This window comes from Triturus cristatus, chromosome 4_1, assembly GCF_964204655.1.
Source record: "Triturus cristatus chromosome 4_1, aTriCri1.1, whole genome shotgun sequence".
Taxonomy (NCBI): domain Eukaryota; kingdom Metazoa; phylum Chordata; class Amphibia; order Caudata; family Salamandridae; genus Triturus; species Triturus cristatus.
The window spans coordinates 1,250,068,699-1,250,140,787 of NC_140585.1; positions in this window are offsets into that span (position 1 = coordinate 1,250,068,699).

The following is a 72,089-nucleotide window of genomic DNA, read 5'->3' on the forward strand; positions in this document are numbered from 1 at the left end:
CAAACTTTCACCAGCGAACTCCTCGCTATCAATTATTCTAACACACAAGACATTTTCTCTAACTTAGTGCTTCCAGTCCTGCGTAACTTTCAGCACTTTCTCGATCCAGACCAATAACCTCACTGCAGTGTGGCTTCCATTCATCACCCGCTATTCAATATTCCCGGGAATTTCCAGACAACATAAAACAGCACATAATGGGTTTTGGTTAAAACATAAATCAATAATTCACAATTTCAAATATACTCCTCACCTAACTGACTATACTAACCATGCCTCTGCTACCAAGTAAAACTGATGCAGCGGAGTTTACCAGCTCTACACATTCATACACATAACACTCATTTGGGCCCATATACATTCATACAATACACACAATGAGCTGGCAAATATCCACTGGTCATCAATTTTATTTTACCCTAGGAAATCTTTATAACAGTATTCTTACCATTCCTGTCTCCTGAGTAAATGGACGTTCGATAAGATCTAGTAGTAGATTAGAATAGAAATAATGCACTTATTTTATTTTAAAGAACCACAGAATCAAGGGGAGTTTTTAAAAGTTTATCTGAATTAATAATTTTGTGAGTCAAATCAAAATACACATGAACATGAACAGACCAGAAATCTCCATCAGAAAAATAGTACAATTAGCTTAAATCAGTTTGCATTAATAACTCTTTGCAATGACAGCACCTGAGGAGAGAAAGGACAGAAAAGCAAGTACGGAGCATTTACCCTACAATTATATTTACCTAGAATGGTGTGAGGACCCCGACATCAGAGTGTCAGAGTTTCGGGACAGGAAAAGTGACCTCTTCTAGTGTAACGCCAGTGTTACACCCCTCTCTGGTGCTACTCTGTCCGGTTCAGGTACGTCCGGACCCTTCCCTGGATGTGCCTCCTCGGCTGTTCTGCGACTTTCTCTAGTGTAGGATTCTTCAGTCAGGTTGCAGCAAAATCGGGCAGCATCTCAGCACAGCATCAGCATCTCCACATCAAGTGTGTCTAACTATTTATACCTATCTCTTGTTATACCAAATTCAAGTGTATGATCCACCCCCAAATGTTTCAATTCCATGTTCACCCGTAATTTTATTGGGCCAAGCAGTGGGGAGAGGACATCACACCATACCAAGTGCAATATTTTTCTTAAGTCTATTGTCTTATTCTCCACCCTTTAATTTTATTACCCACAAGCTTTATTCCCACAAGCATTTCGTATTATGATCGATAAATTTAAGGTACAATGTTGCTGGGTCTTCCTTTCGTAGGGTCAGGAGTTTACTTTCTCATGTCCTTGCTGGGTTTGGGTTTTGGCAGTCCGTCAAATGACTTCATTGACTTGAGAGCAGAGATGTAGGGCGCATGTTCGGTTGCCACAAAGGATGAGGACATCAGTCACCCCCCAAGGCCCAAATGCGAACTATTAATAAAGTCAGAGAGAAACATGTTAGAATACATATTTAAATGAATTCACTGTATACCACTTACTGTATACCACCTACTTCTACTCTAACCCCATTTACTTCATAAATCTTTTGCATTAATAGCTTAGTAGTATGTGCATGGGTTAGTTTCAGCTCATCATGCGCATTAGTGTGTTGCTTTTGAAGCGGCCATATTAAAAGTTACTGCGCAGCTGCAAAGATTTCCCCCCAAGCGACAGAAGAACGTCACACCACGTGATGTGGTAGACACATGCGCAGAAGATTTCCCATGTTTTAGTGGCCATTTTTAGGACACTCTGGTTACTTATCAAGACAGCACATAGGCAAGCTTTCCCTGGATATGGTTATATGAAATGTGGTGCAAAATTAGAACTCACGGACAGATTGGTTATGGTATTACAGGTTATTCGAGAGGATTGCATACGAGCAAGTTTCTTTAGATGTGAAACCTTGCTCCATCAACTGGTGGAGGCTTATTCTTTAATACTGAATTGAATGCACATTGGGACATTGATTTAACTCAGAAATAACTTTCTTTTTGAATGCTTGCTGTATTTAAAAGATCAGTTTCTGTAGGATCTCCGGGTAGAAATATGCCGATTAATGACATTTAAATTGAATTACAGATATGCCGGTAAGTGACATTTGAATTGGACAGTACAGACGATGTCGAATAACACCATCTCTTTCTTCTGTAGAGAATCACACACTTTAATGAAAAATACAGTGTCTAGAAAGTGAAAAGGTTTGTCAAGCGCTTAAGCAGTGATTAATGACTCTGGCGCTATGGTATTGCAGACTTCATGATCCATTCACTAATTCTATCCAAGTAAAAAAAAAGTGACAGGGTTCATCCATCATTCATCATTCCTCTAATCATTGGTGCTTCTCGCACCATCTTTTGCTCGACCTTTGACAGCAGTCGTTTAGAAAGACCACCCCGCGACAGAAATGTTCCTTCTGCAGCCCCCTTACCTCTGGCATGCCTTGAATAATTCATCTGCTTGTTGGTTCCAGTGGTCCTTTGATTTTCTGAGGGGGTGACCAGACTAACGCATCTCTTCTGCTCATAATAGATAATTTTGAGCAGATGTTCTATGTGGCATCATTATGGAGCGGAAGAGTTCTTCCTAAACACTTTATTTTTTAAATAAACCCATTGGTCTGTTTCTGCTAAGTAACCACACACAGCTGATTAGAATATGTTTACATTCCTTATTAGAGGAGCAATTTAGGATTTTAGCAACATGTGCAATATATTGTTTTAATTTCTGGGGAAGTTCCTTAATGGTTAGAAAATAGTGTTAATTTATTTCCTCCACGATAACCCCGGAGCGGCTAGTGACGTTTGAAAGTGGTAGTTACACGAACCTGACAGGAGTACAGGGCTATTATTTTTATTCCCGTTAGCCGTCCGTGAGCGCTGAGTCCTACTGCTCTTGATTCGCCTCACCACTTTCAAATGTCACCAGCCGCTCCGGCTACTCACACACATCCCATGCATACAGAGAAACAAGTCCAGTGGCCAGGCCTTCTTGTACATCATTCCTAAAGCACGTAATGGCCTCCCACTACACATCAGGGCCTCCTCCTCCTTCCTTCTTGAGATCTGCAAGAAGCAGAAGATCTGACTTTTTGAATAACGCCTGCCATTGGCGAGGCTAGAAACACACACCGACTCAGTGACAGGATACTCTTGCCGGAGATAGCGAGCTTTACTTATAAATATACACATAAAAACAACATTACACATGTCCACTCCCTAAAAAAGGGGTGGAGGCAAATTTACAAGTGTAAATCAATACTGCCAAGAAGAAACAGTAGGAAGTCCAGCACAAAACATGGTCATCCACTGTTACTGCAACACAATACAATCCCACAGAAAATAATGGAGACAGACTTAAAATAAAAGCCATAGGAAATAATGTTAGTGTTGGAAAATGGCACTCTCTGAAGGATCACCCCAAATGTGTTGCCTTCCTCCTCCTCTTATTCTGACTTTTTTGTTGGATTTAGGACTCTGGGCACTTTACCACTGCTCAGTTCGGAGCCGGTAAAGTACAAAGATAAAATGCAATTGAACATTCCCTGCATGTCTATTCCACCTCCCCCAACCACTTCCCCCATACCCTAGATACTTTTTAGGACAGCCGCGTGCCTCTTACATGGTCTTCTTGTGTGTGGCAACCCCTCTCCACCATTGCCCAACGCACGGGGGATCAGGGCCTTTCCAAGATGCAGCTATGTCCATCTTAGCCACCACCATCGCCGTAGTAGGAAACAGCTTTTCATTCCTGAACCAATCCAGCTCATCTGTAATACCCAGTAGTGCGTGCCACCCCAATATTTCCGTGAGTTCTTCCTCAAGAACACCCCAGAACCATGCCAAGCGGGGACAAGTCCATACCATGTGGAAGAAATCAGCCGGTTCATGGGCGCACCTGGTGCAGGCGGGGGTGGGCAAAAACATGCCCGGTGCAGGCGTGACGGGGTCAGGTAGGCTGCATGCAAATAGTATAGCTGGACCATACGGAGCCTGGCTGATGCTGTAACCGTCTTGGGAGCCATAAGAGCATCGCGCCAGACTTTGTCCTCTAATGAGCCCACCCACTCCTCCCATTGGTATCGGAGTCGATCTAGCTTGGTTGGGGTGTTATTGACCAGTGTCCAGTAGATGCGGGAGATATCCCTCCTCCCCAGGTTCCCCAGCATAATCTGCACCTCTGGCAGGCTGTATTCAGGGATCCGCGTGTCTTCCGTGAGGTGCACGTGGTGGACATGGCGCAGCTGTAGATATTTATAAAATTGTGTCTGATGCAGGTGGTATCGGGTGCGGAGGTCCTTGAAGGAGCGCATGTGACTGCTAGCCCACATATCACCCAACTGTGAGATCCCTATAAGGTCCCAGGACCTAAAGCCCTGTAGCCCACTAACCTCTCTGAGCCAGGTGCCTTGCCAGAGGGGCGTGCACTGGGTCAGCTTTTGTGTCCACTGAGTGTGTCGCAGCGCTGCCTGCCCGGCCAACAGCGCCGAGCACGTCACCTCTGGTAGTCGGGACGGAATGGGCGCCCCATATAACATAGATTGGATTTTGGGCAGGCCTAACTTGCCCAACTCAAGCCTGTAGGCCGGGTCGGGCCAGCCCCCGTTAAGCCAGTCGTGGATGGATATAAATGGGTCATCCCCAGACCTCCATCAAATGAAGGAACCCTACATACGCTTAGGGCCAAGCGAACCCTCCCCTTCCCCCAGAGGAACTTAGAGGCCATGCTGTCCAACTCCTGAATCCAGGCCCTCAGAAAGCAGAAGGGGGTGTTTTGGAGAACATAGAGGAACCTGGGGAGAATCATCATTTTAAATAGGGCGACCCTCCCCATCGGGTTCAGAGGTAATGTGTGCCATTTCTGGAGATCTGCTTTAGCTCTCTTCACCAGAGGAGTAACGCTGAGGGCCCAGCCTAGCTCAGGAAGCAGAGTCACCCATATCCCCAAGTATTTAAACGATTGGCTTCAGAGCGGTATGTTGGATTGCCAATCGTAGCATTCTCTAGACAGGTGGAGAGGGACCCGGACCGACTTGTTGGGATTCAGCCGGAGGCCGGACGCACGCTCAAAGGAGTGTAGAATCATGAGGCATTGAGGGCCGGATCGGGCGGGATCTGCTAGATAAATAAGGACGTCGGCCGCATAAAGAGCGATCTTGTCAGCCTCAGCATTGGGCCATTCCCACCCCTGTACACGCCCTTCGGACTGTATCAGTCCCACCAGGGGTTCCATCACCAAGGCGAAGAGCAGGGGGGAAAGGGGACACCCCTGCCTTGTTGCCCTGTGGATAGAAAAGGGCTCCGACAAGACCCCATTGACTAGAACGCGCGGCCTCGGGCCGGCATGCAGGACCAGGACCAGACCCCGAAAGCGAGGGCCAAAGCCCATCACGGCGAGGACAGCATCTGAAAACCCCCAGTCCACTGAATCAAGGAGGACTGCCAAATAGGGGGTGAGCAAGTGGCGGTGAGCCAGGGCCAGATGCAACCTTCGGAGACAATGCTGGGTACCGCGTGAGGGCATAAACTCGCACTTGTCCGGGTGAACCAGCACAGACAGGTAGGGTTTTAGCCTCTGGGCATGAATCGTGGCGAAAAGTTTTAACTCTGTGTTGATAAGGGAGATGGGACGGTAATCCGCACACTGTGGGGAGGGTGGCTGAGATTTGGGAAGAACCACAATGCTGGCCATGTCTGTCACGGGAGGGAAGGAACCCTTTTCGGCTGCCTCCTCAAACAGGTTAGCAAGGTGTGGAACGAGGGTCTCGCGATACAGAGCGTAATATTCCTGAGGGATGCCATCCGGACCCGGGGTCTTGCCCGAGGAGGAAAGGGTTATTGCTTCACTAATCTCTTCGTTGGTGATAGGGTGGTCCAGGTCTACCTGGACAGTGGGGTCCAGGTGGGGAAGATGAGCACCCCTGGCCCCCAGCAAGACCGAGAGCGAAAGTGTCGGGGTTGTGGCTGTATAGAGTTGGTGATAGTAGGATGCGAAGTCGCAAGCCATGGAGAGTGGAGAGCGGCATACTGATCCGTCCAGGTCTATTATTTTGGGGATAATGCGGTTTGCCCTGGGATAGGTAGCCAGAGTATGGAGAATTGAGCCGTTCTTGTCGCACCAGCCATCTGGCCACCGATGATCGCCAGAGGAGTTTAGCCACCTCTAAGGAAAGCTGTTTAATCTCAGCACGGAGGTGAACAAGAAGTCTCTCTTTGGAAGCGTCAGCAACTGCAGAGGAGGACTGTTTGAGGTGCAGCGCTTGCGCCTCTCGCGAGGCAATCTGCTGCACCTGCGTTTGCCGCTGTCGCTTGAGCTGGCCCTTAGCGACACCTCGGATCGTGGCCTTGCTTGCTTTCCAGAGGGTGCCTGGAGAGGACACCGACCCATCATTGGCCTGAAAATACTGCTTGAGCTCTATCCCCACTACCTTCCGGAACTCCTTATCCTGGAGAAACCACGGGTTCAACTTCCACGTCGAATGCACTGAAGGAGGGGGCCACCCGTGCTAAGTAGCACCGGGGAGTGATCAGATATACCCCTAGGGAGGATACGGACATCCTGGATCGCGCTACAGTCTGTTGAGGGGACAAAGATTGCATCGATGTGTGCCTGCGTGTGGTGGGCTGCAGCGGTATGGGTGAATTGTTTAGTGTGTGAGTGCCAGGTACTCCATGCATCGCAGAGGCCCAATAACTCGGACCAGTTCGTTAATTGTTTCACCTGCGCAATTCTACTGTGGGATGGAGGTCCCATCGTGTCCAGAGCTGGGGAGCAAACCGTGTTCATCTTTTGCCAAAGTTTGTGCAATATTTGGGATATTCTCAGTCTTGAAATACTGGGACTTTTTGAATGGGGAGAGTTTGTTTAGTGTTGCAGGGTTTGGTGATTCATTCATAGTTATAATATAGACTCTTCTAATTCTGATATTGGTTTGGACCTGGGAGAACGTGTTGGTGATTCTTCAGGTCCAGACTGCAGTGTTATCTTTGGGTAGTCAATTGTCTGTGTAGACTGGTAAACTTAGTTGTTTGCAGTGGCCTTTTTGAACTCGTCACATTTTGTGCAGTAAATGGTGAGTGGAGTTTTTAAGACTTGCTAGATGGTGTTGCGTCTTTCCCAGCCCTTGAGCATGCAAATAGATTACACCACACACTGGAGCTGTGGTTGAGCATATCCTTATTCTCGAAAATTCGTTCACTCCCTGCCTATTACATCATACTTCCCAAAACCACAACCTAACACCTCCCCTGCATATTATGTAGTTCCTGTTCAGAGTCTACCCAGAACCACAAGGGTCATAGTGCATATCGCATCAATATTCTATAGATGGTTTCCCTGCTTTAGTGGATCTGTGAGTCTTTTTATTTTGTGTTTTTATTAGTCTTTTCTGCATTTTTGTCAGTTGCTGACAGAATTGTGTGGTAATTTCAAGGTTTGTTTTTTGTTTCAATAAAATATTGTTTGAGTGTTGTCATTTGGGGCCTGGTGTTTGGAATGGGCTGTCATCTGCTTCCTGGAGTATCTTTGCCACAATTATGATGGTTGAGCAAGTGATATTGTCTTTTAATTCAATCTAGTTTTGTTCACAAGTTAGCTTTTGAAAGCATGGTAATGACCATGTGTTGCTGTTGTCTGCTTTCTTGTGTGCCTGTTCCTCAGATGTGGTCTCTGCATTATAGGTACGGTGGATTTATCAAATCTTCTGCACAGTGCAGTACCATATGTGGCCAAAAGAGGTCCCCTGGGACCCCTTTTGGCCACATATTGTACTGCACCCTGTAACATGTCTAGATTAACAAGCAAGGACACTAGGCTCCTGAGGCTTGAGCCGGGAGTGCGCACAAGTGTTTTCTGGTATTTCGCTCTTTTAAACAAATAACTTTCTCAAATCTATAGCGCGTCGTGTTTTTTAAACTTACCTGCTCTCTGCATCTTTGGGGAATTGCGGGAGGCATTGAGCTTCAGCGGGTGGTGGGCAAGGCACTAGGCTGTAGCTCTCCCGGGGCGGCTGGAGTGTTTCCGCCATCTTGGAGGGAGTGTAAGGTTAGCGGGACAGTTGTTGTGGCCTTGATTGCCCAGGATTGCTTAAATGCAGGCACAGCTGTGACCGCGCTGACACTAGGCTCCTGAGGCTTGAGCAGGGAGTGCGCACAAGTGTTTTCTGGTATTTCCCTCTTTTAAACAAATAACTTTCTCAAATCTATAGCGCGTCGTTTTTTTAAACTTACCTGCTCTCTGCATCTTTGTGCAATTGCGGGAGGCATTGAGTTTCAGCGGGTGGTGGGCAAGGCACTAGGCTGTAGCTCTCCCGGGGCGGCTGGAGTGTTTTCGCCATCTTGGAGGGAGTGTAAGGTTAGCGGGACAGTTATTGTGGCCTTGATTGCCCAGGATTGCTTAAATGTAGGCACAGCTGCGACCATGCTGACACTAGGCTCCTGAAGCTTGAGCCGGGAGTGCGCACAAGTGTTTTCTGGTATTTCGCTCTTTTAAACAAATAGCTTTCTCAAATCTATAGCGCGTCGTTTTTTTCAACTTACCTGCTCTCTGCATCTGTGGGGAATTGCGGGAGGCATTGAGCTTCAGCGGGTGGTGGGCAAGGCACTAGGCTGCGGCTCTCCCGGGGCGGCTGGAGTGTTTCCGCCATCTTGGAGGAAGTGTAAGGTTAGCGGGACAGTTGTTGTGGCCTTGATTGCCCAGGATTACTTAAATGCAGGCACAGCTGCGACAGCGCTGACACTAGGCTCCTGAGGCTTGGACCGGGAGTGCGCACAAGTGTTTTCTGGTATTTCGCTCTTTTAAACAAATAACTTTCTCAAATCTATAGCGCGTCGTTTTTTTAAACTTACCTGCTCTCTGCATCTTTGGGTAATTGCGGGAGGCATTGAGCTACACCGGGTGGTGGGCAAGGCACTAGGCTGTAGCTCTCCCGGGGCGGCTGGAGTGTTTCTGCCATCTTGGAGGGAGTGTAAGGTTAGCGGGACAGTTGTTGTGGCCTTGATTGCCCAGGAATGCTTAAATGCAGGCACAGCTGCGACCGCGCTGACACTAGGCTCCTGAGGCTTGAGCAGGGAGTGCGCACAAGTGTTTTCTGGTATTTCCCTCTTTTAAACAAATAACTTTCTCAAATCTATAGCGCGTCGTTTTTTTAAACTTACCTGCTCTCTGCATCTTTGGGGAATTGCGGGAGGCATTGAGTTTCAGCCGGTGGTGGGCAAGGCACTAGGCTGTAGCTCTCCCGGGGCGGCTGGAGTGTTTCCGCCATCTTGGAGGGAGTGTAAGGTTAGCGGGACAGTTGTTGTGGCCTTGATTGCCCAGGATTGCTTAAATGCAGGCACAGCTGCGACCGCGCTGACACCAGGCTCCTGAGGCTTGAGCAGGGAGTGCGCACAAGTGTTTTCTGGTATTTCGCTCTTTTAAACAAATAACTTTCTCAAATCTATAGCGCGTCGTTTTTTTAAACTTACCTGCTCTCTGCATCTTTGGGGAATTGCGGGAGGCATTGAGCTACACCGGGTGGTGGGCAAGGCACTAGGCTGTAGCTCTCCCGGGGCGCCTGGAGTGTTTCCGCCATCTTGGAGGGAGTGTAAGGTTAGCGGGACAGTTGTTGTGGCCTTGATTGCCCAGGAATGCTTAAATGCAGGCACAGCTGCGACCGCGCTGACACTAGGCTCCTGAGGCTTGAGCAGGGAGTGCGCACAAGTGTTTTCTGGTATTTCCCTCTTTTAAACAAATAACTTTCTCAAATCTATAGCGCGTCGTTTTTTTAAACTTACCTGCTCTCTGCATCTTTGGGGAATTGCGGGAGGCATTGAGTTTCAGCGGGTGGTGGGCAAGGCACTAGGCTGTAGCTCTCCCGGGGCGGCTGGAGTGTTTCCGCCATCTTGGAGGGAGTGTAAGGTTAGCGGGACAGTTGTTGTGGCCTTGATTGCCCAGGATTGCTTAAATGCAGGCACAGCTGCGACCGCGCTGACACCAGGCTCCTGAGGCTTGGACCGGGAGTGCGCACAAGTGTTTTCTGGTATTTCGCTCTTTTAAACAAATAACTTTCTCAAATCTATAGCGCGTCGTTTTTTTAAACTTACCTGCTCTCTGCATCTTTGGGGAATTGCAGGAGGCATTGAGCTACACCGGGTGGTGGGCAAGGCACTAGGCTGTAGCTCTCCCGGGGCGGCTGGAGTGTTTCTGCCATCTTGGAGGGAGTGTAAGGTTAGCGGGACAGTTGTTGTGGCCTTGATTGCCCAGGAATGCTTAAATGCAGCCACAGCTGCGACCGCGCAGCGGACGCGCGCAGTAGACGCGCGCAGCGAGCACGCCGTTGGCGCGCCGTAGGCGCACCTAAGGCAAGCTCGTCTGCGCCCGTCCGTCGCCAGGACCCCTGCATATCACGCTGCGGAATCTATTAGGTACTCAGGGGATGAGCTCCTGGCTTTGGCTTCCAATTGCCCTTCTCTACCTTGGTCCTTTCAGGATCGATCCTTCCACGGTGATTTCTGTGCATTCAAACTGGCCCCAGTGGAGAGGGTCCCATGCCCACCAGGCCACAAGGAGTATAAGTTCCTCAGCCTGAACTGCCGCTCTCTGGCGAAACATCATGCCGAGGTGTTTGACCTCTTAGCCGACGGTTCCCGTGATGCCCTATTCCTAACGGAGACTTGGCTTACCCAAGACTCAGTGGCAGAGCCTTGGTTGGCTCCTCCTTAAGGCTATGTATTGGAGACCATTAATAGAGAGGGGGGGGAAAGGGGGCGGTATTGCAGTAGCTGTTGAGGAAGCTTATTCCTTTAGCCTGTGTAAGGAGAAAATAGTGGACTGAAAAAGCGCTTGATTTAAAATCAGGTTAAACCACAATTTTACAGTATCTGGCCTTCTAATCTATAGGCTCCCCGGGGCCTCAAGTGGTTTTAGGGAAGACCTACTGAGTAAAGTGGAACAATTTGCCAGTAAGGCGGCGAATTTCACCAATCTAGGGGATCTCAATCTCCACCTTGAGAACGGTGGGAAAGCCGATATTGTCAGCTTCTTGGCCGATTTAGAGGCCTTTCAGCTGATGCAACACGTTCTTGAGGGGACACACGTGGCCAGCCATTTGTTGGACCCTATTGTTTCTAATCTTAATCCTATAAAAATCTACCCGCCGGTCCCGCAGGCTTGGACTGACCACTTTCTGGTTTCATTCTCTCTGCAGTTGCAGGGCAAATCTGATATGATTTGCCCAGCCCAAGTTCTTAAACACATCTGGCACAAGTTAGACTTGGATCTCTTCTCTGCCTGGCTATCTGGCCATAGGCCTCAGCTACCATCAGACGTAGATGCGGCAAATTCGTGTTTTCAAGAATGGCTGACGGCCGGCCTGGATAGCTGTATCCCGGCCAAATGGGGAGGAAAGGGGCGAGGACCATCTAATCCGTGGTTCAATGATTCACTAACCCTAGCAAAGAAGGGCTGCAAGCAGCTAGAGCATGCTTGAAGACGCTCTTACGATGCGGTAGCAAAGTTAGAATACCGGGCGGCTCTTAAGCAGTACCACAAGTGCATTCGGAGAGCACGAGCGGAGTTTGTGGCCAATAAAATCTCAGCCAGTCCTAATCCCGCTAAGACCATCTTCTCCCTGCTTAAAGGCATGAAGAGCGCAGGCATCACTAGGATTTCTCCCATCGCCTCCAACCATCAGTGCGATGAACTGGCGCAGTACTTTGTTAACTAAGTAGAACAGGTCTATTTGGTTCGACCAAAGGTGGCTTTTTCTATGGAGGGGGAGGCGCCAGGACGGGGGGATACTTTGGGGGGCAATAGCTTATCATCATTCCCTCCCTTGACGCCCTTGGAATTTGAGGCCCTGTGTTTAAGAATTAAATCTGGCTCCCCGGCTGACCCTGTGACACCCGCCCACTTTCACCAGTTTCACTCACTGATCTCTCCTGTGAGCTTAGACCGGGCCAACTTGTCCTTGATGTCAGCCTCTGAACCACGGGCGTGGAAACACGCTAAAGTAATTCCATTGCTAAAAAAGCCCTCTATGGACCCGGTCAAACCTAGCAACTATCGGCCCATTTCCCAGCTGGCTGTTCTGGCTATACAAAAGGGGGTGGTGATGGACGGAGCATCAGAACCAATCAAACACTCGCACCCAGTCACCAGATCCGGGTTTGATCCATCACCATTCTTTAGCCCACTCTGCCACCCCAGTTCAGACATGGCCATATGCAAATCAGTCTGACCCTGTGCCTCATGGGAACAGTCCAGCCCGAACTGCCAAGCCATGCCTTCCCTGGACCGGAAACAAGCTTCCTAGGACCAGTTTCTGGCATTTCAGCCGTCTTCAGCCAGGCTTGCTTGAATCCAGTGGCAAAGTGAGCAAGGGACTCACGTCTGAGCATACCCTGCCAACTTATGGCAAACAAAGCGGTACAAAAGGTGGTGGTGATGGACGGAGCATCAGAACCAATCAAACACTCACACCCAGTCACCAGATCCGGGTTTCATCCATCACCGTTCTTTAGCCCACTCTGCCACCCCAGTTCAGACATGGCCATATGCAAATCAGTCTGACCCTGTGCCTCATGGGAACAGTCCAGCCCGAACTGCCAAGCCATGCCTTCCCTGGACCGGAAACAAGCTTCCTAGGACCGGTTTCTGGCATTTCAGCCGTCTTCAGCCAGGCTTGCTTGAATCCAGTGGCAAAGTGAGCAAGGGACTCACGTCTGAGCATACCCTGCCAACTTATGGCAAACAAAGCGGTACAAAAGGGGGTGGTGATGGACGGAGCTTCTGGCTAAGCTGGTGAAATCACACGTGAACTCTATTCTGTCTAAATTTATTGAGCAGAACGCCATTCTTAATCCATCACAACATGGTTTCTGACTTCGGCATAGTACCGAGTCCACGTTACTGGTAGTGTCGTAAGCCATTAGGGGCAGTTTGGATGTAGGGGACTCCGCGACCTTGGTCCTTTTGGACTTAAGTGCTGCGTTTGATACCGTGTCCCAAAAGATATATCTCAAATGCCTTCAGGAAATTGGGATCAGGGATTCGGCCTTGGTTTGGATCCGGTCTTTTCTAGAGGAGAGGTCCTTCCAGGTTTTAGTACCACCTTTTTACTCTCGGGAGTTTGCTTTGCATCAGGGAGTGCCGCAGGGCTCAATACTAAGCCCACTCTTGTTCAACCTTTATGTTAGACCCCTGGCGTAGGTGGAAAAGGGCAGGGGGCTGTCCTTGGTGTCGTATGCTGACGACACCCAATTGGTGATTGCTTTTTCGAAGAAATGCAATACCAACCTGGATAAGTTTATGGAGGATCTCCTGGCCATCTGCAATTGGATGGCGGCAAACTGCGTACAGTTAAATGCCAGAAAATCAGAGATTCTACTGTTTGGGAAGGACCGAGAGTTATGGTCTGAGCAGTGCTGGCCGTATCGCCTCAAACCCGCCCCACTCCCTAAGGAGGCTGTGAAGAACCTGGGCGTGTGGTTTGATAATGGCTTGACTTTCGATAAACAATCGAAAGCCGTCGCTGGGGTCTGTTTCGGGCTCCTGCGTGGCCTGAAACCTTTGCTCGGTTTCTTCCCTCCCAAGGTGTGCCAGACCATTGTAGGTGTCCGTACTGTCCAGACTGGACTATGGAAATTCCCTCAACTTGGACCCTAATAAGGCTAGCATCAAGCGCCTACAGAGGGTTCAGAACGCGGCGGCGCGGATTCTGGTTGCACTGCCTAGATCCTGCTCAGTGGCGCATGTGCTCCCCAAACTCCACTGGCTGCCGGTGGAAAAGCGTATTCAGTTCAAGGCGCTGTGCATTTCACATAAGATCTTAACATGCCAGGCTCCATTGGGGCTATCCCATTTGTTGGAGCCCTATGTGCCTGGGCGTTCGTTGAGATCTGCTGATCTTGCGCTGGTCTGCACTCCTCGAGTCTGGAGACCGAGGGCCGGGGGCACTCTTTCCGCTGTATTGCGGCGAAACTTTGGAACTCGCTCCCGGCTCATATTAGAGCTACTCCGAACCATCTGGCATTAAGGCCTTAAAGATATGGCTTTTTCCTACCTTTGCTGTTTAATCACTCTCTTGCTCTCCTAGTCTCCTGTCTTCGGTCTCTGGTTGCGCTGGGACGCTTGGACGCTGAGGCAGCCATGCGCATTACAAATCCGAAATAAATAAATAAATTTGCAATGCAATTGGTCTCGCATTTACGTGAGTTTAAGGTATTGGCATTGTAAATGACAATGCCTTTTATTTATGTTTTAAAAACCAAAACATAAATAAAAGGCATTGTCATTTACAATGTCAATAGCTCAAACTCGCGTAAATGCGAGACCTATTGCATTGCAAATGCTTGTTTTTTAAAAGGCATGATTTCCCGGTTAGCAGGGAGGTGTGGACAGCCTCGTGCTTGACGGGGCCACTGCTCTGCACTTCAAGACGAGCCGCACCAGGTTACAGACCTGCATCAAAAGCATGGCACAATCTATGATGCTTTACTCAATTGTCCTGCTTCGGTCTGTCAACTTACAGACCATAACACCTGCATCATTCCGGAAGCCCATCGAGGTACCTCCAAGGCCCTTGAATGAATGCTCATTCCTCCACCAAGTTTCAGCGATTATATTCTTCCACCCATCTTAATTATTCTCAGAGACTCTCCAATGGCCTCTTACAACATTCAGGGCTATGATCACTTCTGTAACTCAGTGCAAAGGCCATGCTCGCTTATACTGCAGATTTCAGCAGTAGGCTACAGCGTTTGAGCTAAAGACCGAGATTACTTTTTGTCTCAGCCACGGAGGGTTGGTGGGGGTGGCACATCAGAGAGTGCTGCATGTTGTGCTCCAGAGATTGGCAGTGAGATCGCCCATTTAGAACTGCTGGTGTAACAGAGCATCCCTGCTGATGAGGCAAGGAGCCCAGTTATGCCCCCCCTTGGAGTGTCATTCTATTGTTAAGCACTATAGCGCCATTCGTGTGCTTTGCAGTTTGGTTGCAGTCCGGCTATCTCCACACCCTACTCTTTGGAACTGCTGAGAGTGGGGGGTAGTTGGCAGAGTACCACTGCACATAAATCTGCAAAGTTGAAAAAAACTTTATGAACTCCTCAACTCCCCTCCATCTCATGCCATTAAATAAAACAGAAACCTCAAATACCTTTAATAATATGGTCAACACACAAAAATGACAATAAAAATCCAGCAAGGAGTGAGAGAGGTGATGATTTTGGGTTCCTCTCTAACCTAGGGAGAGAACCAACCAGTTCTTTGTATTTTGCTGTATAATCTCAAAATAAAGAGTTAAAAAAAAAAAAGCAGGACAATTGAGTAAAGCATCGTATATTGTACCACGCTTTTGATGTAGATCTGTAACCTGGTGCGGCTCATCTTGAAGTGCAGAGCAGTGGCCCCGTCAAGCACGAGGCTGTCCACACCTCCCTGCTAACCAGGAAATCATGCCCTTAAAAAAACAAGCATTTGCAATGCAATTGGTCTCGCATTTATGGGAGTTTAAGGTATTGGCATTGTAAATGACAATGCCTTTTATTTATGTTTTAAAAACCAAAACATAAATAAAAGGCATTGTCATTTACAATGTCAATAGCTCAATCTTGCGTAAATGCGAGACCTATTGCATTGCAAATGCTTGTTTTTTTAAGGGCATGATACAGCAAAATACAAAGAACAGTACACTTTGTTGAGGCCGAGACACAAAAATAGCAACATACACTGGGTATCATTCGTTTGAGTCAATCACTTGGTCATAGCAGTCCTCCCCTCCAATAGGGCCCCTCTGATCGACATTGTTGTCTAATAAGAACACCTGTCCTCCCTCCAAGCCCAACACATAATTCCAATCATCATCCCTCAGCAGCAACAGGGGTCGATCTCTGGTCCTCATGTGCAGCGAGGTACCGCGTCAGGGGCCCCCAATTGTCAAGGGGCCGGGACATAGGTGGCAACAATTCAGCATATAGAAGTACATTCTCCTGACAGGTAAGCATATCCAGCAACCATTCCTTAAACTTAGGACTTCTCCCCCGCCCCCATCGACACGCCACACGACACTTGGCAAGCAGCAGCGCGCAAGTGACAAAGCGACGATCTGACTTAGGTATCTCCCGGGTATATCCCAGTAAAGCCTGCAGAGGAGAGGGACGCAGCGGGGACCCCAGCATCTCGCCCAAGGCGTCGTAGACCCGATTCCAGTAGTCGTCTATGCTCGGGCAGGTCCAGGCCAAGTGTAAGAAATCCGACCCAGGGGAGCGGCACCTATCGCATCAGTCATCATCACGGAGATGAAACCTATGCATCTGAACTGGGGTGCAGTAAAGGCGATGCAAGAATTTATAATGGATAACGCGGAACCTACTACTTGAGGAGATCATCTCGGTTTGCAAACAACAGTACTCCCACTGTTCATCCGTGAAAACAGTGCCAATCTCAGCCTCCCAGCCGGCACGGGACCTCAGAATCTCCCCCCCGACACGATTATAGAGGCGCCGGTAAAGCGAGGAGACCATGTGCGATGGGGAAGAAGAGTCAAGAAGATAATGGAAGGGTTCCAGAACCGTAGGCTCTGCCGGGTATGCCGGCAGTATTTTCTGTAGTCCACTGCGAAGTCGAATAAACGCAAAGACCTCCAGAGGGGTAGGGACCACGGTTCCGAAAAGGAGCGGGAGGTCGCGAAACCTACCCTCGTGGAATAATTCACCCCAGCACGTGATCCCCGTTTTAAGTTTGATTCTCTGGAACAGGCCTTCTTCTAAAAGCGGAAGAGTCGGATGATACACCAGGGACATCAGTGGGGAATAAAGGAGCGGCGCGCCCATATGTCCAGCCAGTACACTCCAAGCATGCGCCGCGGCATGCACAGGATTGCGATCGGCACGAGACGAAGGAACCCCCGCAAGGACCGCCCCCTCAAGCGGGATCGGATCCGCCAGCCAGTGCTCAACCGCTATCTGCGGCATGAACAGGGAGGGACGAAACCAATAATACGCGTAGTGTGCCTGAGCGCAGTTGTAATAGAGTTCAAAATCGGGAATATCAAGGCCTCCTTGTATATACGGGCGCGTGAGCACTGACCACTTAAGCCGCGGTCGTTTCCCTCCCCACACCAGGCGGATAAGTTCCGATCGCAATGCCCGGAAAAAATATCCACCCGGATGAAACGGTACGTTGAGGAATAGGTAGAGAAGTTTGGGTAGTATGACCATCTTTATAAGTGAGACCCGGCCAGCCATAATCAGCGGTAATGTCAGCCACCGGACCACGCTCGAGCGTATACCCTCCAGAGCCTTACCGTAATTCATGCGCATCACCTCCCGTCGGTCCCTGGAAACCCACACCCCCAAGTACTTCACGTCTGTGTCGCGCCACTCCAGTGGAAAATTGAGCGGGAATCTGTCGACCCCCTCAGTTAGAGGGAAGACCGCCGATTTGCCCCAATTGATGTGTATCCCCGAATACAGCGAGAATCTAACAAACTCCCTAAGTATAGGGTTTAAATGAACCCGGGGGTGCTTGATGTAAATCGTGAGGTCGTCCGCGTAGAGCGACAACAAAATTTGCCTCTGTTGACATCGCAGGGACGCCGCAAGGTAATTCTGCCGGAGGCGGGACGCCAGTGGTTCTATCGCTAAGGCAAAGAGGAGCGGTGACAGCGGGCACCCCTGCCGAGTGCCCCTAGTGACCGGGAAGGGCTCAGAGACGCGACCATTAATAAGGACTCGCGCCATGGGGCGGTGATACAGAATTTGGATCCATCTGGAGAAAGCTAATGGCATGCCCATGTTGCGTAGGATCAGATGGAGATAGTCCCACTCGACCGAGTCGAACGCCTTAGTGGCATCCAAGAACACCGCCACTAGCGCAAGAGAGGGATCAGCATTGTTCAGGACCGAAAAAAGAGTCCGCAGATTGTGGGAGGTAGACCTACCCGGGATGAACCCCGCTTGATCCGGCAGGATCAAATCACCGATCAGTAGATTGACGCGATTCGCTAGTACCTTGGCGAGGATCTTCACATCGCTGTTAAGGAGGGAAAGGGGCCTATAGGAATCACAGGAATCCGGGGGCTTCCCCGGCTTGAGAAGCGAGACTATCAGAGTCTCCGACATACTAGGTGGCAAAGAGCCAGTCTCATTCGCCTCCTCGAACACCTCACGCAGGACCCCCGCCAGTGGGTCAATGAAGGCTTTGTAGTATTCAATAGGGAAGCCATCTAGACCCGGTGCCTTCCCCGATGACATCTGCATTATGGCTTCCTTGATTTCAGCAAGCCCTATGGGGGCCGCTAAGAGTTCCCGCTGGGCATTAGATAGCCATTCAAGAGTAAGCTCCGACAAATACCCAGACATTTCCAACGGCGACTCGCGCCTAGATGTATACAAGGCAGAGTAGTGTGTGACAAAGGAGGAGAGTATAGAGGGCGTATCATGGTACATAGTGCCATCAGGGGCTCTAACCTCCAAGATGTGATTGGCGCCTCGCGGAGGACGGACCACCCCCGCCAGAAATCTGCCGGGCCGCTCCCCCTCCCCATACGCCCGCGCCATGAAATGTTTCCCCCGGAAGTGGACTTCCCTCTCCGCGGTGAGCTTGTACTCCGAGAGCTTAGTACGATATTCTAGTTGCGCCGTGGGATCCTCCAGGAAATCAGGGGCAGTTTCTAGTACCTGCAGATCCCGCTCCAGGGAGGTCAGAGTGGTGCGAAGGGAGCGCAGGATCCCCGAGCCCTTAGAGATACACACCCCCCGCATAGTGACCTTGAAGGCCTCCCACACCGTCGCCACGCAGTCCACCGACCCCCTATTGCGGTCTATAAAATCCCTGATCTCCTGGGACATTTCATGCTTGAAAAGCTCATCCAGGAGAATATTAGGTTGCATGCGCCATGGGAGCGGCGCGCCGACCAGTCCAGTTCTAGCCAAAGTGATCAGCACAGGTGCATGATCTGAAAAGGTACGAGGTAAGTGTTGTGCAGACAGCAATGAGGACCCCAGGCTCCTTGAAAGCAGCATGTAGTCCAGCCGAGCCCATGTGGAGTGTGGCGCCGACCAGTGCGTGCCCTCTCGTGTATCCGGGTGAACACGGCGCCAGGCGTCGATCAGGAAATGGTGAACCATCAAGTCAGAAATATAAGCCCAAGAGCGGGGGTGATGTGCGGCGTCTACATTAGAGCGGTCCAGAGCAGGATTCAGAGTGACATTGAAATCCCCTCCCCAAATCAAGTGCGTAGACCCTATGCCCAGTATGACTTCCCATAGGGAAATAAAATGCGCAGGCTCGTCCATATTAGACCCATAAAAGGACGCGATGGTGACCGTGGCGCTACCCATCCGACCCCACACGACACAGAAACGTCCCTCTGCATCCGTTTTGTCCCCCAGGGGCACAAATGGAGTGTGTTTCTTGACCAATATGGCTGTTCCTCTAGAATAAGTGGAATACGAGGAGAACAGGCCATAGGACGCCCATCGGGATGCAAAGGTAGGTGAGCCACGAGGTTCCGTGTGAGTTTCCTGCAGCAACGCTATGTGTATCTGATGGCGGTCGAGATAACCCAGGAGCTGCCGGCGCTTGCGCGGTTCCCCCAACCCCCGTATATTCCAGGCCAGGACATTGATCCCACTATGCGGATCTCGCAGCATGTTCCCCTCTTCCTGCGCCAACACGCGGACTGGCATCAGAGTCCGAATCTAAGCATATCTCGCTGCCAAGCCTCACAGCCCCGCCGTCTCTCCACTCCCTGACCGAGAACGCAGCGCGCGGCCAGCTCCGGGCCCCATCGCAGGTACTGCCAGACAGCCAACCCCGACGCACAAGAGTGTATGGTCCAGTGTACAAGTGTAGTGCTGTATTCACATTCCCTCCCCTCCCCGGTTCCAACCGACTCCCCCAACTCGTCGGAGGAGAACCTCCCAATAAACCTTCCCTCCATCAAACCGTCCCTTCCCCATCCCACCCCCTCCCACCACGACAGCCCAATCCTGCCGGGATCCAAACCCCCCCATCCTCTATAGTGACCAAAACCAGTGTGGTGGGGTATTCCCTCTCCGGGTGACACCAGTGAGCTGGGCCTACCCTCCCCTCTCCCGATATTGCACCCACCGCATTGCTCCCGCTAAGGGCGAAGAGCAGAAGTGGGGTGGGAGGGGGAGTGCCAAGGCAAACAGTAGCTTCGATAACCCTGCCACTACCTCAGAAGTCTGGAGAGGCGGGTCAGGTAGGGCACTTAGTCTCCATGCTCCCCCCAACCAACACAAGCCCCTTCAACAATCAACGGATTGGAATAGCGCACCCCATAGTCAAGGCAGTCCCACACGTGGGTGCAACCAGTCCATGTCCACAACCAGAAAGTGGCAAGAGCAAAAGGGAAGAGAAAAAGAAGCAGAAAAAGGATGCGCTAGGAGAAGTGAGAGGGATACAGAAAAAGAAGGAGCACAAAGGGAACATGACGTTAATACTCATCAGTTCGGAGCAGACGTCGGAGATCGGGACCCAGATCTCGCCCCAGGGCTACGCCGCGGGGACGCGGAGGATCGCTGGTCTCTAAGGAAGTCCTCCACCTGTTGGGGAGAGCCGAAGAAGAAGGGTTTGCCATGATGCGTGATCTTGAGCTTGGCGGGATACAGCATTGAATATGGGATGTCGCGCTGCTGCAGCTTTTTCTTTACTCCCGCAAACTTGCGACGAGCCTCTTGCACCATCTGGGTGAAGTCCGGGTAGAACGAGAGTGTGGTATTTTCATGCTGGATCGGTTGCTGCTCTCACGCCAGGCGCAGTAGGGTGTCCCGGTCCCTATAGTTGAGGAACTTAATAATTACCGGGCGCGGTGGAGCTCCAGGGACCGGCCGTGGCCCCAAGGATCTGTGAGCTCGCTCTACCACCAGCTGAGGCGAGAAGGAGTCCCGTCCAAATTTGTCTACCAGTAGACGTTCTATGACCTCCTCCATGCGGCCGCCTCCACTGGATTCCGCAAGGCCAACCAGGCGGGTGTTATTCCTCCGGGAACGCGCCTCCAAATCCTCATTCTTTTCCGCAATGACTTTGAGTAGGCGATCCACCTGTGGGAGTTTAGTTGCGCCAGTCCCGGCCCCATCCTCCAGCTCCGAAATCCGACCCTCCGCCTCCTTCAGCCGCTCCCCATGCTGATCCAGCCGATGCACCACCGCGTCCAGCCGAGTGTTCATATTATCAATCTTGGCGTCAATGGAGGTTAAACTCCGCAGCATGCCCACAAGCATGGACTTCCAGTCCAAGTCCTCCTCCTCACTTGGACCCGGTTCCCCTCCATCCGCAGTCTGGGCGCGCATTTTTTTCTTGGGGGGTTGAAATGCAGCGTCGGTTGTTTTGCGTCTGGTTTGCCCATAGTATTCTTCAGACGCCAAGCTCAGTCCGTGCGGGGAGCGGGCTTTTCAAATCACGCGATTAGCGCCAGGCTGCGTGCCCCCCGCTCCACACCGCTCCCCCACTCCAGCTCCAACAGGCGTACACACGGGACCATCCCCCAGTGACCGTCGAGAGCGCCACGTCCGGAAATCCAATCAGGGGGGCCCAGCCCAGACCAGCGGTAAGTAGGAGCAGCCGTGCCTCTTGCGCACCCCCAGCCGCTGTACCTGTCCTTCACGCACCTGCAGGACCAGGCAGAGGTCCGAAGAAGCACCCACCGGGCCAGTTCTCAGCGCCTCACGCCAGGAAGGAAATCACGTCAGGGTCGATGCAGCCAGACCCAGCTTCTCGCCGGTCATAGGCGCACCTCCAGCGCCCCGCAGATGACCTCCATGCGCAGGATCCACTGCTCCTGTCCCTCGGAGCGCCGGCAAGGCAGACAGGGGCAGCGGAGAGCCCGCAGCCAGACCCCTCGACCCCCACGATCTTCAAAACGGGCCTCTAGCGCTCCCGCAGGCACCGGCGGCAGCAGCCCGTGTCCCCCAGGTGGAAGGGGGAGGAGAGTGGGGGGGACTCTTCCGCCAGCCCCCAGCGGGGGGCACAGCACCGGCAGCAGACTCAAAGCGGCAGTGACGCCGCGGGCCCAGCAGGCCCCGAGGATCCCCGGCCAAAAGTTGCGCCAGCGGCCGCCTCATCGCTCCGCCCCGTTCACCAGGCTTCTCCCAGCAATTACAGACGCTGACCTCTCCGCCTCCGGGTCTCCGTTTCCCCTCAAAACACCACCGGACCGTCGCTGAGCGCCTCGCCTCTCACCGATGTGGTCAGTGCAACCGTAACTGGCAAGGAGGATGGTATTACAGGATAAACGTTCGCCCGGCCGGCTGGAGCCTCACAGAAGCGCGGCCATGACGGTCCAGCGCCACCTAGTGCCCCCCAATTGTCCTGCTTTGGTCTGTCAACGTACAGACCATAACACCTGCATCATTCCGGAAGCCCATCGAGGTACCTCCATGGCCCCTGAATGAATGCCAATTTCTCCGCCAAGTTTCTACGATTATATTCTTCCACTCATCTTAATTATTCTCAGGGACTATCCAATGGCCTCTTGCAACATTCAGGGCTATGATCACTTCTGTAACTCAGTGCAAACGGCATGCTCACCTATACTGCAGATTTCAGCAGTGGGCTACAGCGTTTGAGCTAAAGACTGAGATTACTTTTTGTCTCAGCCACGGAGGGTGGGTGGGGGTGGCACATCAGAGAGTGCTGCATGTTGTGCTCCAGAGTTTGGCAGTGAGATCGCCCATTTAGAACTGCTGGTGTAACAGAGCTTCCCTGCTGACGAGATAAGGAGTCCGATTATGCCCCCCTTGAAGTGTTGTTTTATTGTGGACCGCTATATTGCCATTCGTGCGCTTTGCAGTTTGGTTGTAGTGCGGCTATCTCCACGCACTAGTTTTGGGGACTGCTAAGAATAGGCATAGTTGACAGAGTACCACTACACATATTTATGAAGAGTTGAACAAAACCTTTATGAACTCTGCTCCAACTCATGCCAATTAATAAAACAAAAACCTCACATACCTTTGCTAATATAGTCATCTTACAAAAGTTATAATGAAAATACAGCAAGCAGTGAAAGAGGTGATGATTTTGGGGTCCTCCCTAACCTAGGGAGAGAACCAAGCAGATGCCTTCAACACAAAGAGCACATGCTGAACGATTCAGTGGTGGTCCCATCCTCCTAGGACCACCCCAAGCACAGTCAGTTATGGGCAAAAATACAATCCCAACCAAAAGCCCTGAAAAGCATTATGGGACGAGATTCTAGAGTGCAGTGAATATTATAGTAGCCAATATCAAAACATTCCTCAAGAGGCAGGCTTTCCCGACTCAGCTGAGAGCTAATACTATAATATTCACTGCTCTCGAGAATCTCGCCCCATAATGCTTTGCTGGGCCTTTGGTTGGCATTGTATTTTTGCCCATAACTTTGCTCGGGTGGTCCTAGGAGGATAGGATCACCACAATCGTTGAGCATGACATGCCCTTTGTGTTCAAGGCATCTGCTTGGTCTTCCCCCTAGGTTAAGGGGTACCCCAAAATCACCATCTCTGTCGTGGCCTGATATTTTTCAAAGCTCGCTTTTGTGAATACATTATATGGTTTTTAGCATGTAAAGGTAAAATTGCTCTATCATAGTGTTTGTGTGCAGTAGCGTACTCCAGAGTTTTTGCATGAATTCTGTGTTCGTGAAACTCTCTTCATCTCATCACAATTAATAAAATAGAAATCTCATATACTTTTAGTAAAATAACAAATAACTATACTTACATGCTAACATGCATATAGTCATTTCACAAAAGTAATAATAAAAATACAGCAAACAGTACCTACAGGGTAACTACAAATAACTATCTTTACATGCTAAAATGCATATAGTCAGATCACAAAAGTGAAAATAAGAATAGAGCAAATAGTCCCTAAAGTTAAGCCACAAATCACTACATCTTTACATGCTAAAATGCAGATAATCATCTCACAAATTTGAAAACAAAAATGAAGCAAGCAGTGAGAGAGGTGGTGATTTTTGGGTCCTCCCTAACCTAGGGAGAGAACCAAGCAGATGCCTTGAACACAAAGAGCACATCATGCTGAACGATTCGATGATGGTCACATCCTCCTAGGTTTTGTTCAGAATACAATAATCTATTTTTCTTTAAACCTGTATGGAGTCTTTTTGTGGTGTATTCATTGTGTTACTGTGTGGGTGTGTTGGACAAATACTGTACACATTGCCTCTTAAGATATGCCTGACTGCTCTGTGCCAAGCTGCCAGAGAGTGAGCACAAGTTATCTTTTAGTGAGTACCTGACTGGAGTGGTGGTTCCTCCCTAGTCTGGGTGCATACCTCAGCCAATCAGGAGATCCATTTCTAATAGTTAGGTTCAAATAAATTATTTAAACTAATTTAAAATATATATAAATATAATTGAATATTAAGAAGTATAAAAATAAATTATTGTTTAGTTATCAAATATTTTCGCAATCTTTTTTCAATCTATAACCATGTAAAAAAAAAAGATTAAAACATAATTAAACTACTTTTAATTCAATCTGTACATCACTGTATTATTTATTATTATACGTCAGGTAATCCTGGTAGACTGATTTTCACCATTTCTTTTTGGTAGGATAAATTCAATGGATGTTATGTGGAAGGGTTTTAAGTGACTAATGTCTGGGTACGCTTACAGAAGTCTTAATATGTTCAAATTATTTTTGCTTTCCACAAACGATGCCAGCCAATCATCAGTATACAATGATAACATAAGATCACAGACAACGGCTCGACTCTTCCTCAGCTCGGAGCCAGTAAAGTACAAAAATAAAATGACCCAAACCAGACCCCGAAAGCGGGAGCCAAAGCCCATTGCAGCGAGGACAGCATCTAAAAAACTCCAGTCCACCAAATCAAAGGCTTTCTCCAAGTCCACAAGAGGGACCGCCAAAAAGGGGGTGAGCAAGTGGCAGTGAGCCAGGGCCAGATGAAACCTTCGGAGGCAATGCCGTGTACCGTGTGAGGGCATAAACCTGCACTGGTCCGGGTGAACCAGCACAGGCAGGTAGGGTTTTAGCCACTGGGCAAGAATCGTGGCGAAATGTTTTAGCTCCATGTTAATAAGGGAGATGGGACGGTAATCCGCACACCGTGGGGAGGGTGGCTGAGATTTGGGAAGAACCACAATGGTGGCCATGTCTGTCTCTGGAGGGAAGGAACCCTTTTCAGCTGCCTCCTCAAACAGGTTAGTGAGGTGCGGAACGAGGGTCTCGCGATACAGAGGGAGGCCATCCGGACCCGGGGTCTTGCTCGAGGAGGAAAGGGTTATTGCTTCACCAGTCTCTTCGTGGGTGAAAGGGCGGTCCAGGTCCACCTGAACAGTGGGGTCCAGGTGATGAAGATGAGCGCCCCCGGCCCCCAGCAAGCCCGAGAGAAAAAGTGTTGAGGTTGTGGCCGTATAGAGTTGGTGATAGTAGGATGCGAATGCGTGAGCCATCTCCGGTGGGGAGCGACATACCGATCCGTCCAGGTCTATTCTATTTCGGCGATAGTGCAGTTCGTCATGGGATAGGTAGCCAGTCTATGGAGAACTGAGCCGTTCCCTGGCCACCGATGATCGCCAGAGGAGTTTAGACGCCTCTAAGGAAAGCTGTTTAATCTCAGTGCAGAAGCGAACAAGAAGTTTCTCTTTGGAAGTGTCAGCAACTGCAGAGGAAGACTGTTCGAGGCTCATCGCTTGTGCCTCTCACGAGGCAATCTGCTGCAGCTGCGTTTGCCACTGGCGCTTGAGCTGGCCCTTAGCGACACCTCGGATCATGGCCTTGCTTGCTTCCCAGAGGGTGCCTGGAGAGGACACCGACCCATCATTGGCCATAAAATACTGCTTGAGCTCTGTCCCCACTACCTTCCAGAACTCCTTATCCTGGAGGAACCACACGTTCAACCTCCACGTCAGATTTGCTTTAACAAATGAACCACTTGCATAGTATGTTTTGGGTTGGAGTTAGTCCCTCTATGAGCTGTGAGTTGGTTGAATCTTTCCTGAGTTCTTTGGGGCATATTATCAAGAAACAGAGATAAAATTATCGCTGCTTTAGCGGCAGAAAACTGCCGCTAAAGCGGCGATAATGGGCTTGATAATATGCCCTTGAGAATTCCCATAGAAGCCCATGTTTTGGTGACAATATGGGCTTCTATTGGAATTCTCAAGTGCATATTATCAAGCCCATTATCGCCCTTTAGCGGCAGTTTCCTGCCGCTAAAGCGGCGATAATTTCAACTCCATGCTTGATAATATGCCCCTTTGTTCTTATATAGAGCAAGCAGGGATGGTATGTGATTCGTCTCTGAAGCAGCTAACAGCTGCTAAGGTTGTCAGGATCCTTCTGTATTTCATTTTGTATCCATTTTAATATTGGGATGTTAAACTGTGGTAGTAGTGATGAAGATGTATACTGTTTTTGCAGAAACGTAAAATTCCGGAATTCTCTGTCATTATTGCTGTTTGAGAGGATACTAATGCATGGTTGCAAAAACGTTTAGTAATTGCTACAATTTTATCTGGTTCTGCAGCTTTTCTTTTTAGTCCTCTTTTTTGAGTATCTCTGGAGAAGAATGATTTCTGTCCTTAAATACCCTGAGCACATTACTGGGCGCCCGCCACCATGGGTTCTTAACTCCACAGTGTCAAGTTTGAATTTGGATCAGAACTTATTATAATAATGAGAGGTGTAGCGAGTGTGCTATTGTTGAGGGCCCAGAGTTCTCAGAATGGGGCCTACCATTCTTTGTTGTTATAATGGAAGAGTACCACTTTTGGAATTGAGTTGAGCTGTAAGGATTGTCAGCAAGGAATTGATAGAAGTTTCTTGTGTTTGTTTTGCTCTGCTTGTGGTGTCAGGCTGAGCAAGCTCTGTTAAGTTGAAATAGATTAAAAGCAATATTTTGGTGATTTTAGATGACTTTCAGGCTTCATACTATCATTGAAGATGTTCCGGCTAAGTCTGGTGCCTGCTCCCGGGGCTAAAGGGTGCTTTGATGTTAAGGCTGAAGATTGATCAGGGAAGCGAGGTGCGGGTATGAAGCACATGATTAATTTAAAGACCTAGCAGATGAATGTGAAGTTGATATTAGTAAAATAAGAAATGTACAGATAAATTACAAAACGTATTTGACCGATGAGAAAATGAAAGATTTAAGCTTAGTGACTTCGCAAGCTTACATTACGAATCTAGTCGAAAAGATAAAGGACTGGAGAGATTTAAGGAAGTACAGAGAAAGGTGGAAGCAGAAGGTTACTACTAAAAAGAAAGCTACAGAAGCAGGAAAAAAACAAAGGGGTTTTTAGTGATTCCGAATTAGAGGCAGTTTCTGAGTTTCTCATACAAGTTCATAGACGGAACTATGTGACTTGGACGAAAAGTGATCTTTATGGTATCATTTCAAAGTTTCCAAAATTGCAAGAGGAACCTGAGAAGTGGTACAAGGAGGTTCATAAATTGAAAACAATTTTGAAAATTCTTTGGGCTCATTTGGACACGCTGTTTGAGATTGTTGTTCCCTGTGATTTATGGTCTGTGTGTAAGGTTCTGTGGCCTGGCCAACTGAAGAACCAGTTAGAGTGCTCCTAACAATGCCCCGTCTCTTGCTGACAAAAACAGATCAGTGAGAAAGCATTTGAAAAAGATGCCAGAGAAAGTTATTCACTGGGAAAAGATCTTGAGATCTGCACAAGAGCTGAAGGAATCAGTGCATGCCTATTATGAGAGGCTTATGCAGATTTTTAAGAAACACAAAGGAGTCGATGATCCTGAGAAAGATGGTGCTAGCAATTTCATATCTACCTTTGTTGTGGGTTTTCGACCTGAGCTCAGTTTGCATATTCAGCAGATGTTTTGGCAAGCTAAGGGTTTTGATACAAGTGATTGGTTTATTGCAAAGCAGTAAAAGATTAAAGAGAAGCAGATGGTTGCCCAGACAAAGCAGTTTCAGAAAATGATGGGTTGTGATTTGGGTTTTGTGTAGTCTGATGATTTGGGAATTGAGTGGGGCACATTACATAGGAAGTTCTGAGAATGGGAAATGAGATGGTGCAGATTCAAGGTCGTGGAAGAAGAGTTATGAACAATTCTGGAATTAATGCAAATATTGATTTGATGAAGAAGAGCACTGCTTCTCATTTCTGTGGTAAACTCAAGCACTGGAAACGGAAAGGCAGACACTATCCAGACCAAATCCAGAATGGTTTTGTTAGTCAGATGCAGTGGAATGTGAATCCGGTCCAGACACAGTCAGCAGCCCTGCCCCAACTAGCAGAATGTGCAACATCAAGGGAAGTTCCTGCAAGAATATGCCCATAGCTCCGGTGATGCAGCCAAACATGTGAAACACATTTTCTTACTATCCAGGATACCAGAAGAATCCACTGATTCTGAGCAATGATTTCCTTTAGTTTTCCCCAGAGACAAATTCCCAATGACGGTGTCTGAGGGAGGAGGACTGAATATTTGGAGCAGTCCCGGATGTAGACCAAAGTGGCCCATATGTAGATGGTGAGGTGAACGGCCACCGTGTCTTTTTTGATAGACACAGGAACTACCCAAGTTTGTTCTGCTGAGATTTCAATCCTACCTCTCTCTGAAAGAGAACTTCAAGTTGTAGGAATTATTAATAAACAGATTGTTAATCAGATTACTGCAGATGTTCCTGTTAACATAAGATCAAAGGAGAATAATCAATTGTTCATATTTTGGGATTCAAGTCATGTTATCTTGTTGGGAAGAGACTTGCTTTGCAAAATGAACTATGTGATTTATTGTACACCAGATGGTGTTGTAATTGAAACCCAAGATGAAGACTCAGGGGCAGATTTACATTTCCTGGCGCATCCCTGCAAATCAGCAGGGATGCGCCAGGGAAGATGCGTGACGCAAGTTTACCCTTACGCCGCCACAGATGCGCTGCATTTACAATGCGCCGCATCATGGCGCAAGGATAAACAGATGTGTGTCGCATTTGTCGGCGTAAGGTTGGCGCAGTGCTGGAGTTGTGTCGCGGGCGTGACGCAACTCCAGCACTGTGCCAACCCGGCCTATCTTCCACATGGTGCGTCACACCTTACGCCTGCTTCAAGCAGGCGCAAGGTTTTGACGCAGCGGGGTCGGAAAAGAGACTGAGTGAAATCTTGTAGATTTCACTCAGGCACTTTTCTGAGGCGTTCCTGCGCCGGAACGCCCACCCTGCGGCAGAATGCCCACACTGTTGCAGGTTTCATGTGGCGCAGGGCTTTACAACGTGACGCATCTCCCTAGATGCGTCACGTTGTAAATCCCCCGCAGCATGGCGCTAGTTTTATGCCGCCGCTGCATCACAGAAGTGACGCAACGGCGGCACAAAAGTGGCGCACGGGGCTTGTAAATCTGCCCCCAAGTGTTTAGCATCAAATTACAAGATTTAAGAGTTTGGTTATTCCCAGTTCTTACTAAAGATGCTGTGCCTCATTATTTAAGACAGACTGTTAAATTAAGAGGTATGGGATTTCACAGGAAAAGAGATAGAATTGGTAAAACGTGCAAAACCTGTCAAGATTAATGCAATGCAGACTTTCAAAAGGGGCAGAAGAAAGAATGAAGAACGTTGCTGAAAAAATTATGAACAAGGTATTCTGCGAGAAGTGGTTGGTAGCCCTCACAATTCTCCCATGACGGGCATTAAAAAACTGAGTGGTAAATTAACAGTAGTTTGTGATCTTCGAAAAATAAATAAATAAAATAGTGATTCCATGTTGTCCAGTTTTACCAAATCCTGTAGTAATTTTGCTCCAGATTCCAACAGAAGCAAAATGGTACACAGTCATTGATTTATGAAGACTGTACCTCTCCATTCCTCTGCATGAGCATAGTCAGTTTCTTTTCACATTTCAGTTCCAAAATAAAGTTCTTGTTTGGTGTTAAATCCCATAGGGGTAGAAATTACTTCAATTTTTAGTAAGATCCTAAAAAAATATTTAGAAACTCAGTCTTGGTGCAATATATAGATGACCTATTGATGGCATTTAACACAAAATAAAATTATAAACTTGATACGATTGCACTTCTGAGTCATCTAACTGACACTGGTCAAATGGTTTCCCTAAAGAAATACAGTACTATAACAAAGAAGTGGTTTATCTTTCTCATCACACTGGGAAAGGAAAGTCTCAAAAGAATGTGTTTCTGCAGTTCTGAAGATGGGACCTCCAACTACCAAGGCAAGGATGTTTCTGGAAATTGTTGCTCACTGTTGTTGGGGATTCCATCCTTGTCCCTACTTACAAAGCCTTTCATTTGGCTAAGTCACAGTGATGTCAAAGATCCAGCATCATTTGTTGACAAAATGTTTTGGGACCTTACGAGTTTGAGAAAAAAAATATGTAATGCACCTGGCCTTGGTATTCCTGAGTACAATATGAAGTTCTGTCTTTTCTGTCATGAGAAAGGCGGGTGTGCACTATTTGTTCTTACTCAAAAACATGGTGGAGTCATGAAGCCAATAACATATCTCTCAGCTGTGATGGATCAAATAGCTGTACCTCTTGCTGTTTGTTTGAAAGCGTTAGCATCTGTTTCCATTGCAATTGAACCAAGTGAAGGAATTGTGATTGAGCACATTAATTGTGTTTGTTCCACATACAGTTCAGATTTTTGCTGGCCCAGAACCGGACCTAGCACATGACAGTCGTTTGACCAGATATGACAAAGAAATACTGGCAGTTGAAAAGATCTTTATCAAAAGGTCTTGTTTCCTACATACTGTAACGCTACTTCCTGTTTCAGACAGCAATAAACAGAAAGACAGGAGTAATGATGATGGACCAAAGCATGACTGCATTAATGTCACAGAGCTATGTACCAAGACAAGATATCAGGGAATTTCCTCATGAAATGGCTGATCTGATTGTGTTTGGTGATGGTTGTTGTTTGAGAGACCATCATGGAGCACTGAAGGCTCCATATACAGAATGTTCCATTTCCGAAACTCTCAGAGCTTCATACCTGCCTGATGTAACTTCGGCACAAGTGGCAGAGTTGATTGCATTGACAAGAGCTTGTTGTCTTTCAGAAGATTTGAATATGGCGATCTATACAGACAGCCAGCATAGTTTTGGAGTGGTCCGTGACTTTTGACATTTATGGTCACAAAGGAATTTTATTACATCCTCTGGAACTAGTTCCAACATTCTTGATATGTTGAAAGTAATTCCAATTGCCAAAAGAAATTGCAGTGGTCAATTGTACTGACAATAAGGCTGGAAAAGATGTGGTCACTTTTGAAAATAAAAATGTGAACCACATGTAGAGATATTGTGCACTTGAAAATGAAGCTGTGAGATCAAAAGAGCAAATTACGATTCAAGAGATAGAACACAATGAATCTGGTGAGATTTCTGCTAAAAATACAGAGAATGTAAAATTGTTTTCTGTTAAACTCAAAACATACTTTCTTGAGTGAATTAGGGAACCAGAAGGAGGAAGCTCCAGAGAATGTGAAAAGATGGTGGGGAATGTTATTGTTTAAAAAAGAATTATGCAGATGTGTGTATCACTACGGAGTATAAATATAGTTTGTCCAATTCAATGTTAAACATCATGACAAGATATCTGCATAGTCAGTCACATGTTTGGAGGTATGCTATGACTATGCCTTTTAATAAGTACATGTCATTTACCAAATTCAGAAATATTGCAAAGGATTTGTGCCAGATGTATCTCATCTGTACAAAAGGAGGTGGTGATGGACGGAGCATCAGAACCAGTCAAACACTCACACCCAGTCAACAGATCTGGGTTTGATCCATCACCGTTCTTTAGCCCACTCTGCCACCCCAGTTCAGACATGGCCATATGCAAATCAGTATGACCCTGTGCCTCATGGGAACAGTCCAGCCCGAACTACGAAACCGTGCCCTTCCTGGACCGGAAACAAGCTTCCTAGGACCAGTTTCTGGCATTTCAGCCGTCTTCAGCCAGGCTTGCTTGAATCCAGTGGCAAGGTGAGCAAGGGACTCACGTCTGAGCGTACCCTGCCAACTTATGGCGAACCAAGCGGTACAAAAGGGGGTGGTGATGGACGGCTGAAATGCCAGAAACCGGTCCTAGGAAGCTTGTTTCCGGTCCAGGGAAGGCATGGCTTGGCAGTTCGGGCTGGACTGTTCCCATGAGGCACAGGGTCAGACTGATTTGCATATGGCCATGTCTGAACTGGGGTGGCAGAGTGGGCTACAGAACGGTGATGGATCAAACCCAGATCTGTTGACTGGGTGTGAGTGTTTGATTGGTTCTGATGCTCCGTCCATCACCACCCCCTTTTGTACCGCTTTGCTCGCCATAAGTTGGCAGGGTATGCTCAGACGTGAGTCCCTTGCTCACTTTGCCACTGGATTCAAGCAAGCCTGGCTGAAGACGGCTGAAATGCCAGAAACCGGTCCTAGGAAGCTTGTTTCCGGTCCAGGGAAGGCATGGCTTGGCAGTTCGGGCTGGACTGTTCCCATGATGCACAGGGTCAGACTGATTTGCATATGGCCATGTCTGAACTGGGGTGGCAGAGTGGGCTAAAGAACGGTGATGGATCAAACCCAGATCTGTTGACTGGGTGTGATTGTTTGATTGGTTCTGATGCTCCGTCCATCACCACCCCCTTTTGTACCGCTTTGCTCGCCATAAGTTGGCAGGGTATGCTCAGACGTGAGTCCCTTGCTCACTTTGCCACTGGATTCAAGCAAGCCTGGCTGAAGACGGCTGAAATGCCAGAAACCGGTCCTAGGAAGTTTGTTTCCGGTCCAGGGAAGGCATGGCTTGGCAGTTCGGGCTGGACTGTTCCCATGAGACACAGGGTCAGACTGATTTGCATATGGTCATGTCTGAACTGGGGTGGCAGAGTGGGCTGAAGAACGGTGATGGATCAAACCCAGATCTGTTGACTGGGTGTGAGTGTTTGATATGTTCTGATGCTCCGTCCATTACCACCCCCTTTTGTACCGCTTTGCTCGCCATAAGTTGGCAGGGTATGCTCAGACGTGAGTGCCTTGCTCACTTTGCCACTGGATTCAAGCAAGCCTGGCTGAAGACGGCTGAAATGCCAGAAACCGGTCCTAGGAAGCTTGTTTCCGGTCCAGGGAAGGCATGGCTTGGCAGTTCGGTCTGGACTGTTCCCATGAGGCACAGGGTGAGACTGATTTGCATATGGCCATGTCTGAACTCGGGTGACAGAGTGGGCTAAAGAACAGTGATGGACCAAACCCAGATCTGTTGACTGGGTGTGAGTGTTTGATTGGTTCTGATGCTCCGTCCATCACCACCCCCTTTTGTACCGTTTTGCTCGCCATAAGTTGGCAGGGTATGCTCAGACGTGAGTCCCTTGCTCACTTTGTCACTGGATTCAAACAAGCCTGGCTGAAGACGGCTGAAATGCCAGAAACCGGTCCTAGGAAGCTTGTTTCCGGTCCAGGGAAGGCATGGCTTGGCAGTTCGGGCTGGACTGTTCCCATGAGACACAGGGTCAGACTGATTTGCATATGGTCATGTCTGAACTGGGGTGGCAGAGTGGGCTGAAGAACGGTGATGGATCAAACCCAGATCTGTTGACTGGGTGTGAGTGTTTGATATGTTCTGATGCTCCGTCCATTACCACCCCCTTTTGTACCGCTTTGCTCGCCATAAGTTGGCAGGGTATGCTCAGACGTGAGTGCCTTGCTCACTTTGCCACTGGATTCAAGCAAGCCTGGCTGAAGACGGCTGAAATGCCAGAAACCGGTCCTAGGAAGCTTGTTTCCGGTCCAGGGAAGGCATGGCTTGGCAGTTCGGTCTGGACTGTTCCCATGAGGCACAGGGTGAGACTGATTTGCATATGGCCATGTCTGAACTCGGGTGACAGAGTGGGCTAAAGAACAGTGATGGACCAAACCCAGATCTGTTGACTGGGTGTGAGTGTTTGATTGGTTCTGATGCTCCGTCCATCACCACCCCCTTTTGTACCGTTTTGCTCGCCATAAGTCGGCAGGGTATGCTCAGACGTGAGTCCCTTGCTCACTTTGTCACTGGATTCAAGCAAGCCTGGCTGAAGACGGCTGAAATGCCAGAAACCGGTCCTAGGAAGCTTGTTTCCGGTCCAGGGAAGGCATGACTTGGCAGTTCGGGCTGGACTGTTCCCATGAGGCACAGGGTCAGACTGATTTGCATATGGCCATGTCTGAACTGGGGTGGCAGAGTGGGCTAAAGAACGGTGATGGATCAAACCCAGATCTGTTGACTGGGTGTGAGTGTTTGATTGGTTCTGATGCTCTGTCCATCACCACCCCCTTTTGTACCGCTTTGCTCGCCATAAGTTGGCAGGGTATGCTCAGACGTGAGTCCCTTGCTCACTTTGCCACTAGATTCAAGCAAGCCTGGCTGAAGACGGTTGAAATGCCAGAAACAGGTCCTAGGAAGCTTGTTTCCGGTCCAGGGAAGGCTTGGCTTGGCAGTTCGGGCTTGACTGTTCCCATGAGGCACAGGGTCAGACTGATTTGCATATGGCCATGTCTGAACTGGGGTGGCAGAGTGGGCTACAGAACGGTGATGGATCAAACCCAGATCTGTTGACTGGGTGTGAGTGTTTGATTGGTTCTGATGCTCTGTTCATCACCACCCCGTTTTGTACCACTTTGCTCGCCATAAGTTGGCAGGGTATGCTCAGACGTGAGTCCCTTGCTCACTTTTCCACTGGATTCAAGCAAGCCTGGCTGAAGACGTCTGAAATGCCAGAAACAGGTCCTAGGAAGCTTGTTTCTGGTCCAGGGAAGGCATGGCTTGGCAGTTCGGGCTGGACTGTTCCCATGAGGCACAGGGTCAGACTGATTTGCATATGGCCATGTCTGAACTGGGGTGGCAGAGTGGGCTAAAGAACGGTGATGGATCAAACCCAGATCTGTTGACTGGGTGTGAGTGTTTGATTGGTTCTGATGCTCCGTCCATCACCACCCCGTTTTGTACCGCTTTGCTCGCCATAAGTTGGCAGGGTATGCTCAGACGTGAGTCCCTTGCTCACTTTACCACTGGATTCAAGCAAGCCTGGCTGAAGACGGCTGAAATGCCAGAAACAGGTCCTAGGAAGCTTGTTTCCGGTCCAGGGAAGGCATGGCTTGGCAGTTCGGGCTGGACTGTTCCCATGAGGCACAGGGTCAGACTGATTTGCATATGGCCATGTCTGAACTGGGGTGGCAGAGTGGGCTAAAGAACGGTGATGGATCAAACCCAGATCTGTTGACTGGGTGTGAGTGTTTGATTGGTTCTGATGCTCCGTCCATCACCACCCCCTTTTGTACAGATGTATCTCATCTGTCAGAAAAATAATCAGAGAAAAAGGACAACAGTACTTATGAACCTTATTGGCAAATCAGAAGGTTCATTTATGAGACTTCAAACAGATTTCACATAGATGCCAGTTTACAGGGGTCTTAAGTACATTCTGTGATTGCTTGTTCTGTTAATGGATTGAGGCCTATCCCACCCGGAGATAGTATGACAGTTGCCAAGCTTTTGTTGAGAGAGTTAATACCCTGTTTTTGCCTGTCGATTTCCATTGAGACAGATTGTGTCTCTCATTTTAAATATCAAATTTTGAAATTGATTTTTACAGCTCTCCAGAAGGATCAAAGGTTCCATTGTAGTTATTTTCCACAGTTAACTGGTGGAGTGGAGAGGATGAATGGGGCCATCAAAATAAGCTGGCTATAGTGCGTGCATCAACTAGTCTGAAGGGACCTGGCGCTCTTCCTCTTGTTTTGATGAGTATTAGAAGTACCCCAGATAAAAAGTCTAGTCTCTCACCTCATGAAGTACTAATGGGCAGTGCAACGAGAGTGACCAAATACCTTCAGCTGCACTTGTTTAAATGACTGATGACATTGTACTAGATTACTGCAAATGTGTGGGTTTTATGATGAAATCTGTTTCTTATTAAGTGAATTTGGCAACATCATCGACAACAAAACTCAGTGCCCTACCCTGAACCAGGGAAATGGATTCTTGTGTAGAGGTATGTCTGTAAAACTTGTGTGGAAGAATGGCGGAGAGGACTATTTCAAGTTGTGCTTGTGACTATCAAAGCTGTAAAGTGTGCCAGAGTCCCGCAGTGGATCCACAACACTCACACGAGAAGAGGGAAGACGGTGGATGAAGAAGTGGTGACAAGAATCACTGGTTCACAGAGTCAAACTGAAGTTTGCAGTGTGGATCCAGAGGGGATAGAGAACATTTTTAAACTGATGCTGATTTGCGTGTCTCTCATGCTTACGGTGAGGGAAGAGTCCCAGCAGCACCCCTCTGAGGAATTTGTGACCGTGAGGCTTCTTGTGGTAGCAGTAGGTCAGAAGCTGTGGGGAGGCCTAGAGCATATGAAAAAGGTTTGCACTGGGGAGCGAACAACGGGGACATCTTGCCTCATCCCCTGGAAAAATCTTGTTGATCCGGGCTGGTGTGAAATAAGCTCTAATTAGAATATTGAATTGAAGGTATTTAAATTGGAACCCTCAAGACACTTTATCAGTATATTCCAGTGCTTTATTCCAGTCTGCATAGTGGAATGATTTAGCCAGGTCCGCTTCCCAGGCATCCATCATTGGTGCTCTAGAACTGTTTTTCTGATTTAGGATTGCCCTGTAAAACCATTTTATCAACTTACTTTACGTGCCAGCTGTGTAAAGTGTCTGGTAGACTTCATTTGTCAATGGTGTGGTATAACAATAATGAAAAAAGTGTGAAATGATTGCCCAATGTATTCATATTTTAGGACCTGCCCTGGGGACAGGTTATATAATCCACTATAAGGGTCAGGCCTTCTATCTTCTCGCCATTAAAAAATAAGTCTCCAGTTGTAGGCAATATGGCAGTGTTTCTGAGCCACAATTGTACCAGTCGCAACCATCCCGTTTTAGTAGGAAGGCCTAATAAGGGCACTGCAGAAGCAAAGGGTGCCATCGTGCCAGTCATTGGTTTCGTTCGGGTTAGGCAGGCCAACACTGTGCATAGTAGTCCTGTATCATACGGATCAAAGCGGGTGGTGGAGAACAGAAGGAAGTGCAACAGGCCTCGTGGAAATCAGCAGTATTGAGCCCAGTTTCATACAGAGAGTGTCCAGAGAGCCGCCAATACCAGCTGAACAACTAGATAATAGTATGCAGAATCTGGAAGGGCCTGCATCGTCCCTCCCCCAGAGCAGCATAATCTGAGATTAGTCCAGCTGTCTAAAAAAGGAGTGAGGGACGAGCAAAGGAAGATTGATGAAGTGACAGAGGAAGCAAGGTAAAACCGTCATCTTTACCAATGCTACCTGACTTATCACTGACAGAGGGTAAGAAGACCATAAGATTATCTGAGCTCAGAGGACTCGCATCGCCCTGCTCAAAATGTTGTCGCATAAATCTGTGAGAAAATGATAAATCTTGATTCCTAGATACCTACATGTGCCAGTTCCGCACTGCAAGCTGTGGTGTAGATGTGCCTGGAGACTAAACTCGCAGCACTTTTACAGGATTTTGCCCAGTTTACTTTAAGGTCCGTAAGAGTCACAAATTCGGTTAGTAGCAGAGTTATTAAGGACAAGTCAGCGTTTGTATCCCAAATGTACAAGAGAAGGTTATCAGTGTATAGGGATGCAGCGTGAATTGTGTCCTGGACCTGTACCCCTCAGTCTGTTCCAAGGAGACATAAGCGGGCTGCTAAGGATTTCATGGCATTTGGCAAATAGCAATGGCGAGAGCTGGCATCCCTGTCAGGTGCCCTGCACACGGGCCATGGATCAGAGACACACTTCCCATTTTCTACATCGTATCCATTTCTGCCAATATGAGCCCACTCCGAATAGACGTAGCACTTTATGCCTATAATCCCTATGTAAGGAATCAAAGGCCTGCTCCAGATCTAGTGCATTACATACAGCATTGGGAAATAGGGCCGCTGATTCGTGTTTAATATGCCACAGTCTTCAAAGATTGAGGGAGGTGTTATGCCCTGGCCCAAACCGGCTTGATCCTCATGTATTATCCCTGGCAATCCAAGGAGTAGACGACAAGCCAGCAATTTAGTCAAAATTGTATAATCGGTGTTCAATATGTACAGTGGTCGGTAGGATGCCAATTCAGTTGGGTCTTTTATGCGTTTTCAGTAAAGTGGAAATAAGTGCTTCATCAAGGGACGGGAAAGTGATCCCGAAGTGTAAACGGCATCATACAATTTTGCCAACCTGGGCGCTAGGGTTTGAGCAAACTGGATGTAAAGTTCAGCTAGTAATCGGTCTGACCCTGGGACTTTCCCAATCGGCAAGTCCCCCAGGAGCAACTGGATCGCCTGAATTACAATAGGGGCATCGAGGGACATCCAAGCCTCCTGGGATAAATGACTAAGTTGCATAGAGGCAACAAAGTGGTCAAACTTAGACCCTGAGATTGGTAGTGGGGCACCATAGAGTTTGCTGTGGTATGCATGGAAAGTACTGTTTTGATGGTCTGCTGTGTATGGACTATGGTAAAGTAATGGAGAGTGAGTGGAGCTAGCATGCTGTGGTGCAACAAATTACACCAGTAGGCTGCTATGCATCTCTCTTTCATTGTGAGTCTTATTGAGGTAGACAAAAAATCCTGACAGCAGAGTGAATCCATTTTATGAAAATAGCACACCTTGTGTGGCCGCAAATCGTCCAATTTATCAGGCTGGTTTATACGGGCCATTTCCGCACGGCCGAAGACAGCGAGTCAGACTACCTCTGTTCCTCTCAGAACCTACAGAGATCAGCTGCGGAGTGCCCCAGGGCTCCTCCCTGAGCCCCACCTTCTTTAAAGTCTACATGGCCACCTTCATGGCCATCATCAGAAACCACGGACTCAACATCATATCCTATGCCGACGACACCCAGCTGATCCACTCCCTCACCAACGAACCCACAGCCGCCAGAATCAACTTTCACAGCAGGATGAAGGCCGTTACCACCTGGATGAAAGATAGCTGCCTCAAGCTCAACTCGGACAAGACTAAAGCGCTCATCCTGGGACCCGCCCCCTCAACCTGGAACAACTCCTGGTGGCCGGCCACACTGGGAACCCACCCACCCCCGCGGACCTTGCATGTAACCTCGGCATCATACTGGACTGTTCGCTCTTAATGAACCACCAGATCAATGCCATATGGGGTGGGACCACCGTGGAGGGCATGAGGTGTGGCGAGTGTGTACCTTGCACAATAATAAGCAAGGTGTAGGACAAAATGGGCATTTACAAAAGCCAGGCAAGGGGGGTGGCAGCCTATGGCGCGGAACTATGGGGCCACAACCCATCTTTGATTTTAACTAAGTCAGAAAACAAATTTTTTAGACAGCTATTTGCACTCCCGATGAGTACCCCTATACAGCCGCTCAGGATGGACCTGGGTATCCAACCAATTGCGGACATGGTCGCCTCCAGACCAGTAATGTATTGGCGACGACTATGGAGCACTCCTGAACTCGCCATCTTTCAGGAGGAATTGAAGTCCATTTTATTGCTACCAAAGGCAGGTGCTATCCCTTGGTTAGCCCATGTTAGGAAATCACTCAGAGATATAGGGAGAGAAGACCTTTGGCTCTCACCTGAGGATACTTGTCCCTCTTTGCCAAAAAGATCATTGGCAAAAATTTTGCAGGAATTTAAGTTGACTCCGATCATTCGATCAGCCAATACTCCAAATCTGACCTCGGCTTTTCTCGAGGTCAAAATTAGCTATAGTTTCGAGTCTGCAATAGACTTGATTCAACCGGTAATGGCCAAAAAATTATACCTACAATTTAGGCATGGGTCTCTCCCCCTTTTTTCGAGAACAAATAAATGGGCCGGCTCACCTAGACAATCTTGTCCTGGGTGTGGTGCCACTGATGAAACTGAGGTTCATGTTATAATCTTCTGTTCGGCATATAAAACCTCCCGTAGGAAATGGATAATTCAACTTGCTAAGAATGTAGGGGTTACGAACCACAGAGATCTCCTCAGGTTGTTGAAATATGATCCTTCCCCCCTATACGTCACTGTGATAGCTAAATTTCTCTTTTCTATGTGGCTAACCAGAAGACAACTACTACCCCACTAAGTCATTTATATTGGCACCAATTATTGTTATTAATCTGTTTTAATTCGTGAATTGCTGAATTGTATTTTCTCTAAGAATCACGTTTTAAATTTGTTAATATTATACTATGCTATTTTATGACTTTTATGGCTTGTAGCCGAAATAAAGTTTTTCTGACTGACTGACTGAGTGAAAATGGGCATACAAAAGCAACAAGTGGCAGTAAACTGAATAAATATAGGATCTATTGGACAGATCTCAACATGGCCGTCGAGCAGATATAAAGAAAACAGAAAACCCCAACAAGGGAAGATGAAAGGGAACACACAACTAAATCTCTTCAGTCTCTCATGCATATATGCTAAGGGAACAGTTAGAGGGGTGTGGCCATTGCAAAGAGAGAGTTCCGACCCCGCTGAGGAGCCATTGTAGCACATGGGGTCAAGCCAATTCACACAATCAAGTAGAATAACTGAGCAATGGCACCTGGAGAAAGCCCCAGAACACAGAGGATGAAACTAATCAGAGTATGTAAATAATGCCAGAGGGGGGTCATGTAGTCAGGGTCATAATACCTTAAGACACGAGGTCCCTAATAGACACAATACAAATATATTCGGGTTTAGGAGGTAGTCATACCAGATCTTTGATAGATTGTGCTGTGAATACCGGAGGTGGCAATGCGTCAGAGCCAGGGCCTTCGGACATCTAATTGTTTCCTGAAAAATTAAAACCTGAGGAAAACAGGGTGGAGTTGCTGATAGTCCCTGAAAAGAGGCTGTGGTGGTCACCACTTCTCTTTGGTCCTTCCAGCTCGGGCAATAGTGGGAGTTCCACATATCGGCTTCCAGTGATGCAGTCTCCGGACAGTAGCTGAGAACTTGTCCACTCTGGAAGTGGGAGGGGACAGGGATATACTCAGCCCTTTCTTGTCAAAGGTTTCCACTCAGTCTCATGCACCTCCAGCTGCTTAAAAAAGTGCATGCATCAACCATCCAAAATCCGTAATTTAACAGGGCATGAGAGGGCATATTTAAGACCAATGACTCAGAATTACTTCTTGACCTGGAGGAGCAACCCTCTCTAGCAATGGACCACCAGGGTGTAGTCTGGGAAGAACAACACTATTGCATTGTTGTACCTGATGGTGCCCCTCTCATGAGCTGCTGTCAGGATCGCAACAATGGGTCTAGGAGGGGCACCCAGATACAGGGTTCTAGTCGGGACCATATGTGCTTGTTCTGTCACAAAATGTGGGGAGAGGACATCGGGGGCAATATTTTGCTTCACCCAGCGTTCCAAGACGACTACAAGATCTTTCCCGTGAACGTCTTCCAGAATGCCTACAATGCAGACGTTGGTACAGTGGGAGCAACCCTCCATGTCGTCCAGGTTACTCTCTGCTATGCCCATTCGCTCTAGGATCAATTGTGTCTGTTTGGCATTATCACAGGTAGATGGTTGAAGTTCTTCAACAGCTAGAACATTTGTGATGGGATTTTTGAAACGTTTTCCTGGAACATCGCCAGTTCATTTGTGAAGGAGTCAAATTTGACCTCGATGGCCTCCTGGGACTGGTTGACAGTACCCTATCAAGTTTATATGGGGGGCCACTCGCCTGGTTCCAGACCACCAAGGAGGTCCGAAATAGATGCCATCTGATCTCTTTGAGATGTGCTGTGACAGAGGGCATAGTGTCTGGGTCAAGGAATCAGGAGGGATGTTTCTCTGCGGCCTGCATACTCCTTTTTGCCTGCCCATGCGAATAAAGTATGTGGTGCGTACAACATCGTGCCCATCTACAGGCTCACATGGGGAATGCTGCGACGGAGTTCCACGCCTCCGCGTAGCACCTGAGCGCCGTGTTGCTGCCCCTCCCCTTCTCGTGGTCAATGATGGCGGCGGCCGCTGGACGCTTACCGGTACACGCTCCGGACGCTCCGTGTTTGCCTCCATTCTCATCTGCTCACCGCCTCGGGGACTGAGTGTGAATCATGAATCAAGCTTATCAAGCATTTCGATCATCAGACGGAGGAATACGAAGAGCCACAATTATGCCGGTCTGGGGTTTTTATTCACGCATTGCACCTGGAACCGTGGGGCTGATTTATTGAGGAGAAATGGCGCTTTTGCTGCTCTCTTTTTCTTACTCCCGTTGATGAGCTGAAGCCTGGAGCCTGACTGCTATCCTGTACCTTGTCCCCTCGGCTAATGACAAGTTTCAAGTGAGTGACTGAGCAGAGGAGAGGGGTGTTTACACTGGCTGGCTGGCTGTGAAAACGGCAGCGCTCTTTTGAGGCGACTTTCTCCAAAAAATGATTGACTGAGCAACAAGGGGAAATTGCCACTCCGAGCGAGTAAGAGGCGGAGAAGGAAGAAAGGGGTCAGAGTAAAGTAATATCTTCTGATTTGCGCACTGCGAGAGCCCTCTGTCCTCTGTCTTCTGGGGTTTTTTTTTTTTTCTTTCTTTTTCCCCTTACTGAGCAATTATCGACGCACGCACTATGGGAAAACTCTTAAATGCTCGTGTTAAAGCTAAGCAGCGCCGACAACAGGCAAAAGAGGCAGCGGCAGCAGCCAGACTAATAGACGGTGCTGTCCCTAAGGAAGGGGACTTGGAACGTTCACCAGAGAGCTCAGAGCTCGAGGATACCTTAGTAGAAAATTTAGTCCAATTGAATATGGGGGATGAAATTAACGCCTTACATTCTGAGGATTACCCTAAGACTCTTGAGACTCTTGAATCTTCCCCATTGTGCCCTCCGTCTAAACAATTTCCTTTGTTTGCTAAAAAATCATTTCCCGCCTCGTCTAATACAGTGACTTCCAGGGGATCTTCAAATCTGGAGTTAGGTCAGTTTTCACAGGCTGGCACAAATGGGCCGTGTCTTGTGGTAAACACCTCTTCAAGTCCTCCTTCTATCGATGCTCCTACATCTGATCTAAGGGAAAAAAAGACAATAACGGATGCTGCGGTTGTTAGAAAAAAAGATGTAAGGAGTGAAGTAACACAGCCCTCTGAAGTCCCTGATAGGGGATGTGATAGGGAGGCGATAGATCCCCTGGGCCCCTTGTTAGAGATGGATACAGAGATGGAGGGTGAAATGAAGATGTCCGTGAAGGATATGCTGAATCTAATCCTGGATGAGGTGCGAGAGATTAAAAGGTCGCAAAGCGCCGAACTTTCTGCAATTCATTTGAGACTGGACAAAATGGATAAAATCGAGGAGTTTGTTTCCTCTTTTCCAGCTCGCTTACTTGAGGCGGAGGAACGGATCTCCTCCTTAGAGGACCAAATTATTGTGGTAAAACAAGAGTCCAAAGATGCCGTTAAAACAACCAAGGCTTTTGAGATCAAAATGGATGATTTGGAGAATTATAATAGAAGGTCCAATCTACGCATAGTGGGCGTTCCTGAAGGAATTGAGGGGACAGACATGCTTGTATGGGTGACCACGTTCCTCCATCAGGTGGTGATACCGGAGTGTAAAGATGATCTCACTATTACTAGAGCCCACCGGGTACCTGCTCGCCCATTTCCGAATTCAACTCTCCCGCGAACTATCCTTCTAAATTTTGCTGATATTAGGGTTAAGGAGCGAATTCTTTCCAAGGCAATTCAACAAAGGCAGTTTTCTGTAACTGATACAACGAAATGCCGAATTTTTTCTGACATGTCTGCAGCCGCAGCGAGACGCAGGAAGGAGTTCGTTAAAATGTTACATCTGTTTAAAGCTAAGGGGGCTCAAGCAGTGATTGTACAACAATCCAAACTTAGAGTACTCATTAAAGGAAGATTTCATATGTTATCAGACGTGGAGGAAGCACAGGCTTTGCTCCATGGAATTTAGAATGGCTAGTCTGAATAGTCTGGTCGTATGTACTTGTTTTCGAATGTGTTCTGTGATAATCTAGATTACGTGATCCTTTTTTTTTTTTTCTCCTTTTTCAGGTCTGCAAATCCTTATTTGTTCTGGGGGGGGGAGTCACGGCCTCGGGGGTGAGGGGTGTAAATTCAGGACACCTCATTGTTAAGGGGTTGGTTCCTGTGGTACGCGTGGGAAGAACTAGGCAGTGCTAGGAGGGTGCCACAGGCTTTAGAAGGGGTGGGTGAGTTTTAAAAGGTTAAAAAATGAAGTTTTTGGCAAAAAAAAAAATATTTTCTCGCTTCCTTTATTTTTGTAACTTGGTCCTTTTGCTGGGTTATTTGGTGAATATTGATTTTTGTATTGACTGTTTAAAGTTATATTGGATAAAAAAAAGGAAAATGTGGATTGTGGGCTCTAAATTTGGGCTCTAATTATGACTAAAATAAAGTTGAAAATTATTTCTTTTAATGTGAACGGTCTAAATAATAAAAAGAAGATGCGGGCAATAGAGACTTGGATTTTGTCTGAAAATCCAGCAATTATATTTTTACAAGAAACCCATATTCCTATCTCTAAATCTGATAACTTTTCCATGTATCAGGGGTGGGCTTCATATCGGGGCTTTTCCTTCTTCTCTGAATCAGCTAGAGGAGTCGCACTCTTTTTTAGTAGGAGATTAGAGGTGGAGTTGATTCAAACGGATGCAGATACCCAGGGTAGGTGGTGCTGGGCCACATGTAAATTGAAGAATAGACCATTGCATGTTACATTGGTAAGTTTTTATGCCCCCTTGAACGACTGCCCTGAAATATATGATGAAATGTTTCAGTCCCTACTGATGGTTGGGGGAGATATTGTAATTGGAGGGGACTTTAATATTCTCATGAAACCGAACTTGGATTCCACCACTGGTGGGAAAAAGCAGTTGAAACCTAAATCATTTCAGATAATTACGAATAACGTAAGGATTTTCGATCTTGTGGATCCATGGCGCTCTGTAAATCCTGATAAAAGAGAATATACTTGTTGGTCAGGGAGACATAAGTCATTTTCTCGTATCGATTTTCTTTTGGTTTCCTCAAAATTTAAAATTCAGCATTTTCGGATGTTACATAATGGCTTCTCCGACCATGCGATGTTAGTGGCTGAGTTTGTGCTGGAAGAGAGCACGAATACTCAGAAACGATGGGTTTTTAATAAGTCCTATCTTTCTGATGAAATATGGGTCTCTTCTCTTAAAAAGGAGATTAGGGAGTATATTGAACGAAATATTGGGACAGCCCCCATACATGTTGTATGGGATTCACTGAAGGCATTTATTCGGGGGGCAGTTATTGGAAAAGATGCAAAGGAATCAGCCATTTATAGGAATACAAAGAACCAATTGCAGCAAAACATACAGGTTTTAGTAAACCAAATGTACTGTAATCCTTCTCTTAAGATACAAAATCAATTGAATGCCGCAAAACGGGAGTTGAATGCACATTATTTTACTAGAAGTGAGGAAATTTTCTGCAGACAATCCCAAAAAATTTACGAACATAGTAATTTTACGGGCAAATTACTAGCATGGCAGGTTAAAGAACGTGCTGCAGCTAATGTAATTCGGTCTCTTAAATCTCCAATTAGTGGGGGGGATACTTCAGATCAGGGAGAGATTGGAACAATTATGCTGTCCCATTATGAGAAAATCTATACCTCATACCACACTACGGATCAGGGGAGATTAAACGATTTCCTAGATAAATTTGGTCTCCCTACTCTTTCTAAACTAGACCAAGAAGCAATGGCGTCATCATTTCTCTCTGATGATTTAGAGTCTGTTGTCAAAAGCCTTCCGCATGGTAAGGCCTGTGGCCCAGATGGACTCCCCTCGGAATTCTATGTTACGTTTTTTAATTCTTTTTCTGCGCTCTTTCTTTTACTAGTTAATTCTATGTTGGAGGGTGGCCCAATTCCTGCGTCCTTCTATGATGGAACGGTAGTCAGTTTTTTGAAAAAAGGGAAGCAAGCCTTAGATCCTAACTCTTATCGACCCATAACATTATTGAACTCAGATTATAAAATTATTACAAAATTACTTTCTATTCGGTTCAATCACGTCTCTTCACAATTGATTCACGCAGATCAGAATGGTTTTATTGCCGGCCGTCAATTAATGACTAATACACATTATCTGATTGAGGCATTAGACTATTTTGAAGTACGTAGGGTTCCGGCTTTAGTTCTCCTTTTAGACGCAGAAAAGGCATTTGATTTGGTGGTTTGGGATACACTTTTTGTTATATTACAGCACTTTGGTATTCCCTCTCAAATCATCACTCTAATTAGGAATTTATATCAGGGGGCAAGGACACATATCCTTGTTAATTCATCCATAGTTGGCTCGATCTCAGTGCAAAGAGGGACAAGGCAAGGATATCCATTGTCTCCTGTCCTATTTGCCTTTTTTATTGAGCCTTTGGCAGTAGCAATTAGAGAAAGTAAGGATATTCTTCCGCCTGTTCCCGGCATGGACAAAATTAAATTATATACAGACGATATTATGCTGCTGTTGAAACCTGAGAGACATACGCAAACACTGGCCTTTTCCATTTTCTCTGAATTTGAAACATTGGGGGGATATCGAATTAATAAGAAGAAAACGGAAATCTTAATCTGTGGTAAGAATAATCCTGAATTGCACCCAGATATTCAGAGCTGTGTTAACGATAGACCTAAAAAGTATTTGGGTGTTCTCTTTACACCTCTAGTACGGGATCTATACACATTGAACTTTGAGCCGCTGATTCAAAAAGTCCATGATATGCTCTCACGATGGAATCTATTGCCTTTATCTAGTCTGGGTCGGGTGGCATTGATTAAAATGGCAATACTTCCCTTATTCAACTTTTTGTTCTCTACTATTTCGTGTTCTCTCCCAGGCGCTTTTTTTTCAAAAGTTGAATCTTTATTTTCAGCTTTCGTCTGGGCTAAAAAAAAAACCCGAGTAGCTATTAATGTCTTATATGCAGATAAAGAACAAGGGGGTCTGGGCCTACCAAATCTGAAAGACTATTACTATGCTTATTTTGCACAGTATCTTTCAAGATTTAAACACTCAATACCTAGAGTCGTTTTGTTTATAAACTTTTTTTTCGATTTAATTTGTAAAGAGACCAAAATTCCCTCTCCTCTTTCGATAGTTAAATCACCCAAATTGGTTAGATATAAGGTCCTGAGTTGGTTTTTTAAAAAACGGGAAGTTATGTTAAAAAGGTACTCTCTCCCTATTTTGAGCCTAGTAACTCCACTGAGGGATGCTGTTCTGGGATTAGGGATTAATATTGGGTCAGAAATTATACAAAATTGGGCCAGATTTGGGTTTACAACTTTATCGAACTTTGTGAAAGATGGAATATGGTTGACTATTGATGAGATGGCTACTTTAATTTGTGGAAACTTTCTACTTATAGGTTCATATGCTCTCTTGCATAAATCTTTGGCTCAACTCTATTTAGCACAAAATAGTCAACTATTACAGTTAACAAATGACCTCTTTTGGTCTCCACTTTTTAAAAATCCCGGAAAATGGAAAAAAAGTCTAGCACAAGGTAGGGAGGAGGATATAAGCCTTAAAGCAATAAAAAAGTGGCAGAAGCAGGAAAACATTAAAATACCAGATAATTTTTGGAGTACCTTAAATAAATTTAATTTCACGGTTTTACGAGGCGCCAATCGTATGCTTTTCTTTAGTAAGTGGCTCTTATATTATACTCCTGCAATCATGGCTAAAATGTATAACTCTGCATCGTCTAATTGTTTTAGATGCACACAACTCGACTTGGCTAATTGGTCGCATATAATGGCCTTTTGCCCTAAACTTAAGTCCTTTTGGAAAGGAATGTTTTCTTTGATTTCTCTTCATTTACATTCCCCGATTACTAGGTACGATAATTTAATCATATTCGGATTGGACCTAGAATTAAATTTGCCCGAGTCTATGGTGAAACTTTTGTATATTTTGGTGGCAGTGGCAAGATCACTGATTCTTCAGCACTGGAAGACAGAAACAGTGCCAACTGTAGATGAATGGTTTCAAAAAAGTAGGAAAGTCAGGAAATCCAAATTTATTTTTGCACAAAGGATCGGGGCACTACGTAAATTTACTAAAATTTGGGGATCTTACTTTGACTAATAGTCATTTTTTGAATGGGGTAGATAGACTTCGATATCTGCTACTATATTTTAAATTGCTGAAATTTTCTTATATATGGTCTACGGGGGTTTCTCTTTTTGTCTTTTTTTCCTTGATGTAATTCGCTTTGTTCCAGCATATTGTATATGTTTGATAAAATGTATTTTTTTTTTGTTCTAATGGATTGCCAAAAACTCAATAAAAATAATTAAAAAAATATATATATATATTCGGGTTTAGGAGGTAGTCATACCAGATCTTTGATAGATTGTGCTGTGAATACCGGAGGTGGCAATGCGTCAGAGCCAGGGCCTTCGGACATCTAATTGTTTCCTGAAAAATTAAAACCTGAGGAAAACAGGGTGGTGTTGCTGATAGTCCCTGAAAAGAGGCTGTGGTGGTCACCACTTCTCTTTGGTCCTTCCAGCTCGGGCAATAGTGGGAGTTCCACATATCGGCTTCCAGTGATGCAGTCTCCGGACAGTAGCTGAGAACTTGTCCACTCTGGAAGTGGGAGGGGACAGGGATATACTCAGCCCTTTCTTGTCGAAGGTTTCCACTCAGTCTCATGCACCTCCAGCTGCGTAAAAAAGTGCATGCATCAGCCATCCAAAATCCGTAATTTAACAGGGCATGAGAGGGCATATTTAAGACCAATGACTCAGAATTACTTCTTGACCTGGATGAGCAACACTCTCTAGCAATGGACCACCAGGGTGTAGTCTGGGAAGAACAACACTATTGCATTGTTGTACCTGATGGTGCCCCTCTCATGAGCTGCTGTCAGGATCGCAACAATGGGTCTAGGAGGGGCACCCAGATACAGGGTTCTAGTCGGGACCATATGTGCTTGTTCTGTCACAAAATGTGGGGAGAGGACATCGGGGGCAATATTTTGCGTTCCAAGACGACTACAAGATCTTTCCCGTGAACGTCTTCCAGAATGCCTACAATGCAGACGTTGGTACAGTGGGAGCAACCCTCCATGTCGTCCAGTTTACTCTCTGCTATGCCCATTCGCTCTAGGATCAATTGTGTCTGTTTGGCATTATCGCAGGTAGATGGTTGAAGTTCTTCAACAGCTAGAACATTTGTGATGGGATTTTTGAAACGTTTTCCTGGAACATCGCCAGTTCATTTGTGAAGGAGTCAAATTTGACCTCGATGGCCTCCTGGGACTGGTTGACAGTACCCTATCAAGTTTATATGGGGGGCCACTCGCCTGGTTCCAGACCACCAAGGAGGTCCGAAATAGATGCCATCTGATCTCTTTGAGATGTGCTGTGACAGAGGGCATAGTGTCTGGGTCAAGGAATCAGGAGGGATGTTTCTCTGCGGCCTGCATACTCCTTTTTGCCTGCCCATGCGAATAAAGTATGTGGTGCGTACAACATCGTGCCCAGTGGTGAAGACAATGCAGTATCAAAATGATGCAGACAGCTATCCCATGTGGTGCCCATAGAGTCTGGTATGGGGGGCACAAGCAGTCTTTCAGTCTCTGCTATTGCCCTGCTGGCACCCTCAGCTGTTGAACAGGAGGCAGGCCCCGTGGGCAGGGGGGCATAGCAATACTTTCAGGCGCAACAGGCGTGTACACCTCTCACTCTGGAAATATTTACCTCCAAAAGGCTTCTGGTAGAAGGGGCATGGTGTGAATTGCAACAATGTTCCCTGTAGACAGATAAAGTTCAGTATGAATGGCCACTCCTCGGTTCCCCTATGAACCAGGCAGTGGAGCGGGTGGGGGAGAAAGGGTGGAGGGGTTCACTATAAAAAATAAATAACTTACCTCCAGCCAGCTGGCCCCCACCACCTCTCCTGCGTCCTCTTCCTAGCTTCTTGTGAGAAACAGGAAGCACCAGGGCTCCCACGCTCCCGCAGCGTTGTGATTGGTGTGATCTGTGTAACACAGTGCGCAGCCAGGGGCTTTACTGGTGGGCATGTTCTCCATGCAGGCTGTAATGCAACCTGCATGGAGAAGTGGGAAAGTGCGCATGACTTGATTGGGCGGCCCGAGAGGGCCGACCAAATAGTCATTGGGCACTTAGGAGGGTTGCACCACTCCTTTCCTGCTCATCAGCCCCGCCCCCTCACGCAAGCTGCCACAGCAGGAGGACAAAAGTAAAATGATAATAACATTAATTATTGTCATTTTATTTTTTCCTTTCTTTTCCTGCTTAGAGGCAGTGAGGCGACGCTCCTCCACCTTAGCACAGGAGCCGCAGCTGGGAAACAACCGTATGCCAATATAGATTTGTGGACAGAAGGGGTGGTGGGCTAATAGCTGAGGCAAGCCACGCCTCAGTCGATACACCACCAGATTGCGCTGTGGCTCGCATTAACCTCCCCATATAAATGGTGTGGACAGAAAGGGTGGTGTGCTGACAGCTGAGGCAAACCACGCTACCGTTGATACACCACCAGATTGCGGGGAGGTTAATGCGAGCCAGAGCTACAATCTGGTGGTGTATCGACTGTAGCGTGGCTCGCCTTAGCTGTCAGCGCACCACCCCTTCTGTGCACACACTCTATATTGGCATACGTGTGCTCCCGCTGGCGCAGACCCTCACCGGTCAATGGATCTGGGCATCAGAGACAGGAAGGCTTATTCCCGCAGGCGAACGCCATGGGATGTGGACGCCAGAATTGCAGGCCAGGCCCAGCAGGCCAGCATAGCCCTAAGGCAAGGCGGTGCCTCTTCTTGTCTTAGGAGTTCCCCAGTTAGGCCAGGACCCCACCAACGAGTGAGGCCTGGGATGGGAGTAGAGCGGGTTGCGGCCCGTAGCCAGGCGCTGTGGGGCACAGAAGCCGATGCCGTGAGGTGTGGCCTAACAGTTCAGAAAGGTCCCCGGGCCTGACGTGGTATACTCTCCTGGCGGCAGGTGTTCCGCGAGTGTATTCAGGGTTCTGGTCTGTCAAAATGGTTATTTTTAGAGGTTTGTCTACAATTTTAAAATCTAATCAGGCTGTACAATTAGGCCTAACGCCATGTTTCTTTTGTCTGCCTAGTAGATGGCACAAAAGGTTTTAGTCCATAGGTGGCATTTAACTTCCTATGCCTTTGATGTATTTTTGGGTCACTGTATACTATAGCTTTACTGCAAATTTAAGCATTCCAATAGACGGTACTCCAATTTTACCAGATTTAAGGGATAAAAGCACAACTGGATAGCAGTAACCGAGTGTGCAAAGTTCAAACACCTCAATACCAGTCTGCCCAAAATGGGGTGGTCAAGCATAACATTAATTTTCTCAAAGAGACAATAAAAGAGAAGATGTTGGAAGAAATCTAAGTGTAAGTCCAACACACCACATCTGTGCATGAGTGCCCCCTTTGTGGTATGATGAAAACATGATGCAGAACGCATCTAAAAGGAAGAAATGCTGAAATGCCACCTGCACTGTAAGAGCAGAATATGATCTGCCTAGCATTAGAATACAGGTGACAGTACCAAGAATGTCGAAGACGGCCCAGGACATGCTCGACAACAGTCGCTCCTTAATGCAGAAATCATGCAGCCCTTAGACCTCGGGTGGGTTTCAACATGTCAGCACCTGCCTCTAGCTGCTTCCGCCCTTCAGAGAGCTTGCAAACCATGTGTCTGCTGCACTGAGATGGACAACCTAAGTGAGCAGGCAAAACAACTATTTTCACTTGATGCGGGATGATGGTGCCGTAAAGCACTCACTTCTACATTTCGCTTGGAAGGGAGCCTTTAAGCTCTTTGTGAACCTTTACAATGTAGGGAATTACAGTCACTACAAGGGAGCAATAGCTGCCCTAAACTCTTGCTTTGACCCCCCAGCTCAACCCAGGCTCTAAAAGGGTCAAACTGTGCCATGCTACCCAGAGAGAATGGAAATCTATTGGCTGTTTCTGGGTACGACTTCCTGAAATAGCCAGTGCATGCACTGATGATGACCCCACCAAAGAGGTGAGGGCCCAGATCATACAAGGGTGTTTGTCATTAATGCTCAGGTGACTGATACTCCGAGAGCCAGGAATGAAACTGGATTCCATGTGTGTACTTCGAACATCACAGGAACTTTCAAACAGCCAAGGCAAGCGAATGGAGTCAGTTCTAACTAAAATCTTGATCAAACCAGACCTGGACCTCAAGTCCAAATGAAAACAGAAGTAGTCAGCATCGTCTGAGGGAGACAGAGACCCAGAGCAACTGCCAGCAGCACAAGGCCAAAGAGAAACCAAGCTCCCAGCTCCACCAGAGTCACCCATGCCCCACTCTCAGAAAACCGTACTCCAACTGTGGAAAGCCAAATCACTTTCAAAGGCTGTGCAAAAACAACAGAGATGGAGAGGATCAATAAAGCATCTGCCTTTGAAGAAATCCTTTGGCACCATCTCCCAAAAGGCAGAATTCTGGACAGAACCAACTCCACCATCAGCAGTTGCCTACTGGAGGAAGATAATGAGGTGTTTCAAATTTCCTATGCCACCAGTTCAGCAAAAAGAAGGGGACTGCAACCTAAATGTAAAATACAGATACAAGGTTTACTCGTTAGTGCACTCAGGCTTCATTCAGCAGCATCGTAAAGCTCAGCTCAGAAAGCACAGTCCCAGTGTAAAGCATATGCCAACAAAAATGACAACTATTGTCATTCAGCAGACTAATGCCTATTGTGCTAGCTCAGTAAATGTAATGTGTAGTGACACTGGAAGTGATGTCACAGGCCTATTTTACTGACAAAACAGAAATACAAATACATTAGCGCTCTTAAATTACTTTTTTGCTGCATTAGCCCTGTACATATAAACAACCAAACATGGTAGCATAGAGTAAAGGTAAAACAGTTAAAGGATGTTTGCGAGGTGCTAAAGAGATACGTTCACACAAAGGGGGGACTCTTGGTATATTTATGACAAAAACTGCTTGTTTCCTTTACAAAATGAAACATGTTTATTGAGGATAATGTGCTTGGATCAGGCTAGTGTTTTTAATCCATAAAAACACAATAGTGTCTCCCTGTGCCCACTTGAGATTCCCACCTTGATAAAAACTGAGGACCCAATTCACAAAGGTAAAGTTAGAACTAAAGACTAACTTAGACCAAAAGTCTAACTTGACTACTGTAAGAAAACTGGCTTTTTTGCAGATCCCCCCCCCCCTTTTTGCAGGCATCCCCACACTTTTTGCCCCCCATTTGGACTACTAGATGCTGGTTTTCAACTCTTGACAGTGCACTGAAGCCTGCTAACTGGGCTCTCTCTCTAAAACTGATACATGTGAATTGGTAACCCCAATTGGCAAGGACTTTCACCCCCTTGTAAGTCCCTGCTAAATGGCACCAGTTGTACCCAGGGTGTTTCTGCCACCCTGAGTGAACAAAGTAGACAGATGACAGCGGTCCTGCTATTGCAGACTGCAGGAGCAGGGCAAACTGCTTGAATTCGACTTTGCCCTCATCATGTGTGGCATGGTCAATGCACTATTTTTAATAGATGCCAGTCAACCCTAAAAAAGGCCTCCTGAGCCGAGGAGGCAGGGTGCATTATATTAAAGGTGTGTAAATATAAGGGCAAGCTTATATGTCCCTATAGTAGCCTCTTTCCATTAAGGGCTACTATAAGTGATCAGCAGTCCATAGCATAACATGGACTGGCAACTGGGCAACCCTGAAGTTGCCAGCTCCATTATGGTACCACTGAAATAGGTAATGTTTGGTAACAAACAACGTACCTCCTCACTCCTGACATGATTTCCGTGTCAAAGTTGATGTGGCATGCAGCAGGAGGGCTAGCTTAGAGGTTGCTTACCTGGTTACCCCAGCCTTTCCTGTACTCTGGCTGACAGCCCACAGCTGCTACCCCCAAGACAGGAATCTGATCCCCTGCCAGGAAGTGTGAACTCTCCTGGGAGACAGAAACAAAGGCCTAGATGGAAAGGAGGTGACATCTCCCACCCTGACAGGATGGCTAGTGAAATGGCACACCAAGGCGGTGAGCTTCAAAGCTTACACTGCCTCTGATATGCAACCAGGCTGCCTCCCAAAGGAGGAAACAGCCACCACCATGCCCCCAGGCACATTTGCAACCGGGCAGGTATGAAAATTATGTAGTCAGGAGGTGTACACCCCAGAAGGCTAGCCACACCCCTAAAGTGGGGTACTTGTTCTGTACAGCCAAAGAAGGTTTCAGCCATTTTTAAAAGTTGCAGAATAAAGGGTTCTGGGTAAAAATGGTGATACGCACCCCCCGGATGTGTCACCTCAGGTAGAATATTAGCCGATAGGGCTAGTACTTACACCCCTAAATCTAGGATTTAAGGAACACCCCTGGCTTCAGAACTTCAGTTTTGATTCGAATTGCAACAGAGGACAAAGAAGAGAGCCGAATCCGCAACACCAGGACCTGCACAAAGCAAAGGTGTGATTCTCTGCACCTGTGGCAACCATCCCCCAGACAGAGGGATCCCTTTGAAAACCAAAGGCAACTCTGGACTCAGTGGCACTAGTCCCCTGCAGTCCGCAGGTAAAAAAAAATGTATCAGAACCAGAGAATCGCTGCCCATGAGGCCCTCCGAGGGGGTTCCCCAAAAGTAGAAGATCCAGTGCATTGTTGGAAACATAGTCCTGACCTTCAGCAAGCTTCAGGTGGCTACTGTTTCCCCCCGGACCTCTGGACGTAGAAATACCTTCTCGCTGACCTTACTGCTGCCAAGGCTCGTTCGTGGCCAGTCTGGTAACAAACTATCTTCACTTGATGCTGCAAAGCGGCAAAACTCCACAGAACCTTCAACCAACCAAACTTGGCTTGGTCCTCGGACCAGCAACACCTTACACCCCAGTGGGTTCCACGCAGCTCGATCTGCAAGTGACCGACTGTCACTAGTGCTTTTTTACCATTGACCGCAATGCCAAAGTTTTGCAGTATTGATTTGCAATGATTTATTTTTTCTTCCGAAATCCATAATTCCGGTTATACTTATCAGATTGACTTTGTTTTGGTGTCTAAATCTATATAAAACTCTGCTTCGTTTGCTTTATTTGTACTTGGTGTCGGATTTTGTTTGAGTGGTGTCACTTACTTATCGGCCATTTTGGTACTCTGAAATGCTTAACACATGTTCCTCTAATAAAGCCTGAACTTTGCCACATGACCAGGACTGAGCTAAGAATTTATTATTCTGAACCCAAGGACCATATTTGGGGTATTGTGAGAGTATTACATAGCGAAGCCTAACCTGCATCACTACATAAAAATCCACCTCCCTACAACTAATTTTTGGTATTCACAAAGGGACTTACGAGTAGTATCATTACACCTACGGAGTTTCTGCACTCTGGGCAGAATCTCCTCAATCTCCACACTCGGGGCAGAATGTCGCACTAAGGGTGGACCACAACACAGTGAAATAACACGGCAAACATTGATGTATGCTGCAACACATATGCGTAGATTCCCACATCATGAGATGGACGACATCTAGTTGTACATCCAACATAGTACAACAGGCCTCACTTAAAATTGAATACAGCTATATGTAGTCACTGGGCTGGTACATGTAGGGCATTTAGGATTATGTGTAAAGTATGACAACATGTTACTAAACATTGGATTACACAATGAGTGAGGGACACTTGTTACTTGGAGATGAAAAAACAAAAGCTATTGACCAAATGTGATGGAAGTAGGACCAGTTAGCTATATAGGGAGCGTATTAGAGGGGTAATTGTGATGGCCAACACACACCTCTAAAACAGTGTAGGTATGTCAAATAAGATACAATACCATTAACCTAGTCATATGACCCTTCAAGTTTCAACAAGAACATCACAAGTGTGTTACAACATCTGTTCTACAGTTGCACATTTCACAATTACTTATCTGTCATGTAATTTCTTCCACAATCAGTTCAAATGTGAGTGTTATACACAAGTCAAAACCTCTAATCAAACCTCAGATTTCCAAGTCTCTCCTAAACACTACACACACACACACACCTGTGTCTGTGCATACCATGCCCCCACCCAGCTCCGCCAGATTGTTGTTAGCCCAGCAGCCAATCACAGCCTGGCTGCATACATAAAATAGAGCAGCCACAAACAAACCCTTTCAGACCTTGCAACATGTCTCTGAATGTTTGTTGGTTTGCCTCTTGTAATGAGACAGAATGATTTGAAGGAGAGCTGAGAAGATCTTCAAAGTTTCAACCTCCTTGGGATGTCCAGCCAAGATGTTAACTGCAGATTCTGTTATCCCCCGATGTCATCTTGGACGTGGTTTGTGAGTGGAGGTGGATCTTGACCGAGACATGCCGCTTCCACGCCATCGCAGCCTATGTCAAGATCCTAGCAGCACTACATTTCTTTGCAACTGGGTCATTCTAGAGGGTGTCCAGTGATACTGTGGGCTTTCTTAGGCAAGCCAGTGCCAATGCTTGTGTCAGTTCTAAGCTGCATAAAAAGGAGAGTCCGTCTCTACATAGGTATGCTGCATACACTGGCAGGAAGGAAAAGGGTTGCCAAGGATTTCTGCCTCTTTTCTTGCTTCCCACATGTGGTAGGTGCAATTGATTGCACTCATGTGGCACTCAGTCACCTCGCCACAATGCACACATCTTCCACAACAGACACCACTGGCACTCCATCAACGATCAGGATGTGTGTGTGTGTGTGTGAGGCCAGTGGCTGCTTTACCGATGTGTATGCAGTGTTCCCAGGCAGTACACATGACAGCTACATATTTCGCAGGTCATTGCTTGCCCAGCAGCTGGCAAGGGAGAATTTGGCAGCATGTGACTTCTGGGTAAATACTCAAGCACCATACAAGTTGGATACGTATAAATGTTGTTTGAATACCCACAACCATTACAAATTATTAATTCTCATGACACATACATGACCCCAACAGACACTGCATGAATCATTCCATACATTATGAACTCCACAGATGCAAGAGAGACATGCACAAGTATTTCCTAATGTACCTCCTCAGGTGATGCTGAATATGCAGTTTCTCATTTCCTCACACAATACAGACATGCAATCTCACTGTACATCAGCATAGGTACAATAGGGCACAAATTCGTACGTGAGCTATAATAGAGCACACTTTTGGTCTCCTAATGTCGCTATTCAGATGTCTTGACCGTACGCGGTGCTGCTGTACTCCACTGCAGTTGTGTGCATGATAATAGCAGCCTGTTATGTCTTGCACAACATTGCAGTATCATGTCAAGGCTTACACATACCAAGGTCTGAATCCAGGGAACCAGAGTCTTGTCCCAAACAGAGGGCAGGGTGTGCAGGTACTTGACTAGGTGGTTGACACTTTTTTAGTTTGCAGCCTACCAAACGGCACAGCTGTCTAGGTATGCAAAAGACATCTTGGGGAGTTTGAGAAAGTTGACCTGGGAATACATTATGCCCATTGCTTTCTATTGGCTTTGCGATTTGTAACTCACATTTCACATCCTCCCTCCAATGCCAAAACCTTATTTACCAGTATTCTTCCGAGAGCTGCCTTTCTGTAAACAGGCCTGTAAATCTTTTTTCTTTCTTTTTCTTTCTCCTCATTCGCCACCAATCTCACTTCAAATACACACTCAAGTTGTCCGTACCCACAATCAGCAAGCTGAGAGGCGTAAGCGTTTAGGAGTGGAAAGACCCGCCTACTGGTACATAAACTTGCTTGTGTGCTGATGAAGACACCAACTGAGATAACTCTATTTCTAAGCTCTAGGAGCTAGATGACCTTCGTCTTAAGTCTTACAGTCCCAGACTGGAAGTATCCAACATGGCCCATAGAGTATTGAGGCAGCAAGGACCCAAACACACAAAAAAAAACTTATACAGTCAACTCCGGGTCCCATCTTGAATTCAGAATGTTCCAGAATATTCTCTTCTTTTTGCTGCCAGATCTCATTAAATCTAATCTGGAAACCACCAATACTGAGGACTGCCAATCTAAAAAGGAGGGAGGGGTAGGGTTTGTCCATTGTATGCAAATTGGTCTCCTAGCTAGGAGGATGGCATAAAAGAGTAGCGATCTTGCAGGACCTCTGACATTATCCTTCAAGCCAAAGATGATCAAAGATAAATCAATAGTAACAGGGCTTCCCAATGTGTCAGTCAAGAATTTTCAATACTGTCCCAAAAAGAGGCCAGAGCTGGACACTCTTTAAACAAGTGGATGTAGGAGGCTAAAGCCAACCCACATTTCTTGCAACATACAGGTAATTCTTTATTGATTTTTGAGAGTTTCAATGGGGTAAAGTAAGCCCTGTGAATGGTGAACAAATGGTTCCTTTTTAACCATGCCGGTTTTACTATTTCATGTAAGATCTTGAGCGTACACTGCCACAATGTATCACAGTCTTGTGCAGGTAGAGAGCTTCTCCACAGTTCCTCGGCAAGTTTAAAGTCACCATCCACTTCCTCCAATATAGCCTGATACCAGAAGGAGACTTCCTTCTTCCCTTTGGGTCTAGTCACAAGCTCATGGAACGATGCCACTATAGTCCTAATCTTGAAACCAGGGAAAGCGGCATCTAATTGTGGGTCTTATAGACCAATTTCTCTCCTGAATGCTGACTATAAAAATGTTACCACAATATTGGCAGCAAGATTGGGAATTGTGGCAGGAGATATTTTGCATTCAGACCAAAAGGGCTTCGTTAAGGGCCGACAGCTTTCGCACCTCACATATGACTTAATTGGAGAGATAGATCTGGCTTCTACATACTCCATCCCATTGGCAGCCATGACCCTGGACGCTACCAAGGCCTTCGACAGGGTGAATTGGATATACCTGTCGGAGGTCTTGAAGAAATTTAATTTTGGCGAGAAATTTCGCCACACAATACAGTCTATCTAACAGAGACCAACGGCTAGACTTCTCGTAAACGGCAATATCACTGACTCTTTTAATATATCTAGGGGGACTAGACAGGGCTGCCCAATCTCCCCTCTCCTTTTTGATATATATATTGAGCCATTTGCTCAATGGCTCAGAGAGGACCCTAACATCCAGTCTTTCAAATATGGAGAGTGGGAGAGGAAGGTAGCCCTTTACGATGACGATATTTTAATTTTTACAGCTAATCTAGACATGGCATTTCCAGCAGTTATCAGCCAAGCTCAGGAGTTTGGACTACTTTCAGGCTACGAAATTAATGCTTCAAAGACAGAGGTCATGGCCTAGAATCAGGAGGTAAATCGGTATCAGCGCCAGATAAGCCCCAGAATGAGATATTTGGGGGTAAATATTCTGCAAGACATAACTAAGATAGCTGAAACCAATTTGAATATAGTGGCAAAAGAGTGTTTGAAGTTAATGAAATCTTGAGCTTCGCTCCCTCTTTCTATCATTGGCAAAGTCAACTTGGTCAAAATGTCACTGTAGGAAGGTGGATATCTGACTATGGTTACCCCCAACTTTTTGCCTAGTGTCTAGCTGGTTTTTCGACTTAGTTGGCCTGAGATCCTGCCATTCAGGGTCTCAGGCTGTCTGCTCTCTCTTTAAAATGGACTCCATGTACCCTAGGTACATTCCCAATTGGTAAGGATCACCTTATTGGACCCTGTACAGTGTACCCTAGGTACCCAGGGCATAGGTGTACCCTAGGCCTCCCAGGGGCTGCAGCATGTATTATGCCACCCCTGGTCTGGCCTTCCAATCAGACACAACTGGCTGATCACTCAGCTGGGGCAAGGTCGTGTAATCACCCCTTGCTTAGATATAGTATGCCTATATCTACCCTCATATATAGACACATGTGTACCTATCAGTCACTCCTATGGCAGGCCTTAACAATCCTGGAGGCAGAGTGCTTGGTAACATGTGAGATGGTGCTCTAGCATGAGCTGAGCCTGTCTGCAGCTTTCGGAACCATGTCCTTATAGCTGTTCTATGATATAGCCTACCATATACTCTTAAAGTGCCTTATAATCTTAAACGGTTATGGTAACTATGGTTTGGCTTTATCAAAACATGTCGTGTAAGGTGTCTAACACTTTGGAATAATACCCCCATACCATTTCTGGTGATGAGGATATTATTCCTCCCTCCTAGAGGGAGAGACATGTTAAAATCCTACTTTGCTGTTTAACTCTAACCAAAGCCTCAGCATCACAAAATGGATGCTGCTGCCACAGACACAAGTCTGACCTCCTGCTGCTGGGAGTGATCCCAGCCAGGGAGGCCTGGACAATAGGTTTCCTGCTTGGGGAGGTGCTAGCACCTCCCCAGACAGCCTTTAGTGTATTGGGGCAGGGTGGGCTGAAAGGAATGAGACATGCCTGGGGCACACAAGGTGTTCCTTGCATAGTCCATTTCAAACCGGCGCTGGGGCACTCCAGCCCCAGCTCTGGCGCGAAACTGGACAAAGGGAAGTGGGTGTAACCACCCCCTCCCAGGTCCCACCCATAAGGCGTGACCTAGCAGGTATCCCAGCCCCCCAGATTAGTATAAGAGTGGGAGTTGGGCCTCAAGACTTTAGATTATCCTGAACCTGCAAAACTGAACAGAAACTCTGGACCTTCGACATTCGACGAAAGAAGAAGACTGAAGAATCTCCCTTGTAGCCAAGGAGTGGCTACCCTGTGCAAACAGGCACCATCAAGAGACTACCCTTTGCTTTGCCCACGTTCTACGAGGAACCGACTGCAGAGCCCGACCAGAGCCTTGACTTCCAGACTTCTCCGACCCTGATCCACATCTACAGCAGAGCTGAGATCCGTGGAGGCGACGAGCGACGTGGGACCGGCTACCTGGAAAAAGTGGCTAGTAACTTAAAGCGCAGCTTCTGAGGTACCCTCGAAGTTGTGCACCGGGGATTGAGAAGCCCCAACCCCAAGCACCATCTGCACTGAAGATCAGCCCCCCACACTCCACGAGTCCTGCGTGGGGCCCTTCTGCATTTTCCTGCTTGCCGCGTCTGTCCGGTTGCTTGCCCGCTGGCTAGTGGCCTTTGTGACGACGCACCCTGAAATCTTCTGCGCTGGTTTGGCTCCTCCAGACTGGCTCCCGCTTCTCTGCAAAGAAGAAGCACCCCAGACCTTCCTGGTCTGCACCAGAAGCAAGTCCTTCGTTCTTCGTGGGTTCCGCTTGCCAAGGCTTGGTGAGTCCTAGTCCAACTTCGACGGCGCCGACAGCAAGAGCCTTCGTGGGACAGCTCGCCTCCTGGTCCTGGTCGTCCTCGACGCTTCCTGGTCCTCCTGGCTGCAGCGACAAGCTTCACCTTCACCTGCAATCTTCACGACATCGCCTGGTTCCTTCCTGGTTCCACGTGGTCACTGGCTAGTGACCTTGACTCTGTCCCTTCTGCTTGCAGGTTTCCTCTCTTCTTGATCCCAGCCTTGGGATCCACCGGACACTCTTCACTGACTGCCTGTCAGCATCTTTCTTCAGGCATCCATAGGAGTCGACGACGAAAACGACGCATCTTCACCCCTATGCACCCGCAGCCTGTGGGCTAGGTAACTTGGGTACTCCGGTGCTCATCAGGATAGTGACTATCCTAGTGTCTAGTTTTCAAGTCTCAACTTCCTAGCTACTCCGGAAGTGTCCTAAATCTACCGTTTTCTAAACTGTACTATTGCAATTGACTTTTACGCATTACGCGTGAGTGTTTCCACTCTGCACACGAATCCCGTGGGCCTCCCACTTCCTAACTAACGCTAGTGTAGTGTAGCCCCAGCGATTCCCTAGGCCTAGGCCTATTCTATTTCCGTGACAGTGGTTCTTATACCACTTACTTAGTATATGGTTTGCGTGGCCCCTAGGGCCTAACTGTATTACTTACCTGTGTGACTTAATGTATGCTTAAATAAGACTGTATTGTACTTACCTCTAATCTCATAAAGAGTGCTGAGGGTTTGACTAGAATAAATACACTTTATTTTATATATATATCTGTTGTGGTGTCCTTTCATTTGGTATTCAAGGGATTATATATGGTATCACAGCTGGCTTCACATGCCATTCAGAGTTTAGCCTAAGACTGCTCTTGTCCATGCTACCATTAGGATAGCTGGTCTATAAGGTTGACTTTACAACCAATCACCATAAGGGTATTTGGACTGATATAAGGTGTACACTAGAACTAGTGACATCATACATCAGGCCAACTTCGCACATTGGTGAGCAGCGGTTGGGATCTGAGCTTGCTGTTGTAATACCATTGTAATCTTGAGATACTAAATTGAAAGATCACACAGATATTGTCTAGGTACATATAACATAGATTATAATACTTAAGTCCTACTGGACTTGGTAGTTGTAGGTTGAAGGGAGTAACACACCCTGACTACAACTACTAGAGAGGTTTAGTAGATACAACTAGTGTAGGTAGGTGCACACACCACACCCTCACTAGATCATGTCTCTGAGAGGAGATCAAGTAGATGCTCCCTCAGGAGGATCGGGTCTGCAAAAGACCCCCTCTAGATATGATACCTTAACATTCCAGGAGATGAGACACTTGTGTACCTCCAGAGGAATAAAACAGGGTGCAAACCCTACCCTCCTTCAGTTAAGACAACTCCTAGAGGAGTATGACATTATTAGGGCATCTCAGGCAGGTACCCTAGGTACAGAGGAGGGTCTACCCACCACAGAGGAGTCAGAGGAGACTTCAGATGAAGAGGTAGACAGCCAGGGCCAAGTAGGAAGACTTAGCCAGGCTAACCTAAGCTTACATGGGAGTTTGCATGGGGTCCCCCCATACAGACCCCCAAGTAGGCTTACACAGAGAAGCAGGAGGGACAGATCCCCTTCAAGGGAATCCATCCACTCCCATGTCTCTAACATCTCTAATGCTTCCTCTCACAGGGGAATGACTTCCCCTGAGAGAAAGGAGCATGAAGCCAGAATGAGGGAAGCTAATCTGAGGATTCAGAGGGAAGAACTTGCCCTTGCCAAAGAGAAGCTTGCTCTGGCTAGAGAACAAAAGTTAAGTGGGTTAGAACCCACTGGTGGCAGCAACATTCCTAGAGAGAGGGATAGGTCTTATGACCATAGAAACCTAAGCAAGATAGTGCCCCCATATCAGAATGGGGATGACATCCACAAATGGATGACTGCTTTGGAGAGGGCCTGCAAAGTACAGCAGGTACCCCAGAGTCAGTGGGCAGCTATCTTGTGGCTCTCCTTTTCTGACAAAGGTAGAGACAAGCTTCTCACAGTCAGTGATGAGGATGCAAACAATTACAAAGTCCTGAAGAGTGCTCTGATAGATGGGTTTGGCTTAACCACTGAGCAATATAGGTTGTTGTTCAGAGACACCCAGAAGACACAGACACAGGACTGGTCTGATTTTGTGGATTGTGCCACTAAGGCTTTGGAAGGTTGGTTAAATGGCAGCAAGGTGCAGGACTATACAGGATTGTACAACTTGATTATGAGGGAGCAGATCCTTAGTAATTGTCAGAACCAGCTTCTCCATCAACACCTGGTAGACTCAGATTTGACCTCTCCCCAAGAATTGGGAAAGAGGGCAGATAAATAGGTCAGGACCAGGATTAGGCCTAAAAATCAGGGTGGTGACCAAAAGAAAGATACCACCAAGCCTCAAGAGAAGGGTGGGGATAAAGCAAAAGAGAAATCTTCCTCAGGGCCCCAAAACTCCACACAGGGTGGTGGGTCCCAAGCTCCCTCCTCTACCACAGTTAAAAAGCCTTACTGCCATGAGTGTAAAACTCCTGGGCATTGGAAAACTGACAGCAGTTGCCCAAGGGCTAAAAACAAAACTGTTCCTCCAACTACTCCTGTCACACCACCTATTACTGTCAGCAGTAATCCCCCAGGTGGTGGGAGTGCCCCCAAAAATTTGGTTGGGTTGTCTTGGGGAACACAGGGGGATCCTGGCTTAGCCAATTCCCCTACAGCAGCTACTCTTGTCTGTGATGGTGGCATGGGGTTTGCCAACTTCACTGCCTGTCCCAACACTTTGGGTCGGTACAGACAGGAACCCTACATCAATGGTAGAAAAGCTGAGGCCTACATAGACACTGGAGCTAGCATCACTATGGTGGCCCATAGGCTAGTTCCCTCTGAGCAGCTTTTGCCTGGTTTCTCATACCAGGTAACTAACATTGATGGCAAACAGAACAGTCATCCCATGGCAGAGGTATGTCTCAGCTGGGGAGGGGTCACTGGCCCAAAAAGGGTGGCAGTGTCTCCAACCTTGCCTGTGGACTGCTTACTGGGGAATGACTTAGAACTCTCAGCTTGGGCTGAAGTTGAACAAGACACCCATTCTAAAATGGTAGGCCTTTCACAAAAGGGTAGTGGGGTTGTGCCAGCCACAACCCCTGTCCCAGTAGATTTCCTCCCTGAAAAGGTTGGAAGGGCAGTGGTAGCCACAGCCCAGGCAAAGACAGACTTCCCTGTAGAGACTGGCAGAGCTGTGACAGTCACAGCTCAAACCCAAACTGAGTGCCTCCCTGAAAAGGTTGGCAAGGCTGTAATGGTCTCAGCCCATACTCAGACTGACATAGGTGTAGTGAAGCCTGAAACTATGGATCACTCCACACAAACAGAGAGTAGTGGGGAGGAAGAAAAGTCTCCCTCTCCCCAGACATTAGGAAAAGGTCAGCCTCCTCAGGGATCTGACCTCACCCCTTGTGAAGGAACTGCCCCAGAGGTAGCCAGGCCTGGCCTGGCAGAGCCTCTGATGTCAGTGGCCCCTTCCAAGGTGGGACCCAGTCTGGTGCAGGTAGCCTGCCTCTCTCTACCCTGCCTCAGTCAGCCCAGGGCTGCAGAGGTCAGGGAGGCCAGTGGACCCCAAGAGGGCCCCTGTCCACAAGAACCCCCCAATCAAAAGAATGAGGATTGCCTGGCTAGTAGCCCTAGCCAGGTGATGGGTAAAAACATTCCTGAGAGATCCCCTTTACAGGTAGTTAGGGACCTCCCCCAGAGGGATTCTGTTGGGCACAGGCAAACCTGGGACCTTAGGGCCCCAAACCTGACCTGTCCCTCCAGTAAGCCCACAAAAGGGACCCAGCCTCCAGCTTTAGGTAGCCAGAGGCTGACCCTGAGAGCACAGTGCAACTCAGTGAAAGAAAGAAAGGCATCCATGGTGGAGGATGATTGGAGGAAGCTGAGGCCTCACTTTGAGGACACTCACTTCAGTACTCCATCTCAACACCAGCCTTTTACTTTGCAAAGACACACCCAAGGTAGAGATTCCCTATGGTGGAGACCCTATGATACCTTTAGGATGAGGGATTGCTTAGTGGACCATGAGACAGGGGGTAACCATGCCAGTGCTGGTTCTTCCTTATATGGCCACTTAGGCAATAGAGGCTTACCTTGTCAAGGCCAGCCTTATCTCCTTTCGTTTGGGGGGGGGGTTGTGTAGGAAGGTGGATATCTGACTATGGTTACCCCCAACTTTTTGCCTAGTGTCTAGCTGGTTTTTCGACTTAGTTGGCCTGAGATCCTGCCATTCAGGGTCTCAGGCTGTCTGCTCTCTCTTTAAAATGGACTCCATGTACCCTAGGTACATTCCCAATTGGTAAGGATCACCTAATTGGACCCTGTACAGTGTACCCTAGGTACCCAGGGCATAGGTGTACCCTAGGCCTCCCAGGGGCTGCAGCATGTATTATGCCACCCCTGGTCTGGCCTTCCAATCAGACACAACTGGCTGATCACTCAGCTGGGGCAAGGTCGTGTAATCACCCCTTGCTTAGATATAGTATGCCTATATCTACCCTTATATATAGACACATGTGTACCTATCAGTCACTCCTATGGCAGGCCTTAACAATCCTGGAGGCAGAGTGCTTGGTAACATGTGAGATGGTGCTCTAGCATGAGCTGAGCCTGTCTGCAGCTTTCGGAACCATGTCCTTATAGCTGTTCTATGATATAGCCTACCATATACTCTTAAAGTGCCTTATAATCTTAAACGGTTATGGTAACTATGGTTTGGCTTTATCAAAACATGTCGTGTAAGGTGTCTAACACTTGGGAATAATACCCCCATACCATTTCTGGTGATGAGGATATTATTCCTTCCTCCTAGAGGGAGAGACATGTTAAAATCCTACTTTGCTGTTTAACTCTAACCAAAGCCTCAGCATCACAAAATGGATGCTGCTGCCACAGACACAAGTCTGACCTCCTGCTGCTGGGAGTGATCCCAGCCAGGGAGGCCTGGACAATAGGTTTCCTGCTTGGGGAGGTGCTAGCACCTCCCCAGACAGCCTTTAGTGTATTGGGGCAGGGTGGGCTGAAAGGAATGAGACATGCCTGGGGCACACAAGGTGTTCCTTGCATAGTCCAGTTCAAACCGGCGCTGGGGCACTCCAGCCCCAGCTCTGGCGCGAAACTGGACAAAGGGAAGTGGGTGTAACCACCCCCTCCCAGGTCCCACCCATAAGGCGTGACCTAGCAGGTATCCCAGCCCCCCAGATTAGTATAAGAGTGGGAGTTGGGCCTCAAGACTTTAGATTATCCTGAACCTGCAAAACTGAACAGAAACTCTGGACCTTCGACATTCGACGAAAGAAGAAGACTGAAGAATCTCCCTTGTAGCCAAGGAGTGGCTACCCTGTGCAAACAGGCACCATCAAGAGACTACCCTTTGCTTTGCCCACGTTCTACGAGGAACCGACTGCAGTGCCCGACCAGAGCCTTGACTTCCAGACTTCTCCGACCCTGATCCACATCTACAGCAGAGCTGAGATCCGTGGAGGCGACGAGCGACGTGGGACCGGCTACCTGGAAAAAGTGGCTAGTAACTTAAAGCGCAGCTTCTGAGGTACCCTCGAAGTTGTGCACCGGGGATTGAGAAGCCCCAACCCCAAGCACCATCTGCACCGAAGATCAGCCCCCCACACTCCACGAGTCCTGCGTGGGGCCCTTCTGCATTTTCCTGCTTGCCGCGTCTGTCCGGTTGCTTGCCCGCTGGCTAGTGGCCTTTGTGACGACGCACCCTGAAATCTTCTGCGCTGGTTTGGCTCCTCCAGACTGGCTCCCGCTTCTCTGCAAAGAAGAAGCACCCCAGACCTTCCTGGTCTGCACCAGAAGCAAGTCCTTCGTTCTTCGTGGGTTCCGCTTGCCAAGGCTTGGTGAGTCCTAGTCCAACTTCGACGCCGCCGACAGCAAGAGCCTTCGTGGGACAGCTCGCCTCCTGGTCCTGGTCGTCCTCGACGCTTCCTGGTCCTCCTGGCTGCAGCAACAAGCTTCACCTTCACCTGCAATCTTCACGACATCGCCTGGTTCCTTCCTGGTTCCACGTGGTCACTGGCTAGTGACCTTGACTCTGTCCCTTCTGCTTGCAGGTTTCCTCTCTTCTTGATCCCAGCCTTGGGATCCACCGGACACTCTTCACTGACTGCCTGTCAGCATCTTTCTTCAGGCATCCATAGGAGTCGACGACGAAAACGACGCATCTTCACCCCTATGCACCCGCAGCCTGTGGGCTAGGTAACTTGGGTACTCCGGTGCTCATCAGGATAGTGACTATCCTAGTGTCTAGTTTTCAAGTCTCAACTTCCATGCTACTCCGGAAGTGTCCTAAATCTACCGTTTTCTAAACTGTACTATTGCTATTGACTTTTACGCATTACGCGTGAGTGTTTCCACTCTGCACACGAATCCCGTGGGCCTCCCACTTCCTAACTAACGCTAGTGTAGTGTAGCCCCAGCGATTCCCTAGGCCTAGGCCTATTCTATTTCCGTGACAGTGGTTCTTATACCACTTACTTAGTATATGGTTTGCGTGGCCCCTAGGGCCTAACTGTATTACTTACCTGTGTGACTTAATGTATGCTTAAATAAGACTGTGTTGTACTTACCTCTAATCTCATAAAGAGTGCTGAGGGTTTGACTAGAATAAATACACTTTATTTTATATATATATCTGTTGTGGTGTCCTTTCATTTGGTATTCAAGGGATTATATATGGTATCACAGCTGGCTTCACATGCCATTCAGAGTTTAGCCTAAGACTGCTCTTGTCCATGCTACCATTAGGATAGCTGGTCTATAAGGTTGACTTTACAACCAATCACCATAAGGGTATTTGGACTGATATAAGGTGTACACTAGAACTAGTGACATCATACATCAGGCCAACTTCTCACAGTCAATACTCCCGAAAATTACCTTTTTTTTAAATAGTATTCCCCTCCATTTTGAGAAATCATTAATTGACAAAATCCAGAGAGATATCAACTCGTTTATTTGGGGATACAAATTCTCCAGGATAGTTTGGAAAAAGTTAAGACGCAGGAGAGAGAAGGGAGGTCTTGCCTTTCCAGATATCCAGTTTTATGCTTGGGCCTTCCAACTGTCTCACGCATGTATGCTACTGAAAATGCCGATTAATACTGGCGCAGGAGGCATGTTTTTAGCTATGCTTCGGGGGGCACATTTACCGGTAGAGGGTTTTTTGTTCAAATTTGGTGATCCAAAGTTTTTAAAATAAATGAAGCATAAGGTTTTGCAGGGCCTAGGTAAAACATGGGCAAAATTGAGGAGGGCAGTCGCTCTTGGATACTTCTCTAGCATGGCTCCCCTATGGGATTCCCCCGACGGCCCAGAATGTCTGAAGGACAGATTGACAGCCCCTCTGAGAGAAGCCGGCCTGGTAGTTTGGGGGTATCTGATACTAGATGGCACTATAGTTACATGGGAACAACTTAGGGAAAGGGTCGGGGTGGGTCTCTCCAAATTTAAATATCTCCAGCTGGTAAGCTGGGTCCAGTCACACTTACAAACAACTCATGGAAGCTTACTAGGTGGAGGCAATTACTTGGAACATCAGCTTGAAGCCTGTAAATCTTGTTCTTATCTCGTCACATTTGCTATGCATTCAATGACAGAGGTCAAATGTCAAGCCATGTCTTCGAGGGAGCCTAGTGTTTGCTTTCAGCTGACTTCAAAGTGAGAGTGTTTATAGGAAAGAGGAATTCTGATTATTGTTTTTGGGCACGCAGAGCTTAGTGACTTTCCCAGAATCCCAGGATGTTGCCATGGCGCCGTGCCAGCTTGTGTTTTTCTTGTTTGGTAATGTGTGCTGCAAAAATTGGATTTGCACGTCTCGAACCAGCATGTGTGAGTGGAAAGCTCGGCTGGGTAGAGGTCTCTAGTGCAGATGGTGTTTTATTAATGCATGTCATCTATTCAGCTAGGCCTTCCTCGACTATTCCTGGCAACGCCGTCTTATCACAGCACTGTAGACATCCCCACAGGCGAGCCTCCCAGTTACAATCAATAGAATGTGTCCCACTGTTTTGGGTCATTAATATAAAAGGCAATTATATATACCTCTGTGATTTTGCATCTCCAGGGTGACCCACTTTAAGGTTTATTGAAGTTTTGAAACCTGCGATCCTGCGCTTCTTTAGGTCTCGCCTAGCGTGGCAGCGCATGCGCTGCTCGCTCGGCGAGATTTATTGTTAAGGAGGACTTTCAGAAGAGGGCTTGAAGCCCCGCCCCTCATTTCCATTGGCTGGCGTCACCATTTATGCTAAACGGTGGCCTGCCATCGGAAATTAGGGTTTTGGGTTCACGCTCTTTCGTCTCCGATCCGGACTCAGTGGCCTGCTTTGCTGCAGTCGCAAAGCACTTTCTTATCTTTATGGGGCCATGTGTTTCCAATTAGAAACACATGGCCCCATAAAGAAAAGAGATCCCCATGCTCCGGCTGCAGCGCGGTCCTTTTTCACTTATTGTATATCTGTATGCAATGACAGAAGCAGCAAAATACAAGTTGTCGTACACGACCACCAGCAAGGCTCCGTTTAATGGCGCTGTGTGTCTTAATCTACACGTTTGTCCAGCTGCAAGGCTGACTGTGGCGTTACAACCAGAGCTGCAGAATTTGGAATTTGGGAACCATGATTGAATCTTGGCGTGCTCAAAATCCTCCAGGTGCCTCAAAACATGAATGTGATCTTGTGTAATTTAACTGGTGCTCATGCACAGTGATCCAATATCTTTGTGTGGAGTTCGCGCTATATAAAACTGCAATAAACGCTACTCCATCATGGTTTTACATTTGTTTTCATCTTGTTGGTTGGCCTGCTGGGGTTGCCTTCCGTCCTGGCTAATCTTGCTTGTATGTATATATGCATGTATGTATGTGTCTTGTAAAGCGCACTGCTGCCCTGAGGCGTCCTGGCGCTGTAGACCGCTGGGGAACCCGTCCTGGCTATCCCTGTGAGATGGTCCCTCCAGGGCATCTCCAAGTAGGAGCGTGCGCAGAGCTCTGGCCTCTGTGTGAACTGACCTGCACCAAAACTGACTCAGTGTCGCCGTTAGTTGTCCTAGTCCCCCACAGATGCAGGGGCACAGCCGGCTAGGGCACACTTTTACTGCCAGTGGTGTGTGTGCTGCTTGATCATGAGTGCGTCAGGAGCTGTGGTCCCTGCTGGGTTTCATTCTCCTACAGGTGAGAGCCAGGGCTTTAAGTAGGCTGGGTCCTGCCAGTGCTCTGCACTGGCAGTTCTATAAAGCAGTTGCCAAACCGGGTCTCTATCAGCTATCCATTTTTGCCCTCGGGGGAAAAAAAATATCTTATCTCTGCAGTAATGCCACTCGTCACTGCTTTTGAGGTAACTTCAAGGAAACTCGTTATAGTTCTTTCAGTCTCATCATTTCAGAACAGAAGCATTTTCAATGTTATATACAAGGAAGCCGTAGTTGTTACTGATTTATCTTACACAAACAACAACCATTGGCAAAGCCAATAGCCCTGCTTGTTGTAGGTGTAATGTTACTTGCTTTATCAGCATTATATATCTGTATGCAATGACAGAAGCAGCAAAATACAAGTTGCTGTACACGACCACCTGCAAGGCTCCATTTAATGGCGCTGTGCGTCCTAATCTCCATGTCTGTCCAGCTGCAGGGTTGACTGTGGCGTTACAACCAGAACTGCAGAATTTGGAATTTGAGAACCATGATTGAATCTCGGTGTGCTCAAAATCCTGTGATTCTGGGCACATCACTTCTCCCGTGCCTCAAAACATGAATGTGATCTTGTGTAATTTAACCGGTGCTCATGCACAGTGATCCAATATCTTTGTGTGGAGTTCGCGCTATATAAAACTGCAATAAACGCTACTCCATCATGGTTTTACATTTGTTTTCATCTTGTTACTCAGAAGAGTCGAGCGAAATGCTGCGCATGGGCGGCCTGCTGTGGCACTTCTTTTCAATCTCCTAGTACTTGGGCTGGCTCCTTAGGCGTCTCTCCTGGCCCCAGCTGCATGAAAAGCCTATTGTGTGCCTGTGCAAGTAGACGCTCTTCCTCACACTTTTCAGGTTACTGTTGCTGCACTTTGACTCCAGGGAGCACTTCAGCTGCATGCTGCAGATCCTCGCTGCCCCCCCCTGCTACCCCACTGCCAGGGTCTTTAATGGATATGTATGAAAACAAGGGGAACCCACACGAATGTGACCTGGGGTAAGAAGATAGTTCAAATGGACAATGGTCTGGTGAGGTCAAAGATCCTCAAGTAGCGAGGCTACAGTTAGTAATTTCAGAAAAAATTCAATTATAGTTGTTATTATGTGGGACTCAATTAGATCCAGATAGGAGAAGTATACAAGGACACAAAAGATTAGAGGAAGACATCACATTTTATTAAACATCATAAAATGGAATAGCTTCCGTTTCTGCCATTTTTGCATTCATAAAAAATATATTGTATATAAAAGGTGCTCACACATACATAAGTGAGGATGCGTGAAGTGAAGTGCTTAGTGACAATAAAAACATTTCATCGCATTGAGAACAGGTCAAAAGAACCCAATTGGTTTAAACAATGTTAGGGAACTAATTGTAGTCGACGGCGTTTCGATCTTAGTGAATCAAGATCATCATCAGGACAAGGTAAGTGCGAGCACGTAAGATTACGTGTGATCGTAGCAGACAAGGTCGGCAGAGTTGGCCGAGGGATCCAGATGAACGGGGATCACATCACGGGCGCGCTGGCAGCAGTCACGCCTTGGACTGCTGCCAGCGCGCCCGTGATGTGATTCATTCACCTCCAAACCAGCCCTTCTCCAACGATTTTTGGG